Source organism: Cryptomeria japonica, chromosome 2 (genome assembly GCF_030272615.1).
Source record: "Cryptomeria japonica chromosome 2, Sugi_1.0, whole genome shotgun sequence".
Classification (NCBI taxonomy): Eukaryota; Viridiplantae; Streptophyta; class Pinopsida; order Cupressales; family Cupressaceae; genus Cryptomeria; species Cryptomeria japonica.
In genome coordinates, this window is record NC_081406.1 from 644,400,692 (window position 1) to 644,472,780 (window position 72,089).

A 72,089-nucleotide genomic window follows, 5' to 3' on the forward strand; every position below is an offset into this window, starting at 1 on the left:
CCTTTCAAAAATCAGGATGTCCGTGAACTCTGTGAGAAATTTCACATCCAACACCACTTTTCCACTCCCTATTACCCACAAGGCAATGGTCAGGACAAAGCATCAAACAAGAACATATTGAGGATCCTAAAGAAGACAGTCAATGATGTCGGTCGTGATTGGCACATTCAATTGAATCCGGCACTATGGGCATATTGAACTAGCATTCGAACCCCTATAGGCGCAACTCCCTACTCATTGGTCTATGGTGCAGAAGCTATATAACCTATTGAGGTCGAGATCCCATCACTACGGGTTTCCTTGCACAATCTCATCGATGATGAAGCATACAGAGTATCCCATCTCCAAGACTTAGAGCTACTTGATGAGAAACGACAAGCTACATACAATCACCTCAAATCCTATCAGCAGCGCATGAGCAGAAGCTATAATCATCGAGTTAGACCTCGTACATTTGAGGTGGGTGATCTTGTTCTTCAAGAAAATCCTCGTAACCAACCCAATCGAGAATGTCAAGGAAATTTTGAATCAAATTGGCTGGGTCCATATGTTGTCACTGCTATATTTGGGTCCGAGGCATATCAGTTGGCTACTTCAGAAGGAGAACCACTAGTAGATCCGATCAACAGCATGCACCTCAAACGGTTTTATACATAAGCTGCACATAGCATCAGGCTCCCATATATACTAACAAAATAACCAGAAACATCCAGAAAAATGTCCTGAAGAAAATACAAAAACATCAAAATAGTAAAGAAAAATCATGCATCCAAACGGTGAACAACCACTCTGGTGGCACCTTGGGTAAGTACGATGGTGAAAACCTGGCAAACAGGTGCCACTCATAAAGGCTATGGCTTCAGTGTCTTTCAGACTTGTTGCAATCACATTCATTACATACACACATCCATCCACCCAAACCATGGCTTATTATTGATCTGCAATCACGAGATAGTGCTCCATGCGTCTTGCATCCCGCTTTTTCATAGTCATGTCTAAACTGGGGACAATGCCCTTAACCTATTGATGGAAGTGGATTATACATTATTCTTATGATTCGTTGGGTTCAACGTTCAAAATGTCTCACAAAATCCAAAAACATTCAAAACTATCTCACAAAATCCAAAAACATTCAAAACAATCATCAAAATCCAAAAACATCAGAAAACATCGAAAATCAAACAAAAAAACGTGGCAACACCTTGTGCATACTCATCCATGCAGATACCAAACAAATATTGAAAAAATACTCGCACGATGATCACTTCTCAAAATCGACCAAACAACCAACATCAACACTCAAACTGTCTTCAACAAGGATGCATCCTTCCTTTACCAAAACAAAGACAAAATGACATTTTCTTTGACAAGAAAATTCTGTTTAAAACTATCAAATACTTGGTTGATTTGTGAGTTATTCATTCGTTTATATATATCAGGTTCCTACAGCATTGTTTGTGTATCTTCGGCGCATTATTCTGATGAAGTTCTGGGGCATGTACTAATGGTGTCTACGTGGGAAGTTCACTAAGCTACGTGATCATAGGAAAAATACAGTCATAGATCACTACGGCTTGCTGACTACAGTGTATACCTCGACCATATGAGCATGAACCATTACCAAAGGATCCATATTCTTTATTCTTTATGTATATATTGTTTGCTTACAAGAACAATGCTCCTTCTTTGGTTCCTCCTCGTCCAATTTCGATAAAGTTTGTTGTCTCTTATTAAGGTATGCACTTGTCTCAGGATATGATCAGCCCAAGATCAAGGAGGACGATCCAAGTCATGCATGAACGGAGATGATCCTTGTTTGTTTTGCAAGCAATACTCTGGTCAACTTGACCCATTATATCAAGTTGTTTGTATTAACTTGCTAAATCCATGTAAGAAATACTTTGGTCATCTTGAATCATTATGTCAAGATGCTTGTATTTTCTTACAACATTTAAAGCTCAATGATGAAAATAGAGCACTATGGATCGTCATTTCATCTCATTTGTTTATATGTTGCATTCTGTTGCATATCACCCATCCATTCACTCATTCATATGTATGATATGTATGCAAATGTGAACAAAGTTAAAATGAGCAGCTATGTGCAAATTAAGCTGGTCTTGGATACAATCACGACCGAGTACTTTGATACATCATCAATGCAAAGTCTAAAATACCTTGCATTCATCATGATCATATCATCATCATCGTCATTACATTTAGTTGCATTTGTATCAAAAAAATTTCATATCATTTTAGTTGGTTAAAATGCATATAGTTCATTATCATTCATTATATATGAGTCTTCTTATATCATTTTATCATTGCATAAAGTTTAAGATTCATTCATATAAACCAATTATCCCTGATTGTATTAGCCATTTACTATGCATTTATTTAGTATCAGTTATCATATTATCATCCTTTATTATCCCTTATCATGTATCATTTCATACATTCATTTAACTTGTCAGTTAAAAAGTGCATTCATTCATCCATTATTAAGTGTCTTATTATGCTCATTTTAGGATTCATTTACATTGCATTCATTATCCTTTTTTAAATTGCATCAAGGTGCATTATCATCACATTATCATTTTTACTTAATCTTATTTAGGAATTTAGAATCATAAAAAACCATTTGTCTCCAAACATTGGTTCATACCATTTTATATATCCAGTATACGTATGCATTCATTTAGACATCATCATATAAACATTTGTACTTTACATTTGTTTATCCATATTGCATTCATCCAAAACACCATCTAGATGCATTTACATACATAGAATCATTCCTTCAAAACATTGCATTAACATCATTGCATATCATTATCTCGTCATTATATCAAACATGAAAGCACAAAGATCTTGTCCATATCATCATAAGCATGCATCATCATCATGGCATTACATACATAAAGCAATACATCAAACAAAACATGCACACATGTATAAACCTGCATTCATATATCAGTATCCAACATCATAAATCATCATAAAACATGCATATAGGAATCATCTCATAAATGCATACATATACGCGTATCCATCTAAGCATAAACTCATAAAATCGCCATCCTACATAACATCCATACATATCAAATGCATATCATCAAAATATGGGATCTCCTCATATATATCATCTCATGTATCAGAGTACAATGAAGTCTAAAAAAATCAGCTACCAAGAGCCATCCAAGATACAGTCCAAAAATAACAAATGATAAAATACATGCATGCAAAATGCTCTCTCAGATGCCACTCTGACCGGATGCTACACCACCATCGCCACCTACTCCACCACTAGTCCCCGCACCATCTGATCTATCTCTCCGTGGAGGCCCCAAACCCCCACTAGCTCTGGCACCCCCTGACCTATCTCTCTGTAAAGGACCCATCACACCCCCACTGCTCTGCATCCTCTGAGATCGCTATGATCTGGCCTGTCGCATCTGTGAATAGCTCAGTGCTCGTTGACTAGCTGGCACCACCTGCTCATATAGACCCCACTAATAATCAACCTCTCCACCAGCTCTCCGTACCTCCCTAGCCAATGCCTCCATAGATGGCCCATGTCCCTGTACTCCCTCCAAAACCCTCACTCTCTCCTGCAACTAGACCACCTTGTCAATGGCCTGATCTCTCTCCCATAGCACTACAATCAGCTCTGACTCTCATGCAAATAGCTGCACATCTCTCGATGCAACCTCAACCTCCAGATCCTCCACCCGTGTCTCAGCTGTTGTCAATCGAGTATGCAAATGTGCTAGCATATGCTCCTGAGGATCACCACCCCATGTCGCTCCCTCCCTTGTCTCCATAGGTGTCTCTCCAATGGTTCCCTCCCCTCTGTCCATCGGTATCTCCCTCTCCATACCTCGGCCACCTAATCTGACTCCACCTGACACCAATGGTCCCTGTGATATCGGCAGTGGCAATCCGCCTCTCCCTCTCCGCTAGACCTGACCACCTAAGCCACCTCCTCCACCACCTCCACCATCTCCTCCCCCACCACCTCCACCCTCTCCTCCTCCTCCATCACCACCATCCCCTCTCCCTCGTTCGCCTATCATCGGCCCTCGACATCCTCCCCTCCTCTGTCTTCGTCCCCTCTCCTCCTCAAAATCAGGAATAGGCTCTGCTAGATCTGATATCCGCAAAATCGGATGAGCTGCCATATATTGTGTATACTCATCTGACACCCCAGCATCCACCACCCTCGGTCGTATATCCCATGGCCTCACCTGAAGCGTCTGAAACTCTGCCAATGCCTGATCATATGGAAGTACTGGCCCCCATGCATATCTCTCTCGGACCACTCTGGCGTACTCTCCTGATCCCCTCGGCAATCCCTGCTGCCGTCCAAACTGCCTCAGAACCCTACCTGGCACCTGTCTCTCTACATCGTAGGATGTCTACCCAATGAGGAATCGTGTCATGAATACATACGGCAAGGCCTCCGCATCATCCTCCCAAGGCTCACACTCTAGATAAGGTCTCCAGATCACCGCATCAAGATCATCTAGTGCCCGCCGCCACCACTCTAACTTCGCCAGGTGGGGCTAACTCATCATGTCGTTGTACATGAACATATAAGGCTGATCAACAACCCGAAATCTAAGACTCACTGGTCGAGTCACCGGTAAGTGCTCCCACGCCCAAATGTGCAGCAGCGTCACTCCCACTGCCAAAGAGCCTCTCCCACGGTACGCTACCTCATGCAGCTCCTGATACATGTGCACTAACACGCACGGTCCCCAGGCAAATCAGGTCCCCTCCATCATAATCTGCTCTATAACCTGTCCCCATCCAACGGCCAGACCATGCGAGCGCCTATAAGGACACAGTAGCCCTCCCACGATCCTAGACAAAATTGCGGGCAATGGCTCGTACAACGTCGCGATGTCCTCCCAAGCTATGGAGCCGTCATCAATGTACACATCCTCATCAAAGAATCATTGCACTGCTAGAGTCTCCCATGACCAGTCATATGTGACTAGCTCACCCCGAATGGGAATATGAAGGATACGTCACACATCCTCCAAAGTCACTGTCATCTCCCCCTGTGCTAGGTGAAACGTGCACGTCTCATTGTACCAGCGCTCTGCTAAGGCTGTAATCAAACTGTGATTCATCTAAATCATGGGCATATGCATCACATCATACAGTCCAGTCGCTGCAATGCAATCAATCTCGACCTCTGTCAGCTGATCCTGTAACCCTTGTGTCGCTGGATGTCTCTCGCGTAACTGTAACACGCGTAGATCCTCCTACACACAGGCATCAATCAATCATTATTAGTTGTTTTGTTTTCAAACTTTCTTAAGATTAAACCTAGACTATCAACAGATACTTTGATCAAGTATCTTCAGGTCTCAACAAGTAAGCAATCATGGCACACCTAGATTTCAACAGGCATTTATCCTAATGACCTAAGTCTCATCAGGACTGTTATGGTTCAAAACAACTCTCACTTCACATCCCTATTCATCCATCATTGGCATTGGGAGATTTTTGTTCACACAAACTGGGGCATCTATTTGCCTAAACAAAAGCGCTATCTTGCCAACAATAGTGCTAAACCCCTAACAAAAGCGCTTAATCAACCCTACAAAAGTGCTCAAATTTCAAAAGCGCTACAAGACCTATGCAATAGCACTGCTTAAAGACAAAAGCACTCAATTGACCCCTCAATAGCACTTAAACATACACACAATAGCGCTAATCTTTTCAATAGCGTCATTGCGGCACAAAAGCGCTAGTTAATTAGACAAAAGCGCCAAAACATAGTTTCAGTGCTATTGTCCTAACTCAACTTGGACCTAGCAAAAAACATGACAAAAATGCGTAAAATTCAAAATTTCAAATTTACGTACCGCTGGTCCATAGTTGTCTGGCCGATGGAATCGACAGACTTGCTCGAAACGGTGCTCTGCAATAGGTACCGGCATCCTGACTGCTGCTCGCTCCTCTAAAAATGTCACTATCAGAGCTCTGAATTCACACTAGTCATGGTTGCAAATGATCTTGTTTTCACCCCTTTCTCCCCATATAAACCCTTCGTCGTCACTGTAACTTTCCCCCGCTCACCGTCGTGGTCCCCGTTAACTTCCCGAGCCTCCCATTTCTCCATTTTATCTCCCATTTCTTCTATTTTTCACCCGCGTTGTTAACTTCTTCTCTTCTATCACCCTGCCAATTTTCATTATTTTTTGAGATATCGTCCGATTTTTCGAAATTTTTCGGCCCATCTCTCGAGGGGGCATACCACCCATTAAATTTACATTTTATGGGGCATTCCTTCACACCTATGTTTCTTTCTTTGAAACGACGTGATAAACCGCACCATCTCAAAGAGGGGCAAATGTAGTCACATAAATCTATCCAATTTAATTAAATGAATATTTCCTATTTATTTGATTAAAAATCCACTAGCCATCAGTTAATTAAATTAATATTTAATTAATGCATCTTCAAACATTCTCCTATTAATTAAATAAATTATTCAATTTATTTTAATTAATTCATTAAACCAAATTCAAATCAATTAAATGAATAAATCATATTTATTTCATTTAATCCCCTATTCTTCTTTTAAATAAATTAAATAAAACATTTATTTAAATCATTTATCCCCCCCCCCCAACTTGCATTTTCCTACAAATGCAACTTGCACACATTTATTAAAATAAATTAATTTATTTTAAATAAAAATCCTATTTTCCCTCACCCACCAAACCCACTTGCAAATCTAATCCCCTTCTAGATTCTTCTAACCCCTTCCTATTTAACCTAATCCATCCCCTAATTATTGTCACATTCCTAAGCAACTTGGAATCACTTCTCAAAGACTTCCAAGTCTTTGAAAAGAATTTAATGCTTTGTGTGTTCAACAATTTAACCTCTAAAGTCTTCCAAAACCACTAATGGCTCTTACATGACCATTAATGGCTCTTACATAACCATTTATGGTTATTTCAACTTGCACTCATGTGTCTCCTCAAGCATTTATTGCTTTGACCATGGTTATCCCTTTTGCCTTTGCACAAGAGTTTATCCATTGGATAAAAGCTTTATTCTTTGAATAAAGAATTTATTCACTCAACCCAACCTTGACCCTAACCCCCAAGTTAACTCTCAGGTCATGTCAAGCATTTAATGCTTATTCCCTCTCCTCTCAACCTATCTCACATTGACACTTGTCATCCTGGGATTGGGTTGAAAGCCCTCACATGGATTGAATATCTTTCAATCCTGGCCCTTGTTGAGATTACTCAATCTCAACCATCCATTGCTCCATTTTACCTATAAATAGAGCCCATTTCTTCATAATCCAGATCCTGAAAACTTGTATGCATTTAATCTATAGTGAATTTTAGAGAGCATTTTAGCATAATAAACTCATATAATTGTCATTTTGGTTTAAAACAAATCATCTTAGTATCTATAGCATCTAGTATTAGCTTTTCATTCATATTTAGAGCAAATACTTTAATCTTGAATCTCCATAAGCATCCATAGTGCAAAAAGCTGCTGAGAGCTACACTATTTTGGAACTTGGAGAGGAGAGGAACAAGGAAGGAGAAACTACCAGCATGGTAGAGAACATTTGGAGGAGCTTAGTTGCCTTTTGTATATTCCTTAAGCTTTCTTTTTGCTTAGTAGTGTCTTTCTTGATATGCTTGCTTAGGATAGTTTTTAATTTATGATTTTCAAACATCTAACAATCCACTTCTTGTTGTTTCTTGTTCGGTGTTTATTTATCCTAACTTGTCCTTTTTGCAGAGCATCAAATAGTATATTCAGATATACTCCCCTTATCAATATACTGTACAAAACTTTGATTTTGCATTCTCGGTGATCAATATTATGTACTTGGTTCTGTTTGGTGATCACTGCTCGGTATACTCCCCTTGTATACTATGTTCCCTTGTATACTTTGATACGTTACTCACTCCCCCTTTTTGACAAACATCAAAACTTAGTTACCATTCGGTGATGGCAACTAGTCAAAAATGGATTTGTACTTCATTCTGGTATCGGTGAGAGCGGCAGAGAGGGCATCCTTAATACTGTCCATGAGTGAATTATGAGCTGTAATTTTAGCTAACAATGAAATTAGTCCATCTAAGGTGCTTCCCTCTTGCTGAGTGGATAGGGAGGTAGCTTTGTTGATCTGTTCTTGGACAAATGAAAGATAAGGAATGAATAATGTTTGAAGTGTTATTGTGTCCATCCTTATCTTGTGATCTTCATTCCTGAATTCCAATTGTTGAGCCATGAGCTTTTGTAGCTTTGTATAAAAATTCTGAATGGAATTTGGCTCAGTGGTCAACTTATTTGAGAGATCGGTGATCTCTTTCTCAATCACTTCAGTTTTATTTTTGATATCTTTAATGAATAAAGAAAATGTACAGAGTTTTTGAAATAAATAAAGAATGTGCTTGAGTTGAGGGGTCAACTCAGCAATAAATTTGACAAGTTTAACTTTGCCAATAGCAATAGCTTTATGTACCTCTTCAATCATTTTAGCAGTGAGCTCCTTGTCTTTTAACTTGCTCAAATATTCAGATGCATCTACTCCAGATGTCTCTATCTTGGTTAGGAGTTCATCCAGTTGAATGTGGATGGCAGCATCTTTTGTCACTGTTGCTTCAGGTAGCATATCGGTTAAGAGTGCTTTCACCTTCTGAAGTACTTTCTTTTTCTTTTGAATAGCCATTTGCTTCTCCTGTTCGGCTTTGGCTTTGCATAGTTCACTGAATTCAATGAGTGCTTGCCCTTTTAATTTGGAAATGTCTACATTCGGCAACACTATTGGTTTTGACAAATCTAATTTGAAACTATGCTTTTTCATTTTCTTTTCTTTACCTTTCACTGGTTGAACTAAGACAATGGCTTGGGAGGCTTATTGACCCTCGGTAGGTTGCTCGGTAGAGGCAACACTTTGGTCGGTTTCTTTAGCCTCTGTAGTGTCTTTTGGTGTCTCTATGCCTTGTTTTGTATCCTGAGGGGCCTCGGTTGAAACAGGCTGATTGACCAGAGGATAGGGTTGAACTTGTTCCAAAACTGATTTAGTGGATACAAGTTGGGCATAAGCATTCCCTTCTATCATTTCCTATTCAGGTGCCTCGGTGTCCATGATATCCTCATCAACTTGTATAGTGTCAGCAGGGTCTTGCTCAGTGATATCAAGATCTTGCTCGGTGACATCAACTATTTCAACTTCAACTTGCTTACCAGCATTCTTGATTCGAAATATTTCCTGCCATTTTTCTTTGGTCTCATTCTCTACATCCAAGTAAAGGCCATTCATCAATTTCAAGGCTCTTTGCTTGACTAGGAATTTTGTGTGGCAGTTTTTCAGATGTTTGGTGATCTCATCTACCGACATGTCTGGGAAAAGATGTATTGGACTTCTTTCTCTCATCTGTTTCTCTAAGTCCATGGCATACTTCCACCTGTTGTCAATATGCAAATATAATTCATTTGGAAGAGATTTAGATACTTCCAATGGGACCAATCAGAATTTCAATAGTGTGCAGATGACAGCTTCTTCTATTTATCTCTTTTCATCATCAGATATGGATTCATATTTAACATATCTGAATGCTCCAAATTCACCATATTGCTTCAGATTAGCACAAAAATTTTCAACACTATGTACATTTACCTTTTTACTCTTGACAATCTGAAATTTACTTGCATCTTCAGATTCAATGTCACTAGACTCTTTAGCCAAAATGAGTCTTCAAGTAGATTTCTTATAAGTTTTTGTTACCTTTGGTGCGGCAACATTCTTTGGTTTCTTACTCGGTGATGTTGCATATGCTCTTGTGTTAGGTCGCTTTGTTGGAGGAGTCGGTGATACTTTTGATGTATCATGTTTCTTTCTTTTCAAAACTTTCCCTTTAGGCAATTCATTGCTCAGTGTTATAGCTGCCTCTTGGGCTTTAGATTCCTCTTCGGTGATGGCTAGAGTGCCCTTGACAGGTGTGGAGGAAGAACCTTCTCCAAATTTCTCCGTTAATACCTTGATCATTTTTGTTGCCTTCCTTGTAGCCTTGGGTACTACAATGCTCATTTTTACTTTTTCCTTTACTTCTTCATATGTTCCATACCTCAGCTCGGTAGCATGCCTTGGTAATGTAAGAAAAGCATCTATCTGTTGTTGTGTGATGTCAAAATCAATCTCATAACCCATAGGTGGCAAAGATTGAGTTCTCGGTTCCACAGCATTATCATAGCAGTAATCAGTGTCCACTTCAAAACATATGTCATCCTTATATCTCTCCACTAACTTGGGTGGAATTCTATATCTGTTATGCATCTTCTCCTGAAACTTGCTAAAATAATCATCCATAATATCATTAAAATTATTACCTAGCTTCTTGATGAAGTCATTGATTTGATGGGTGATTGGTCGGTGTAGCTCCCAAACAACTTTACCGACTGATGCAAAGAATTTCTCAAAATAGAAAAACATGCATACCAGAAGTGATCCAAATTTTAGTGTATTAGCCGAATTGTTCTTCTTTGGCTTCCTTATGGTATTGAGATTCTCAAATAGGTTTTTCAACAATACCTCACATAAATCAATTTTCATTCATTTCTTCACAATTTTATATGCTAAATCAACTGATGCACAGGGTACACTATTTTCCCTTGCTGATTGGAAGAAACAATAACCTATTACTCTAATGGCAAACTTTAGATCTGCATCTGTGACATTGTTCAATTTCAGTCCCCTGCAATCAAATTCTACTCTGGTTAAACTGATCAATTCCTTCTATGATATCATTTTTTGAGCTCGGGCATGATCATAAATAGGGTAGTCGGTGATCAAATGAATGATTTCCTTGGTGATCTTAAACGGTTGCTCTTCTAGCCACATGAAGTCATCATGAACTCTGCTCAAAACAAATTTGACCCATTGGGGTTTGAATACACAGGGATAGGTTAGGGCTTCGATCAATCCCTTGATTTTGATGTGTTCATATTTGCTATCCATTTTACCATCGGTACACAATTCATCATATGTGTCTTTGATCTCAACATGACCTAGTTCCTCAACTTGACACTTAGTGAAGAATCTCACATCCTCGACTAATAAAACTCTATCCGGAATGAGTGAAAATGCGGTTTTGTCATCCGGTTCAGATGCAATTTTGGGAGTTAAAGAGTATTTCAGTGAGGGCTTTTCAATGTTCTCAACAACAACGGGCTTCTGGATCTTAGGTGCCATTGCAAATTTCAAATAAATACTAACAAAAGACCCTTAGGGTTTGAAGACTTTCAAACGGCAGACGCTTTCTACTTAGCAAATAATTACAACTTGATATGATCGGTAAACTATCTTGATAATGTGTTGTGATTGATGTAAATACCTTTGAATTTTCTTCGGATGAGGTTTGATCGCCTTTGATTCGCTTTGCTCTGCTTTCTTGAAAACTTGGTGAGTGAAAAATGACCGCGCAATAGCTTTAAGTATTCATTGTACCTCATCAGGCTTCATGCAGTTAGGTCAGAAAACATTAAATGCACTCGGTACCACTACTTCTTTTTATGCTTTTACCGAGTAGCCAAACTTCCTGCATTTACCAACTTGACAGGCTTCCAAAAGACTGATAAAATTTCAAATTTTCTAATGCATCTTTAATTATGCAGATTTTGAATTAAGTACAAGATAAAATAGGAACTATTAAGATTTGACCTTTGAGAGAATGCAGTCCCTTCATACCACTACCGATTAATTTGGAATAGGTGCACCTAGCTCGGTAGATAAGGTGCTTTCTTCATTTGACACAATTTCCTTCTTTCTCCAAATCATCTGTAATTTGCCTTTTATTTCCTCGGTGTCTCCTCTAGGTTGATCTCTGCAATCTCTAGCCAAGTGTCCAACTTTGTGACAATGAAAACATGTCATACCAGGATTTCTCCATGATCTTCGGTTGTTCATTCTAAACCTTATAAAGCAGTTGGCACTTATATGTCCATACCTTCCACAACATTCATACCATATCCTTGTATTGTAATCCCATGGTACTGCAGAATACTGTCGGTAAGGATCTGTGTGAGTTCGGTAGCCTCTAGTATTTGCTCGGTGTGTAGACCACATATAGTTTTTCTGCTTAAACCAACACTCCTCGGTACTATGTCCATATCTATTGCAGTTTTTACAAAACCCTTTGAATTTTGCCTTCTTATAATTGCTAGTAGACTTTGTCCTACATTGGTTAGATGTGTGACCATATTTGTTGCAATTGTGACAATAACTATTAGACCTAGTGACATTCGGTTGCTTACCTTTTCTGATTTGGCACATGTTAGCAGTGTGACCTTGTTTTCCACAGTAGTTGCAAACAGGCTTCTTTCCTTTTATATTCTTCTTATTTCCAGCTTGCTTTGATGATTCTCCTCTCTCGGTTGTATGAATTCCCTTCTCGGTAGAGTCTTTTCCTTTGTAACCGAGTCCTGCAACTTTGTTGGGTCTTTTTGTATTCAGTTGCTCATCCAACATCTTTGATGCTTCATAACTCTTTTTCAGTGTTTCCTTGGATTTCTTTTTTGTTTCAAGTTCATTGGTCAACCTTGATACTTCAAGTTTCAATGCTTGATTCTCATCATCTTTCAGATTTGCTTCATGATGTGCATAGCCCAATTGATCTGACAGATTACTTTGTATTCCAATCATCCTAATGATTTCATCATTCTTTTCAGATACTAATGCTTCAAGCTGTTGTTTTCCTCTTTCTAGATCTCTTACTTTATCTTCAGTTGTCCTCAATGCATCAAGATTCTCAGTCATCTTTGTATTGAAATGTTCATGTCCTCTTTTCATTGCTTTTAGCTTATCAGTCAGTGCTTTGTTCTTCTCCTTCAGTTCTTCAATCATCTCTTCAGTCTCTTCAGATATATTATTCTCAGATGATGTTTCAATTTGTTCCACTAACTCTTGAGAGTAATGTAAATCATCAGATAATCTTCTTCTAACTTTCAATTATTTTTGCATTTGTCTTTGCATGTCTGCAATCACTTGAATAGCATGATCCAACTCTTCTTGCAAATACACAATTTTCCGAGATTGTTTATAGCCTTCCATTGATAAGATCTTTTTCTTTAGGTTGTTAAACCCTTTTCCAAGATTCAAGCTCTGATACCAATTTTTAGGCCCAATATGGAAAGCTAATGTACTAAGAGGGGAGGGGTGAATCAGTACTTCAAATCCTTTCTTCAAAAATATCTTTACTATTATGGTTTAGGTGACCCCTTGACTCATGTAAAGACATCTCAAACTTTGTGTAGTGATCTTGCTCATTACCAAAGACTTGTGGCTAAATTGTTTACTAGAACCTTTAGGGATAAATCTTTGCAATGGTATTGTTCTTTGTCTCCTTATTCTATTACTTTATTTCAACAACTGGCTAATGCTTTCATTCAATAATTCCAAAATAATATTGGACCTAAAATTACTTTGACTGATTTGATTCATTCTAAACAAGGAGTTAAAGAAAAAGTGATTGATTTCATTAGTATATATAAACATTTGCATTCTCAAATTTCTTAAATCAAGTGCATGATCATGATGTTCAAAGAATTTTTATTTCTAATTTACAAAAAGACATTAGAGATAAGCTTCTATTTTTTGTGCTTACTTCCTTTATGCAATTATGTGCAGTGCTTCATAATTATCAACTTCAAGTCAGTCAATTTGAATCATCTCCTTCGATGGCGTTGGTTGATAAGAATGTGGGTTCTTAACAACCATTTGTGAAGTTTAAATCGAACAAAGGTTACATCAAGATAAACGATGACATCAATACTCAAGTGGCAGCCACAACATCAGGTGTGGCCCCTTTATCCAAAAACTTTAGAAAAGAAATAACTCCTCTTTCTAAGTCTTTGCATAGTATAATGTCAAAGTTGATAAATGCTAATATGTTAAAATTCCTCCCATCAAGCCAATTGACACTTCCAAACCACTGCCACCCTATCATGATCCCAAAACCTTTTGTCAATATCACCATCAACCTGGACATGATATCAAGAAATTTTATACATTGAGGAGTAAATTTCAAGACTTCATTGATAATAGTACTATATCTATAGCTAGTGTGAATGACAAAGGAAACAAGTATGTAGCTCCTCATAATCAAAACCTCCAAATCTTTACCAATCTTTTTCCTTCTCACTCTACTAGTATTATTGAGTTTGAGTCTCTTGCCTTTTCTCCCAATGACCTTGGTATGGAATCTAACAATGTTGTGAATCTTGTGGATAAATCTATACCTCTTAAAAACCTATGCATTAATTTTGATCCTAGTGAGACTATTGTTGCACCTAATGGCCCATTATATATCATTGCAAAGATCAAAGACAAACTATTACAAGGGATTCTCATTGATCCAGTGTGTATGGTGAATGTGATTACTAAAGTATCTTTATATCTTACAATTGCATCAAGTTACATATGATAAATTTGATGTTGTGGTCAAGGTGTATGATGGTTTCTCTTGCCCTACTATTGGTTCTAATACTCTCTCTATTGAGGTTGGTACTAAGTTCTTAGATGTGTCTTTTTCTATTATACCTACATCATATTAGTTTCGTGTGAAATTGTGACATTATTGGCTCTCTTCTGGATGCAATCTATCCTTTCTACAATCCATAATTATTTTAAATTCCCTCATAATGGTATTATCATAACAATTAATCATAGCCTTTACCAACCCACAATGAAGCATGGTAATTTCACTCTTGATTACTTTTGGCCTCAACAGCTCAAAACTCTTAAGCCTCAAAGTGACATCCTTCTCTTATCTTATAAAAACTCAAAAAATGAGATGATCATGTCCTTGAGTAAACCTAGAGATCCTATACCTACGCATATTCCTCCTCGCCGTAATGGACCTAGTATTCTTCCTGCTCCTTCTATTCCTCCTATATATGCCTTAGTCTTGCATCCTACATCTTACAAAGGAAAGTGTTTGTCATCTCTATGTCTCAACCTAATGGGGTTTCTCCCATTCCTCCTCCTTTAAGGGAAGAAAAGAAACATATGTCCATTAATCCTCAACCTTTGCAAGTCTCAACTAAAACTAAAAGAAATCATTGTGCAAGAGAATGATGACGAAGATGTCACACCAAGGCTTGTGAACTTGCTTCCCAAACCATTTCCTCCTCGAAGACCCAAAATGTTGACTTGATCGCTTTAACGTGGGGGCATACACTTCACTCAATGTTACACTTTATGCACACAACATGACATGTTTTCATACTCAAGTTACTTTGCAAATTGATTCTTTTGCTTTGTAATTTGGTATTTTTCTTTTTTTTCATGACTCATAGTGAGTGATTCTTACTAGGCTAGTACAATCATGTTCTCTCTCCTTCTCCTTTCTTATGTAGTCTCTTTTATCTTGATGTTAGAGTAATAAGATCATAAAGTCCTTGGGAGCTTAGTGTGTCTTGTCTCTTTGATATCTTTGTGAAATTTATTCAATGCAACTTTGTATTTTACCGTGAGTATGCTTAGTCTCATACTCTCGCTAAAGTGAGGTTTAAATGTAGCATCCTAAATTGTACTCACCTACAATTTTGTCCTCACCTAGGCCTCACTTCGGTGTTCTGGTTTTTGTGGCCTAATTGCAATTTTGATTCTTCTCACACCACCTATCTACTCTACATCCTCACTATCTTCCCTATCTTCCCCCATTCTGGGGTCTTGATTTTTATGACAAGGGAATGGTACACCCTAGTCCTAAATCAGGACCAATTTGTACCATGCCCCAAGCCTCTTAATGAGGCCCTAAATTGGGCCTCATAATGGTCATCACAAATGAGCGAGAATTCGGATCCCGTGTCAACTTGTTTTAGAAATTCAATTTGATTTTCGAGTAGACAAGTATAAAAGGAGGTCTACTCCTCTCATTTAAAAACCAATTGAAAACAAGATCTCAATTACACTTTGACGAAATTTGATTCAAGTGAGCAAGCAATCAGTCATTCATCAAGCATTGGAGTAGAAGTGAAGTCAAGTTCAAATATGGAAGATGGCATCCATGATCAATGTTGTATGAATACATCCTACATGAAACCCTAAAATATTTGTGTGAAGACAAACAAAACTTCATCAAGGTAAACATTGTGGTTTCAAGCATTACATTTCATATTCAATCATTCTCTCAAAAGGAAAGTACTTTATTACAGTCTTTCATTACATTTGTCAATTCAATTTTATGGTTAATTCCAAAACTAGGGTTTGACCTAAGACAAACTCATATTCCCAACATATTTCCCTTTCTTTCTATGTGCAAGAAACAGGTGTGGAGTTGTACATAGGAATTCTGGCAGAGTCAACAGTGAGGAATAGGTTTAGCTTTCGATGGTGGAAAATTTGGAGGACCGAGGCGAATCTGTACTCCTGGTCCCGAAAAGTCAGGCCAAACTTCTGAGAATGGGTTCTAAACATTTCCTTTTTCTCAAATCCAAGTTTGTGGCTCAATGGGTTGTAGCTTACTATTTTTGTCAATTTAGTTCAATAATTCATTGTTCTGCCCTAATTTAACAATTGCATTACAAATTCAACTAAGAAAGAGGATAAACAATACAAACCAGTTGAATCCAATCAAAATCTCAAACCTTTCCCCATTGGGATTGAACCTATATCTATTGGGTTCAACCCTCTTTCAATGTAATTTGGTTAATTGGGTTATTTAGTGGATTTACTTAGTGAAACCCTAATTCCCAATTTTCCATCCATTACAGGTATAATCTTTCTACTCATCCAAGTGAAAATCGCCTAATCTATTGCATATTACTCTACAAATACTCTCCATTGCCCATTTGAAATAATAAAATATGATTTTGTATATAAAATTTATGACCTATTCATCATTCTAGAGAAATTTTTAGCTTCACAACACCAAAATCTGATAATAATAAAAAAGAAAAATTTGACAATTAAGAGAGAGCTTTCAGATGACTATCAAAATTCAAAAATCCAATATTGCAAGTAAAAGTTATGCCCCTTAGAAAAAATGCCTCTTTAGCACTAAAGATGGGTCAAGTGTCCATACAGTTCATATAGTGTTGATGTTATTGCTAACATCAACACTGTTAGGTGGATTGCATGTGGATGGTTGTGGTGTATGGGTGGCAACAACATGCAAGTGGCAAGGGTTGTGATTGGGAAAAACATCAAAAAAAATTAGATTTTTTATTTCTGTTTTTCAATTACTCACAAGGGGTCGGTACTATAACATTGCCCTCTCAAGGACTCGAATTGGGGACTAAAAGGCTCACTAGCTAACATTAATCTGGCCCACCAATTGTATCCTATTAGTACCCACTAACAATGGTATTATGGGGTATAGGGTATGGAGTCTATAGACCCTGCATATAATAAGTTTAATTTTTTTTAATTTTTGATAAAAAAAAATAATAATTTAATTTTTCACCATGTCATTTTTTCTTTGCAAACAAATGTATGGTTATATTTTCATATGATAATAGGGGAAGGGAGAATTTTTATTTCATTATTAGGTGTCCAGTAATGGTCAAATTTTATGTCAAACTTCCTTTCTCTATCCTCCTAAATCTAGTGGTGGGATCAATTTTATCTCAAGATATCATCTATGAAACTTCCCCCATGTAACCCTCATGGTGAACACCTAGAAAAATCTTGTTTTCCAACTCTCTTTTTTAATCCCAAATCTATAAAAAAAAATAACCACAAATATACAAACCCCAAAAACCTAAATATGCATGTTTCAACCTACACAACATATCAAATACCTTAAAATGTCTAAAATCTCTCCAACATTGGCATGGCTTCAACTTTGCATCAAATCTATTCAAATAATGGCTAAACAAAAACAGGGTCCCTCACATCCCTCAACTATAACCATGGCTTTGACACCATTTTTTGAGAAACTAATACAAGTTGATCAAGTGATTTCCTACATGATCCCATGAGATAAAAGCATGCATACAAGATTATAGAATAATTATATGCAAATTGTAGTCTCAAAAATTACATATCCCTTTGTAATTTGACCTACATCTTTGGTAACCACTTTGGTGTCCATTCCCCTAGTGCCTAAGTAGGCTCATTTCGGCTCTTGCATCAGCCTTTTCCCTCTCAGGATGCTCAAGAACCCCTTTTTAACAGCTCCCTCATGGTGTCAGTCTTGTTAGCCACGTGTCTTCCTTGTCTCCTGTTGTTTTTCGAGCGTGATTCATTTGGACACTAGCGCGTCGCGCATTCGTCCCACGACATCTTAACATTCGAATGTCGGTTCTGAGCATGCCTTTCCACTTGTCACCTGCATATGTCGGTGGAAACAACCCCAAATATTTCAAACGGCTCGCCAGCCCTCTTTTCCCTCCTCTTCTCTCTTTTAAATCTATCTTTTCTCTCCATTCAATCTCTCTAGTTCCTCCATACAATCTCTCTAGCTCTCTTGGTTATTCAACCTCTCTAGTCTCTCTCTAGATTCTGGACGCACAGTTTTCTCCAGCTCTCTCTCGCTTGCTATAATAGTCTCTAGTTTGCTACAACACTCTCAAGCTCTTACAATAATCTTTGCAACTCTCTTGGCTTTCTCAAGCCTCTTTGGTAATAACTATCTATTTATCCTATCTTTGGGCATCTTGGGATTTATCACATCCCTCTTCTATCATTTATCATTCATCATTTATATTATCTTGCATTTATCTTTTATTCTATCAATCTATCTGGCTGTCTATGGAGGTGGAAACACCAAAACAAGGATTTGACCGAGGCAAGTCCCAAAGCAGCCCCAAACATTTTTCCTTTCTGTCTTGTGTGCAAGTCACATTAGAGAAGATTTATCTAGCTAGAGGATTCATATCATGGACCAGTTGTGAGATAATCTTCTTCCTTTCCTTTGTGGCTTTCATTCTATTTATATAATCATTTTATCCTCTTTTATTTACATTTATCGCATTTAAATTAATCTAAAACACATATATGTTATATTGTGCCCTTCTATGCGAACTCTGCATTCTATATGTACAAGATGCTAGCGCAACATGCTGTTGTCTATAATCCACGTGCGCGTCCTTGTGCAAAAAGCTATCAGAGGACGTACAAAGACATACTACATCTTGAGTGGAGAGGTCGGTTAGTGAATCTTAGAGAGGTTGTTATCCACCTGTCGAAGAGGTTCATTTTTCCCCCTCTACACAAATATCAAAGACGTACCACAAGACAACACAAGATATACCCTAGGAAAACACTTAAGAGGGAAAACCCCAACCTCCAAAGCATCTAGACCTAATGCAAAATTACATTGCATTTACAAAGTCCCCTTGAATACTTACATCAAGCTCGTCCAATACATCCTCCATTTATCCAAAAATATATTCACACATCCCATACCATACTTTGCATATGCACTTTTTAGAAGAGAGTTCAATACAATGGTAACCCACTTAAACTAGCTAATCTCAACCACTAAACATGTGCTTTCTTTTATAAAACCAAGGTCACACAAAACAACCTAGTGACAAAGTAAAACCATGTGCCTCAAAGCCATCAACACACAAAACCATTAACCCCAACATTTGATTTTTGAATTCTATTTTTTCCTAATATTAAACAATTTTCTCATTTGTAACCCACACAAAATATATAATCAACGTTACATAAAACTTTATCAGTAGACCCAAATAAATATTTAACAAGTTAAATGCACAACCTAATAATGAACCACAAATAAATTTATTTTATATAATTCAAAAATTATTTCTTGTATAAGATGTACAACATCCTATTCCTAACACTTACCCTTCACTTAAAATGGTGAAATTAAATTTATTTGCATGAAAAGAGGTGAGAGAATGATAAATACAATGTTGTCCACTTTTCTTTTGCTATGTTACATTTTAAATTATGATAAAATATTCATTTAATATTACAAAGGCAAGGGTTTACTCATAAATTCCATGAAATTGTTTTTGAGGTTTCCTCAATACCTCTCATGGGCCCTCTCAGTCTTGAAAATCTCTTATTATAGAATCTCTTATGTAGGTAAAATCAATTGGATCTATATAATCTATCGAGTTATTTACTTCCTTGGAAATGTAGACATGTAGAGGTATTGTTTTATTTTTTAATCAAAATTATTACAATTTTTATTTGTATTGATCATTTCTATGTTTGATTTCTTTTTATTCCATCATATAGATATCATTCACATCTTTATTTTTATTAGAATTGTGTCTATATAGAGATATAAAGTAAGTACTTTAAATGAGATACAATAATTTGATATAATTTGTAGTATACATGATGTGTTAGATATGAATATGAGGTTTAAATATTCTTTAGGTTAATGTAGACCCAAGTAGAATGGGTGCCTAATTTTATGTTTTATAGATTTATATAGAAACTATTATATTTGAATTATTGTGGTATGATTTTATTAAAAAAAATTGTAAGTTTAAATACACACCATGTTTTCAACCTAATTTATAATATTTCAAATTTATTCATAATTTGTTAAGAAGAATTAAAAACATGATAAGAAGAATTAAAAATATGATAATGAATTGAGATTGATGGCATTTATGAAAAAAATGGTTTCTATTCAAATTTATCTCAAAGATGTGCTAGATTTCAAACTCCTCTTAATGTTGTGTGCCCAACCTAGTAACTAATGAAGATATGACCTATCATTTGGATTTTACCAAAAGATGAAAATATGGAGACATGACAAACCAACAGATTTATGGATCATGGAGCACAAACCATGTGACAAACAATAATAATATTTTATGGAATCAATGGGTGTGAGGCCACACTAATAATGACTAAAGAGTGAACCCTAGTTGAAGCACTCAATGCCCAAAGAGGAACCAAATCTTTACAATAATGATTAAAAAAAGTTTTTAAAAAAAAACTCAAAAAAATTAGAATGTCTAACTCTAAAACTAGTTACTGAAGTGTTGATTTTGTTGCATTAAGAGATAAAAATGATCTATTCAAAATATCTATGATGCATAAATTAGATTCAGTTTACAAACTCTAAATATATGAGTTTATTTGATACATTCAATTACATAATTAGCAATCGAGGAACCAAATCTTTACAATAATGATTAAAAAAAGTTTTAAAAAAAAAACTCAAAAAAATTAGAATGTCTAACTCTAAAACTAGTTACTGAAGTGTTGATTTTGTTGCATTAAGAGATAAAAATGATCTATTCAAAATATCTATGATGCATAAATTAGATTCAGTTTACAAACTCTAAATATATGAGTTTATTTGATACATTCAATTACATAAAGCTAATTGCTAATTGTGATGGTAAGTGGCCATGTGATTGATTAAAATGAGAGGATTTAGAGGTTTCATATCTTGAAATGTGAACTTTACCTACCCTAAAACTATGACAAAAAAATAACTAAAATCTGATATTAAATTATGAATCAAAAGATTGAGACAGTTGTGACAACCATCCTATCTTTCTAGTAACATGATTGTATCTTATTTCCAAGATCTTGTCCTCTTCAAAAATAGCCCTTCAATGCCTACAAAATATGTTTGTCTAACTGTAATTTAAGTAAGAAAATGAGAGTGGTGTAAATGAGCATTGCGGAGCTTGCTATATAAGGATTGAAGTTCAGGACTCCCAGTTTAGGCATGTCAAAAGACGAAATTTATAGTAGAACTAAAAAGAGAAATAATTGGGTTGCAATGAATCCAAATGTGTGGATGGTAGTGAATTTAACTAAGTTGGTTGTTGAATTTGTTAAGGCAAGTTGAGAGTATTCTTGAAATGTACCTTGACAACAGATGTCAGTTGATGGCTTGTAGAGAGATCTTGAGTGTCATCGATGGTTGAAAAAGGCTTTGACTGACGTGTGAGCAGAAGAGGAGATTGTATGCTTCTTGAGCCTTATCCAATACCGTGTTATCCTCTCTAAGTGACCTAGATGCCTTTAAAACATAAACCCAAACACATTGAATTTACTTTTTTTGGTGATCGCCATGTAATATTCAAATCCTCAAAATGTCCACCTTTGAATGTAATTTTTTCAATTTTGCAAGAGAGGTAGAGATCGCAATCGTGAGCACATTTTAGAACGAATAAAGCACTCGGAACTAGATCAACAAGGTCATAAATAGGGTAATGTGACATGTCTAAGTGGTGGCCTAGGTCTTGGATAAGTGAATGCACCAAGATAGAGAAATCGTGCACTAGAATCATGCAGCCAAGGCATTAACCCAAAGTAGCATAAAAGTTTAAAACTAAAGTGAAGTGTTGAGGCACACACTTTCCTATGCTACAATCATATACACTTGATTTGCTCATTAAAAAGATTAAAATTCGACATCATCATAACACTAGAGAAAAAAATACAAAAAAAATAGCTATCGAGCACTATTATATATAAATAAATCACATGGTAAGTAACTATCTAAAGATCTTGCTTGTAAAAAAAATGCTCCATGCTTATCTTTATAATACGAGAAAGTTAAAATAAATAGTTTTTAATTCAGAATAGCTTCTGCCATGAAACACATTTTCATACCCTTGGCGCATCTCAGGCTTCTTGATGGTCAAGCTTATTCACGATAATAGTTTTAAAACCTCTGATTGGTCATTCTCTAAGGAACTTTATTTCTTTTAGCTAAGACAAAAAACAAAATTCTATCATATTTTTCTAAAAAAAAAATTCTATCATATTGTTCTAAAAAACAAATCCAACAAACTTGAGCACCTCAGTTACATCCCTCCTAGTACAATCCTTCTAGTACATGTGCAGATATGTAATCTAACATATTATGGAATGGGCTTAATTCTACTCACTAACTGAACCCTTGAGAGTGCTTGTCAACCTCCCCGGTCAAGAATGCACAGTAAGTGTTTAGTGTCTTTTAAGGAAAACATTAACATTCACGAGAAATTTAATAGCATCCTAGCTTTGAAAATGTTAGTAATGTCCCAGTGTAGACAGTAGATTTGTAACTCAACATTGTGTCAAATTATAAAATCCACTTTTTATCCCTCTTATTAGCAAAGATTGGAAATAAGAAATGACATAATGTCTGTGTAATAATATTCTATAAAGAAGGTTGTTTAATAGCACTCTGGCATATGATGTAATTATCTAGTATGTAAGTCCTATAGCATCCTAGCTTAAGAAATGTTGACCATGTTCAAAGTCAAGAATAAACTGATTTGGCACTTTGAATATTATGAAGCCTACTTTTTGCCACACCCTTATCGGCATACAGTCGAATAAGAAATGGCAAAATGCAAATGTCTAATCAAATTCAATAAATAAGGTTGTTAAATAGCACTGCGAATATGCAGGGGACCTGTAACCCTTTGTTCCCCCATTTCTTACAAATGCCGATTATTATTGATCAATGACCACTTCAATGTTTTATTCTTCACTGAAATAGTTAACCATGTGATTTTGTAAGCAGCCTATGTGAGATGATACATTCAGGAGATCAAAAGTTATTCAAATGAAACAAAATAGCATAGAATGCAAACAGAGGTACACTGCACCAGGCACTTGGGACAAAATGATTTGAAGATAAATTAATCAAATCAGCCATGTTCATAACTTGCTTTGCTCCAAAAAATCACCAAAAGCAGATAAGGTATCATTGCTTCGACTCTATATAGCCTTTATAACATTGTGTTGTCATATTAAAAATCCAAAAAAGAAAATTTGGAAATTGGTAGTTCAATCCTGCTTCAATATGTGTCCCTACACTTGTTTGAAGAACAGACATCTGTTCTCTACATTATATAGCAGATATCCAAAATATTCAAGAGAAAATAATATTAAGCAGCAATCTGCTAATTTTCTCCAACTAAATAGATGAATTTCGAATGAGACTCCATGACAACAATTGTATGCCAATATTATCAAGGAAAGGATGCTACACTTTCCCTGATAACAATTAGGCAAAAACATTGAGCATAATTTTTATTTTTTACCTGTTGCACCTTAACAAACTTTAGAAAACCTCATCCGGAAGAGACTATCTTCACTGGTCCAGTAATCCAGAAAAATTAAGACTACAACTAAAATGCAAATGCATTTTAGCATGAATTGACCGCCAGCTCTGATTCAAGCAACCTATCTTGCCTCCAACAATGTCAAAATTTAAATTAAGAACAATTCAAGTATTTTGCCAAGAGCCCAGTTTCCCACATGGCTGCTGTGTAAATAATAGCCAGAAAATGAATCTTAAATCTCATGTCCTTAATTTAAATCATTAAGGGGCACACAAATTTTTCAAATCTTCCTCCTTTGCAAACCAATCTGGTATCAGCCTTGATGCATGGGGATATAAGTCCTTATATGAGTTCCTGATTGTACCCTCTGCTACTCCTGTAGCTCGTGATATATCTGAGATGGTTGTGTAGAAATGCATGCATTACTTACAAAGATGGGGAAAAAAGAACCTGTAATATTAAAAAATCAACAATGTTCAATAATGTAAAAGCACCTTTAAGAGGTTTTTTGTCATCTGACAGTTGAGATATCATGTAGATTGCTGCTGCTGCAATGGAAATGGGGCTCCTCCTGCAAATACATCATTAAAAAGGATCCATTAAAATCGTTTAGAAATATGCCCCAACTGAAGAAATGCAGCAGATCCAAAGAGAAAAAGTATCCCATTTTCATGTTCGTAAGTTTATTGTACTGAGAGGACTAAACTCATTCTCTTAGCAATACTGAAAGATTTGACCAATAAACCAGCAAGATCATGTAGGATTCTGTTCTAGCATCACCATGACACTGTAAAATGAGCAAACCCAATCAATTCTGAAGCTTGAGCCATGAGCGAGACATTTTAAAATTTGCATTTTAATGTTTTGAACATTTGGAGACTCTTTCAATAAAATAGTTTTAGTTCAAGTCTTTTAAAACTAGCATAGATATCTTTAAGAACATCTATCTAAAAGATGCCAAGATATATCAATATTGAGGCATCTCTATGGGATTTGAGGCATAGGTTGGATAGATGCCTCCAGATTGATATCTCTCAAAGTCACTTAGATTAATGTATTTAAGAGATTTATGCTAATTCATTTAGTTTCAATATAGATGTATATACTATATAGTATATACAATTGGGCATAATGAATGTTCATCGAAATGATTGTCAAATTTATCTTAGAGAATTTGTGCTATCCACTCACTCCATTACAGCTCTTTGCTGCCTTTGTAGTTATGCAGATGCCTATCAGGCGTGACTACAACTAGCACTATTTAAAATTTCCAACGTTGGAGTACTGTATCTCAATATTTGTGTCAAAACAAAATTCAAATCAAACTTAATGATGAATAGAAGACTCTCAAACCCAGCCTACCAGAAGTTGAATTTTCATGCCTGATATACAGAAGAAAAAAATTTATAATTCTACTCTCACATCTTAAGCAGGTTTAGCCGGTGACACATCAATACCTAGACCTATAAGCTTCTTATCTATGCTCTTGCATGAATATTATCATTTCAACATAGTTTTCTACACAACTGTACAGAATTTTTATCTTTTATTTTGGGTTGTTGTTGTCTTTAACCTCAAACATCAACCCACATAATACTTGTTGGAAAAAATAGTTGGAAAAAATGGAGCTTGTTGAAATAATTGTTTACAATGCTTCAAAAAACTTCTTTCTTTGAATGAAGTCTTCAAATAATACTTCAACAAAAACATTCTAAAACCATGTCGTTTATTCGGGTTGGCTATTAAAATAGCATACTAGCCTTCTCTGCCTCCAGTTGGGTAAATCTCAATGTCCTCATAGGATATACAGTATGTTCCCTGGTTCCTTAATATAGCGTACCACTTGAAATCGGTATATGTGTATATGGCATTTCTGTTGAGCTTACATGGCATGAGAACTGTAGTAGTTATGCCTTTATGGAACAAATAATTTCATTGCAAATTCTTCAAAGCCTCAGATTTATTCAAATTTCAAATTATAAAGAAAGCTTTATTCTCTTACTAACTTTGAACCATTCAATTTAATGACAGACCAATTCGTTTGTGACTAATTCATATGTAATTGATCAATCATAGATTAAAAGCTTGCAAAAACCTTACTGACTCACAAGTCCTTGCAAATTAAAATTGTAACCAGATAATTTACAAGTTAACTTGGGGACAAGCATTTTTGGAAATTTGGCAAGCTAACTGCCAAAAAGTCCCAAGTTTGATAATAAAATTCACCTGCCAGCACAAAACAAGACCCCATGCCCAGAAAAGAATGAAATCACTTCATTTTTTATATTTTTACCTTCCAGCTCTCCTTTGACACCTTTTCAATTGATTTCCCACAATTTTTCCTTTCTGTTATCACTCCAACACATTGAAAAAATCATCAAAACTTCACAAGTCTGGAAGTCCAGGTGGTCTTGAATACTTCATTTGAGATTGGTCAAAGGGTTACTGCCCCTCAACCCCACTGGGAGCTCCTGACCCCCATGGCCCTGCTCCGATTTTAAAAAGCACAAAATATAAATTGTTTTGGGCCCATGTTTTCCATGTATGACAACTTGTAAAAACAATAATAGGGATTTTTAAATTTTTATCATATGACTAATGACACCATGATGTGCATTGATCTCATTTTTTGATCTATAAATGAACGGAAAATTACTTATAACTTCTGTAAATTCAATTTTATGTGTTTAAAACATTACTTCACAAATCTATGTACATTTTAATGTTCAGAAATTTCGCCAAGTTTTGGTGAGCCACCAATTCCAAGAAAAATTAGGGTCTGCTAAGTTTTGCCAAGTCATGAGTTTACAAACTGTGATTAATAATCGGCAAAGAAAGCCGAGGCTAGCATTTGTACATCAAGCATAAAACACGTATCTGACATTAAAAGAATACTTAGGTTTGATCATTAACAATCAAAGAATGTGTTTCTTCAAACATTTGGCTTGGTCAATACTAAAGTTGGCCCATGGAGTCAAACCAAAACTATTCCAGCTCAAAGATCAACAAAGAAATCTTACACATGCATAACCATCATCATGCCAACATATCAAAAATGTGGAACAGAGGAAGGAAATGTAATTCTTATTATTCATGAAAGACATGCATGCCCATGTCTAAAACTTCTTGCATGAGAGAAATATTATATGTTGATAAATGATAGATGAATATTTCAGTTCAAATGAGTTTTGATTTTGCAAACAAAGGAGCTAAAAGAACATTATCTACAAAAATCACCCACAAATTCTGGTGAAGATAATCTTAAGAAGAAAATTGTCCAAAATTACCTGAATTGCAAACACTTTCAGATGCTGTATATTGTTTCACATATAATCAATCTAAAGAAAAAGTTCAAGCTTGCTGCCATGCTACACGAAGTAACAGATAGTGTATATGGCATGGCTAGCGCTTTGAGTGCAAAAAGTCGGCAGCCGCCAATATTTAGAAGCTATGTTGATCAAATCTCAGAAACACTAATTTGCACTGGTTGAAATTCAGTTCAAATTCTGTGCCTTCATTGCTGATAATCAAAAGTTTACTGTCTGCTATTTTTTCTATTATTTCCTGCTGCATTATGGAAGAAAATATAGAAGCATCCTGCAAGCTCACGTTTTTTCTCAATGAAAATTTCATGAATAAATACAAAGATTTGACATCTGGCATTCCTTTTCCACCATAACCTCTAATGCAAATATGGATCGTCAGTAAATCGATTAATGCAATAAAATGGTTTGATCAAATCTAATTTGATCAGTTAATTGCCAATTTATGACCCAAAAGTACACTAACTTTCTAAGACATTTGGAAAAATGCTCTCTAAAATCTCAAAGTTCAGACAATGCAAAGGCTTTATCCAAGTTCAGTTACTTGTTTTCTAGAACAGTCCAAAATATATCGGATACTCCATATATAAGCTTTGTAAGTTCTTAAGCAGCATATTCCAACAGCATAAGATACCCACAAACAAACAAACATATACAAACTTAATATAAACACAAAACAATAACTAACCTAGAGATAACAAGCTTGTTAAGAGTTGAGCATAGTCTACAACATCTTGGTAGGTTTCACAAATTAAAGACATCAGATTTTACAAAATGAAGGTCTGAGCCACCTAGGTCCTTCACTTTATTAAAAAACAGCATACCTTATATCAAGCTCCTCTGACTTCTTTACGGCTTCTGTAGCAGCTTTAACAGTCTGATGATTCATGCCAAGATGTGAACAAAAACGTCTCTGCGGTACAAGAATACAAGAAAACAAAAAATTAGAATTCATGCAACCCATCTCTAGAGAAATGGTCTTGAGTCTTGACACAAATAATAAATATAATGAGAAAAATATCCTACCGAGGATTATGACAAAAGAGCAAAGTCTATTTTCAGCGTTTGTTGAGTCCCTTGTACTTAACATAATAAATTAATTGGAACCAACTTGAGCATTGTTTTTACACTAGAAAAGAACAATAGAAAAGAGTATTCGCTTTTGCACTTAACACCATTTATCATCTTACTGCTAAACTTTACTGGCCTATGACAACATACCAAAAAGTCCCCAGCATGAATTGTTCCCATCTCCATGGATTTACCCATTTCTTCTTCTAGCTGTTTCACAATGAACTCCTTTGCTCGGCCCACTTCCTTTTTTGAAGCTCCATTTGCAACTGAGCAAATCTCTGCAATTTAAATAAAAAGCAAGCAAGCAATTAAAACTGTGACCTGAGCGAGACAAGAAATCTAGAATATTTGTAGAAAATGTCTTTGGTACCTTTCACTGTACGAGGTTTATCCTCTTGCCTGCATGCAATATAGAGGCAAGCAGCTAAGATGGCATCCTGATTTCTTCCCCGAATTGACTTTGAATCTTCAACCTTCTTGTAAATTTCATTTGCTCGATCCTTTAAGCACAAAAACACTCATAAGAAGAGAATTTCCTTTTTGATTGTATGAAAATGTGACTTTTCTAATGATCCCAATGTGCACATAAGGTTGACTCGGAGTACAAATGAAAAAGAAAACAGGTGAAGTTTATTGATAGAGAGAAAAATACTGCTTGAAAAAACTTCCACAAATGGCAAATACTCAAGATAGGACCCTAATTTCATCCCCTAATTGACCTCAAATCTTAACTTTTTGTGCAATATTCTTATAGCAAACCAACATTCATAACTTCATAAGCAACTACAATCACAGCAACCTAACTTTTGATTTTTGGTAAATAAATTCTGGTTTTTGTCCAGGCCTGATGTAAGTTATTTTAATTAAGCATGTTTCAATTAAAAATGTGACCAAAAAATTCTAGCCAGTTGCAGGTTTTCAATGCAATTTGAAATCCCATTCCAGTGTTTCACCAAGCTTTGGGGCCTGTAGTGACAGAAAAAGAAGCTACAGGATTTTAGGGAGCCAGGGATGGCTACTAATTAGTAAAACTAAATGTATATAAAAAAATATTTAAATTTTTAAAATGCAAATAAATTAATATTAGTAATTACCCTTGCCCCCTGGAGGCATCTTGAGAGTTAAGCCCTGATTTGTGAGTTTCAACTTTCAACATCTTTGGCTCAGCTTGTGGATCTCCATGCCCAGGTTTCTAGGGTTTGGAAACCATCAATGTCCGAAGACATAGCAATATATCCCTTTGCTCAGGGATTCTTCACTACGGTACGTGGATCAGAGGTGGATTGAAATTTTATCCTCAATTCTGGACCTTGGACATGGGGTAAGGCTATATTATGTATGAAACCTTGGTTCCTTGATTTATTTCTATTTTCTGACCCCTTCTTCTTAGTCCCTGTTTTAGTTTGCCCTCCAAATCTCCCTCTACAATATTGGCTACCAGCTAGCTTAAAAAGTTAACGACTACCAGTAACTCCTTGGGTAAATTTCTGGGTGTTGCTCCTAGATGTGCTTCCGTTCCCACAAATTTTGCAAGACTCCATGTCGAGATGGATCTTTTGGTTGGTCTCCTGGAGAAGGTTCAGTTACAAGTTGACAAGAATTTGTGGAAGCAGCCACTGGACTACAAAAATATTGCATTTCAATATAAATCTTGTTTTTCTTACAAACCTCTACCAGTGGATTATTCATGTAAACATCCTGAGAATAATGTGGATGCTTCTGGTGAAAGGGAGTATTGTCCTCATCAGCTGGTTCTAGTTGATTCCCATGTTCTGTTGCCTCTTGGCTCACCTCGGGAGGCTTCAGTACCTTCAGTTGCCCTACCCCAAGGTAGATCAACTAATTGTACACTCTCCACTAAGATTGCCCAACTTTCAAGGGCTAGAGAGTTAGCAAGCCCTCAAGGAGTTGTTCAGCAGGCTCTCTGCCTTTCTTGTGTTCCTCATATCATATCATAGGTCTTCATCTACAATTATCTGGTATGTTAGGTTATAATATATTCATACTGCATTTGGTAGTGTTATAGATCAACTGTAAACATCACTCTTGCAAATCATGCTGAAGATGCAAACATTTCCTTCTCTTTGCCTTCCTGTGTTTTAAATGGAATACCAATAATGTTGCATGAGAGAGTGAATGAGAGGGAGAAAGAGGGATTAGAAGTGGTGTAAAGGGACAACAAACTCTATAGTTCTATTATTTAAGTTGAAAAAAAAATCTCAATGACTACAATTTTATCAACTTTTGGTATGTTATGAATTCTTGAATATTTGTGCTTGCAATAAGTTTGGACTTGTGAATATTGTTTGCTCTATAGCCTTCTTGTTGGTTCTATTTTGTTTGTGTACCTGTTTTCTTTTGCAAAGGAAGGTAAAAGGAAATGCACAATGAAGTGGAAAGATATTAAAGGGACTGTAAACTCTACAATTACAAGATTTAAAAGGAGGTTAGCTCCATACCCAACAATTCTACGCTATTCATAGCAGAGGCATGCAATATTACCTTGAGAGGTATGGTAGTCCGGTAGACAATATACAGGCGGTTGGTTATCCTATTCATAGTGAGATGTGGTAAACAACATAGGAAAGTGGTTCGCAATTCTATTCATAGGGAGATGTGATAGACACCATAGAAAAGTTGGTAACTCTATGTATACTGAGGTGTGGAAAACAGTCCTACATTGTATATTTCATAAAATTAAATTTTTTTTTGCATATATAAGAAGCTAAGAAATAAACCTTCTACAATTGATCCCCAACTTCCTGAAGTTGTCAAAAAGAAGATAGTTTTCAAAAATCTAATCCGGTAAAGTAATTTGCAAAATTTTAGTATTTTTGTATTTCAGCCTATTGTTCCTCACTGTCTGGCTAAAGCACCTGATATCTGTTTTAAGCAAATGAATGAGTGTTCCCGCATGTTTTGGGGTTTTCTGGATTGATTACTAAAGTTTTTTTATGTCCTAGGTGAACTAAAGTTGAACTTGGTAACTAGGATTTCTGTAAGAGTGCGTAAAAACTGCAAATGCAATCATAAGAGTTTTTGCTTATCTTCTTCTTCCAAATGTTAAGGATGAAGGAAGCAAAAGAAAGAATATATAACATATGGGAGGATAACAAGAACATTACTGAACCACATGCTATCCTTAGTTGTTTTGTTCAATTCTACAAAAACCTCTTTACAGCGGAGAAAATGGGAGAGGATCAGATTAGGGCAAGGAGCCTCATTGGAAAACTCATACCAAGGAGATTAACTGAGAAAGACTTGGATATGGTGGGCAGACCTTTACCAAAGGAGGAGATTGAAAATGCCATTGTCTCCCTGAATAATGATAAATCTCCAGGACCGGATGGATTTCCAATGGAATTTTATAAGAAGAATATAGAATGGGTCACAGATGACTTTATAACTTGTATAAAGTAGCCATTGAATTGGGCACCCTTGGTAGGGAGATTAACCAAGGTCTTATCAAGCTGATACCGAAAGATGGGGACAAAACCCTGCTCAGAAATTGGAGGCCCGTCACATTGTTAAATGTTTCATACAAGATTCTGGCCAAGGCAATTGCTGCTAGGTTGGAAATGATTCTCCCTAAGATCATCAGCCCACTCAGACAGGCTTTGTTAAAGGGAGGTACAAATTGGAAAACCTTATTACATGCTGGGAATCCTTGAATTGGGCTAAAGAAACAGATCAACAGGGAGCTATGTTGTTAATTGACTTTGAAAAGGCCTATGATAGGATTGAATGGGGTTTCATTCTCCATATGCTTAGTTGTCTGGGGTTCCTTAACTCATTTTGCAGAATGATTAAAACTCTGTTATGTGATGCTAATGCTATGGTGGAAGTGAATGGTTTGCGGTCTGAGAGTTTCCCCCTTTCTAGATCCATAAGGCAAGGTTGTCCCCTTGGCCCTGCATTATTTGTTATTGCTGCTGATGCTCTCTACTACCTTATGAAAGATTATGAGTTCACTCCCAAGGTTAAAATAATATGCCTCCATAATATGGAAGAAGTGGTGAATGTACAGTTTGCAGATGACACAGCGATTTTGATGACTTTAGAGGAAAACAATTTAGTTGCTCTACTTGACAATATTGACATTTTTTGCCAAGCCTCGGGGAGCAAAATAGTCCTTCATAAATCAAGTTTGCTTGGCTGGGATAAAGACCCCCCCGTTGTGGTTCTCCAGATTCTCACTGAAGTGGGAAGGTCCTAATCAAATTGTAAGGTATCTGGGCATACCCTTTTCTGTCTCCCCCAACCTAAAAGAGATGTGGGAATGCATTAGGAACAAGATTGATATAAAACTGTCTAAGTGGAATAGGAACTTCCTGTCATTAGCCGGAAGATTCCAAGTCTGTCAGAAGATACTATCTTCCTACAATATTTATTTTTCCTCAGCATGGCTATTTTGCAATTATCAGTTTAACCACATCCAAAAGCAAATCAGGAATTTCCTATGGTCTGATGGTAAAGGTAACAGAAAACAGCATGCAGTTAAGTGGGATTGGTGTGTGATGAATAAGCTGAAAGGGGGTATGGGGCTCAAAGACCTTAAGCTCCAAGGAATTGCCCTTGCATCAAAGTGTATTCTCAGGGCTATTGAAGGGAATGAACCTTGGAAAGTATTAATAAGGCAAAATATTCTAAGGTCTATCCCCAAGAAGGCTGAAAAGTGGAAAAATCTCCCTCTGTGATCTGCTGGCAGGAAGGTTTGAGGTCACTCCCTCTGGATCGGAGGTATTTAAGTCCTTGTGGAGAGCATGGGAGGCTGTGAGTCAGTACTTCAGAAATAAAGAATTCTTTGCTGTTAAGGGGCATATCACTGGTGATAGGTCAATATGGTGGAATATCCTTCATAATAATAAACCTCTTGCCACACTACAAGGCTACTCTGCATTGAAATGGTATAACAGGGGCATTAGGAACTTTGATGACATTATTCATGATGGCTTATTGATCACTTGGGGAGAGTTATCTCACAGATATGGTATTCCTCTCTCTCAATCCAGGACCCATAAGGTGCTGAAGGATGCTCTCTCACCCTTTTTGGTGCAAGCTCCCCCCAGCCTCCCTCGGTCCTCCCCCTTGTCCTTCTGCTGGGCTGATAATATCCCCCTTTCTCTCCTTAAGGCCAAGACTATTTATAACACAATGGTGGACTCAGATAGTATAATCAACCATCTGAATTGCATCTGGAATCTTGATTGGAACTTGAAACTATGGAACAGGTCCTTGGATATATTGTGGGCGGGTCCATCGGAGCCCAAGAAGAAATTCTTGGGCTGGCAGCTCTTGTTACATAAACTCCCATTGAAAGACCATGAGGGCAACTTTTATCTCTGCAAAATCTGCCGGCTTCCTGAGACTGTGCAGCATATTTTTTGTGATTGCCACTTTGCTAAGGAAGTTTGGAAGCTGTTTAGTTTTAATTTTGATGCAATGTCCATCTCTTTTGTTTATGCTTGCATTGGATTCATTGAGGGTTGCAAGAAAATGGCTAATCTGTTCTGGTCTCGTCTTTCTTTAGAGATTTTATGGCTGATATGGAAATTTCGCAATGATGATATCTTTGATGGCAGATCTAGGAACCTTACTGAGTCTCTGAGGAGGCTCATTTTCCATTTGATTTCCCTGCAGGTTATGGTGGTCCTCAGGTTGGATGAGCACAAATTTGATCAATGGATCAATGACGGATCCACCACGGTGTTTATAAAGGAGATCTCACATGGTTTTACATGGGATCGGGTTGACAGCAACAATTCCACCTTTGAGCAGGCCCTTATGAGGTTCAAGCACCACCTGGAGCAGAGGCAGATCAGGATGGATGTGGTTCGCAGGGAAGAAGAACAGATCCGAGCTCAGACTGTACACCCTTTCAAAGAGCAGATTGTAAATGGGCTTGTGGAGGTCTGGAAAGAAGGTGCTTATGGATGGACTGCCTGGGTTCCTCCTTTGGGGAACAACAGGCTACCTGAAGGAGAAATTGTCTATGATTAATTTGTAATAGATTTTAGTACCTAGAATCATATTTTGATATATCCTGATATGTAAACTGCTACTGAACTATGCTCGGTCTTTTCTACTTTCCTCCTATGGCAGCTGAAACTGTGGCTGGGATACTTGTTTGTCCCAGATTTTGAGCTCTCAATTTTGTTATACTGATCACGTACTGTTGATGCTTTATATTTAATTCAAAAAGAGTTTTTGCTTATCAGTCTGGAATTTATCTATGTACAAATATGTGTATGTATGAAAAATTTAAGAAATAAAATTTTCAAATCCAGATTTAATATAAATTTTGTTTTGAGTGTATTTTAGCCAATGGCACCATGAGAATAAAGGGATTATTAATCATGGATTGTTTTGTTTTTTCGGTTGTTGTGTTTCTCTTCCATTCCATGTTGATGTATATATTTCAAGAATCATAGGTTTGGCTGCAGCAGAATTAGCAGAATGCAGACATGCAACACTCAGAGTTGCCATATAAACATGTACATCCTGTATGCTAAAGAAATATATGACAAATATAGGAGGAACTATGTAAGCACACACACACACAACAAGCATGCACCTATATTTATTCTATCATGCAAAGTTTGAAAAATAAAGATTCTTTATAACTACGTCGTTTCCCAAGAAGGCCAGATGTAGCCATGAATAGATTGTATGCACAAAATAGAATATCCATAGATGCAAATTGAATCAATTCTAGCCGCTTGAAAAAAAAAAAATTTAAAACACTTGTAAGCCCCATAAAACTCGTAAGCCCTATATATATAAAAGCACATCAGTTGATCCCTCCAAGGAGTCAAGGCAATAGCTACATATAAGATATTTATATATGATATAGCATACATCTATTTTCTTCATTATAATCAATGTTCAATAAATGTTTGAGATGAACAGGGCAATTAAAAGAAATAGGTGGAGCATAGGCACACATTTAGACTCCATAAAGATAAGTTTGAACTGGGAATCTTGAATGGCACATCAAGAATATTAAGAATGATACCTACAAACAGGAACAAAACCCTATAATATTACAATACTTAATAAACTCAAAGTCAACCTATTTCACTCCATAGTGCTGTTGAGACATGGACCAGCTAGGACTTGAACCTAGGACCTTCCATAACGTCGTTGGAGTGCTCTACCACTGAGCTACTGGCCCCTCTTGGACCAGTCCACGGTCGGTCCGGGTGTGGCTTATTTCCAACACCAACACCCCCCCTTAAGCCACACCTCAGAAATTGAATAAAACTCAGAAATTTAGAATTAGGTTAATTAATTTATTGTGTGCTTGGGGCTCCTAGCCTGGACCTGGCTCTGATACCATGTTGAGACATGGACCAGCTAGGAATCGAACCTAGGACCTTCCATAACGCTGTTGGAGTGCTCTACCACTGAGCTACTGGCCCCTCTTGGACCAGTCCATCGTCGGTCCGGGTGTGGCTTGTTTCCAACACCAACAAGTGCGATATTTTTGACATGTTTTTACTGAAAAACAATAGCATATAATAAAGGTTTGTTACAATAGATATGGCAACATGGTGTAAATTCTTTAAAACAACACAAATACAAATGTTTGAAATACGTTTCTACGAAGCAAGCCCCACACAAAAATACTAAAAATAGATACCTTTATAGTTGCAACAAGACCCAACCTGCACAGCACATCCATTAAGCAACATCAGGAAACTTTGAATGTTATAAGTACCATAAAAAACATGTAGCCAACTACTCATATCTCTTAGAATTCTATTTGATGGTAGAAATACTAGAAACAGATCAAAATGTTCAAATACAATGCCTGTCAAATAAGTACAATTGTTACCATTACATATAGGACATGTTTGAGATGGTATTATTTGCGTTTTGTTAGCTTGCGGTAGTTAGAATAAAGATAAAAAACTTATAGTTGTAGACAGTTGTAGTTACTTTGCAACCATTGAGTTTATATAGAACCTTTGTACATGTTGGCATCATTCCCTTATTCTAGTATGTATAAGAGTATCTATGAATAAAAGAAACAATTGTGATATCATTCTACAACTCTATTGAATTACTCCAAAACTCTCATTTAAATCATTTTGTGTATGTAGGCATCATTCCCTTATTCTAGTATGTAGTATCTATGACTAAATGAAACAATTGTGATATCATTCTGTAACTCTATTGAATTTCTCCAAAACTCTCATTTGAATCATTTTGTGTATGTAATCAGTTTACTTTGCAATAGTTGTTTATACTTTATCCATCTAGGAGTAAACATTTGGCACAATCGCTTAGAACAAAACAAGGCTATATAAGTAGGACAGCCAGTTAAAGAAACAATGGAATCTAATCATCAACCATAAGACGATCTTATGGAAAATCTAGTCTATTTGTGAGACATATCTGTGAAAAAATACATACAAAAGGAAATTGAAAGAAAAAAAAATATATCAAGAAGTAATGTATGATAATCTAAGAGTGAGTAAAGAGGTAGATATATTCCTTGACCATCTTCCCACACTTCTTGCACAATATTTTCTAATACTCCAAAATCTATGTGCTAAACGAGACTGTGAAGCACATTGACAACAAGACAACATTAGGAGGATAGAAGCTAATGAGAAGAAGAGGAACAAAACATAGGCCAGTGCCACATTTTCCATAATCAATGCCCTTATACCCATGTAAAAGAAGGAAGAGATCACAAAGCAGTCAAGGAGCAAAACAAAAGATGAAACAATCCTAACAATTGGAAAACAAAAAGAGAAGAGATGACTAAGAAAAAAAACTGAAAAACCCCAACCATGCAAATCCAAAGGACAAGCAAAGTTGAGAGATGGAGTCTAAGAATTCTTTCACAAAATGGGAAAAGAGAAACATACGAAAATTGGAGCATTGAAGAGTTGTTAATCAAAGAAAAAGAAACCAAAGCCAAAAACTCAAGGGCTGCTAAGGGTATATAAAAGTGAACTTGAAGGAAATACAAGTGCGTGGAACATTGAAGCTGCAAGATGAGTTGAGAATTCTCACATGGGTGAGAGCGTGAGAGAAGCATCAAAACATCCAGATCAGAACTCTCTGGTTAACAGGTTCCAAGCACTAGAGTTGCATCAAAAGAAAAACATAGTGACTCCAACATCAAGCACCAGCACAGAAATGCAAAAATTGCCTATATTCACAAGTAATGAATCTGAGGATCCCATCAGACATTGCAAGAATTGTGCAACTATCTGGACAGCAATGGCCAAGATCATAGTACATACTAGCTACAACTTTTTCTGACCACTTTAATATATATAGCCATTGATTAATATATATTGAAATTGAACCTGCTTCCACAAGTGCATGAGATAGATTAACGAAAGCATTTGAAGGAGAGTTCAAGTTGTTGCGAGATGATAGCAAAATCATAGGAAAAAATTATAATATAAAACAAGATAAACATGATAATATAAGAGCTTATAATCATAGACTCAAAGAATCATTGATAAAATTAGAAAAGGAACCTACTAAAACTATGAAGAAAAGATGATTTATTGAAAAACTTAACCCCTCATCAAGAAAAAAAATGAAAATAGTACCACGGTACTACCTTCATCCTATGCAGGAGCCTATAATAGGGCAATGGATATCGTGAGGAAAGATAAAATGTCCTCCCAAGCTAAAAAGGAAACAAAATGAAGATGATAGTTTGGATGGGAGGGGTGATAATAAAACTAGGATAGCATAAGCCTTGAGAAGGGGCATTCTCGAGATGATGAAAGAATTAAAGTTTGAGAGAAAAATTGAAAAAACAAAACAGAACAAATTTAGTGCTCGGAATACAAGAGTTAAAAACATATCAAAACTGATTGTCCAAAAAAGTTGTTTTGTGACATTTGTCTGATTTTGGATCATTCATTAAAGACTACCCATACAATCTAAAAAGTAGAAGCACACAAGTGTTCTTTACACAAGGAGAGTGACCCACTCCACCTAATACACCCTTGAAGCCCCAAAACAACAACAATGCATCTCTAGAAGGCTATCAAAATAGAACAGGTAACAATAATAGATTTAATAACAAAAATAGCAATAGAGGTAGTAAGAGTCGAATACAATATGACCCCAAGGGAATCATATAATGTTGATTGTGTAATGAACAGGGGCATTTTGCAAGAGAATTGTGTAACTCAAGGACACACCAGCCAAATTAGGGGCGTCCCAGACAAGAAATGTCTTGGGGACATGAGGACCGGTTGAAAATGTCCCCACTCCATCCCCAAAAATTGCGAAAAATTCGGAAACATCATTGATACGGCCAACAGAATCTCAGAAACAGTTTAAGGAAAAAGTGTCAAACAAAAAATCCTCAACGGTGATTGGTGGTCCACAATGAGGTAAGAGGTGGTTGTTTTTTTACTTCTTTATTTTTAATGAGTTGCTGATTTGATTATTAATTTCCTGATTTTAGAAATTAATTTTTTAATTTATCATTAACTAATACATTGCTGACTTTAGTTTTATATATATGGTTTTCATTTTATTATTGATATTAAATTAATAAACTGCTGATTTTATTATTAAACTTCTGATCTTATAATTTTTATTGTTTCTAAGTTTCTAACTTGTAAATTTACTACATTATTTTCATTCTTTTCAGATGTATTTGCTCCTTTATCTCACCTATTGTGCAAGTCATAAGATATGCTGATACAAACTCTCCTAGCCTTGAGAAAGATGAGACATTTAATGGCATGCTTGGATAAACAAAGCAAGCAATTCATAGCCCAAATTTGGGATTTTATGAAGAGCACATTAGACCAATTGTGACACAACAGTGGGACACCATGAACACCCCACTTCATATGACATCGTATGCTCTAAATCCCAAATGGTATGCAACAAGACCTGGGAGAGTGCCCCCATCTAATGATGAAGAGGTGAAAGAAGTCTTCATAAAGGCCGTTGGGAAAATGTATACTAAGGAGGAGTCTAACAAACTTAGAGCACGGTGGCTAGCCTTTGTGAGTTTTAATGGCCCAACATTCAGTAGACTGGAGGCGAAGATGGATAGAGCTAAATTAGCTCAAACCAACCCCAATGGATGGTGGACATGGCATGGCAAGAATGCACCAAAGTTGAGGACGTTTGCCACTTGTCTCCTTTCACAAGTTGCTAGTTCCTTTGTTGCAAAGAGATACTGGTCTACATATAGCTTCTTCCAGTCAATCAAGAGGAATAGGATTACCTCTACATGATCGGATAAGCTGGTGGCTATGGTGCCTTGCGGCTTCAAGATCAATAGACACCTGAGTATTGTCAGACTCCAGCTAAACATTGGGATGTTGATCTCCAAGATACTACATAGGTTGATCATGAGAAAGCAAATGATGTATTGCTTGGGGTTCCATTGCATCAAGATGAGACAACCTTTTCTAGTGACAATAACTCAAACTCCAATTTTGACGCAATGTTAGGGGATGCTGATTAGGGACAGCTACACATCTCTACATTTTTGTCATTTTGTACTTGAAACTTGCAACCTTTGGGCATTTTGATGTAATTGTTATATAGTATATATGCACATTGTCAATGAATGTATAAAATTTTGTTATAACTTAATTTGTGCGTCGGTTTCTATGAAATCAAAATATCAAATGAACTCTAATATTATGTGTTAAGGTTCTATGATGTTTATGATGATTGCCTTATCAATGCTATCATATGAATATTTGAAATTTTTCTATATTTTTTTAAATTTTTCCCATTTTTTAATAGTCGTTCCATGTCCTCCCCTAAAAAATGGCCTCCCTCCAGTACCTGAAATGCATCCCCCTATCCATTGCCATCCCTGTCTCAGAAACTTGGGGAAACATAGCAAGAGAATGCCAAAATAACAACCAAAACAAAAAGGGACCATTGTGTAACAGTACATGGTGTGCACCAAGACCACAAGGCCATCAATTGCTTGAAGTAAAAAGCTAGCATCAACATGGTTGACATAGGGCAAAAGAATGAAGTATTGATTGTTGCCCAAGCCCAAACAAAGAAGGCAATATACCCAAACCTTCATACAAAAAAAGGGATTCATGAAACTACAATAGAAATAAAACAAATCACGACAAGGGAATACCAATGCTCCAATGAACAAACAAGTACTTCTACAAGGCTAGGATTGGATAAAAATATTGCAAGACGGGTTACTAGAAAAGACCATACAAATTGAGGTGGCCGATCTATTACAGAGCATTCCAAAATTGAGGGCTGCAATCGAAGAGAGAAAAGGATGGTCCAAGAGAAGAATGCTGACATAATAATAGAGCCTCCACTACATGGTGGCCAAGTGACAGATCCTATGCTATTGACAAAGAGCTTCATGAAGAAATCTGTAGTGGTGCAGATGGAGATTCTTGGGAAGAATCTTAAAAATACGATCATTGAAAGAGGATTCAGATTAAATGTACCATCTAGAGATACCTGCAAGAGTGTAGACAAACCAACCATCTAGCCACCAACTTTTCAACCAGTAGGAGTAGTTCAAGAGGGAATAAAGTATTGTGGGTTATAATGGCCCAAAAGGTATTGATCAAAACCCAACCATTTTTCTTGAATTTTGTAGTCATTTCTTTGCACAAAAAAGCCTATGATACATTGTTAAGTTGAGGATGGTTAGTAACAGCCAAAACTAACCATAACTGGACAAGGAATACCTTGTCCACTAAAAATAGGGGAAGGACAGATGTAATTGATTTAAGGAACTACGCAGTGAGCGAAGAAGCAGCTTCATTAGATTCAAATTCGGATCATGAAGAACACCAATTGAGAAAGCAAAACGCTTATGAAGTTGAATGCCAAGGGAATTTCTAGGACTCCAACCTTACTCCAAAGATGAAAAAAAGTCCCTTTAGTGGATTGCTTCACTTACAAATGAAGATTGTGAACTATTCCAACCCAAATGCAATATGATCCAAATCATGGTGAATGTTTGACACCATCAACTAATACATTCTCACCTAAATATATAAAATACTAATAAGTGAATTGGATGCTATGCCTGCTTACAAATTTGAAAGAGATCAAGATATGAACTATCACAAACCCACAACCATAAAAGCAAATTTAGATGAAGAAGGCAATGCAGAAGTAATAATTGTTTGAGATGACTGGAATCCTATGTAGATAGTATAATTTATATTAGTCATGTTTTGGTTATTACCGGCAGATACGATAATACCTTGTTGGCTTGTGATAGTTACAATATGTAATTTTTAGTAGTTGCTAACGAATGTAGTTACTTGGCAGCCATCAAGGATTTTATATAGAACCTTTGTAATCAGGTAAAGCGACAATATGTTGGAATCATTCCCTTATTCTATAACTTTGTTGAATTCCTCTGCGATTCTTGTATAAATCACTCGCCTATGTGTATGTAAATTAGCTTACTTTGCAATAAATAGTTATTTATCCATCTAGAAGTAAACAATGTTCCCAGAATGAAATACAAGTCATACTAATACCATTTAAAAATGTAATGCTATAAACACAACATTAACTTGATTATCTAATATCATTCTAAACAACAAAATAAACAAAAATATGATTGTGCACAATTTTCCAGCAATAATTAAAAAAAAGCTAGAAATTAGCAGAAAAAAATTTCTGCCTACACTTCTTATAGATATCTTTACACTCACATTTCAACTTCAATATTCCCACAAATAAAGGTATTGAGATTTGAAATAACTTTACATGTGAAAAGGAAGAGATGTTGAATTAAACAAAGTTCAACCACAACAAATAACTTCTCATAAAACATTAAACTCCCCAGTGAGGTTTGAAGCTTAAACCCTTTCATAATTGTCATGTGTAACAATGCATAGTACATATATGTGGCATATGTGTAATCTGAATACAAAACTCTATTGTATTATGCTTCATATATTATAATACACACACTTCAAGACTCATCTTCCCATTAAGAAGGCAATTCATTAGTGCCTTGCAGAATCCACATATTATTTCAGTGTCTCTAGTATTTGAAAATTGTCAAGGAGTTGCTACAAGATCAGGACTATTATAGCATATGTGAAAATTACCAAATACAACTGGATGCAGATTCTATACAGTAATAAGAAATTTTGGCTCACATTTGTGGTCTACATTTCAAAAATATTGAAAAAATTAAGCATATTTTTTCTGTCAACCAACAGGCAGTGCGCTCACAAGACTCCAAAGTTTAAGTTTTCAAGAACTTTATGGGGAAGTTTTTGCATATTCTAAACATTCCATACAATATTCTCTGGACAGCACTTCTAAACATTAGGTCAAAATTATTGTTCAAATGATGCTACAGCGATAATGGATACTCTAACTTTAGGACTAATTCAAATGGCACGCAATTATTCTGTTTAAATTATTCAATACAAGGGAGTTCAATCTTGGTCTAGGCTCATGTCTTATTGAAAAGATATAAAATGTTTTGGCTAATAATTCCATCATTCTATATTTTTTCATACTTTACATCAGACCACTGGGGAGAAGGCCCAATTGCTGCCATCCTATTGTGCAGCAAGGGGCCTCTGTTTTTAACTTTTACCCATTACTCATGAAGCTAATGACTGATTGTAGTTATGTTTTTACCTAATAAATGGATTGTATACGCCTTTTCACAAGTATCACCAAAAGCCAACCAATCATGTAGTGAAATGTAAGGTGCACAGAAATACATGATTTGATGCACATGTTTCAGACTAACCTTTATTGGGTGTTGAACAATTCAGCAAAGACATATCTGATCATGATGTGGCTACATCATTGATGACCTAGACACCAAATAAATTGATTATAGGTTTAAGCACTAAGCAGGCCAACAGAGGCATGTTAAAATTTTCAAGGATATTCAAATTATCCTACAGGTGCTTGAGGGGTACGAAGTTAGCCTGCATGATCTTGGGTCCATTCCCGTACCTTATGATATACTCTCTTGAAAATTCTATAAAAATTGTAGCAAATCCACTATATCCACTATATAAAGGATTCACAAGGACTTAAGCATGGGAATAGAGAACATCTTTTTCATTAACAAACATCAGAGCACATCATACGATGGCTTAACTTGAAATACAGCCAGTGAAGCTCTTCTGCTGTAGGGCGTCAATGTAATTGTCATGACCCCAACCAGATTCGATAATATCTGATTAGAAATTGTCTCACGATGGTGAGACTTCACAATTTCTTAATTGTAAGACTGTCTACAGCAGCCCGTAATCACCAACCTGAACAGAAACATAACCACTGTGTATTGATCATGTCCATAACCAGGAGCGTTGCCTTATGAATCGCCTCTCTCCTCTGTGAACAGCGATCTTCCCTTGACCAATGGGACAGTTAAGCATTAATCAATGGGTAACTCGGCATTAAACGATAGAGTGATTAACAAGCACAAATTAAAAGAGGTGATTAGGTGAGAGGAGGTGTGATGGGCAAATAAACAAACATGAACCCCCCCATCGGTCATGATCGCGCAGGAAAGACACTACTCTATACACCCGATGGAATGATATATATATATATATAATCAAGATCCAGCAGTTCAAAGACACACAAGGAAGAAGGGAATCGAATTACAAGGAAGATATAATACTCAGCAGTGAAATTTATATATTGGTTGTGGTATGGATTTCCATACATAATGTAATAATTCTGTGTATATCTGCATACTTCTGAATTAATATGCATTGCTCTTTATAATTACCTGGCATAGCATAATAAATATATTGTTGATTCATGGTGTGTTACTATCTATGACTGGTTTAATGTAAGGATATAGGAAATATGCGATTATGAGATAAGATGTTATGAATATTTATTCTGTCTGACTGCTGTAACCAGCCATGATAGAGAAACTGGGGAATTACAAGTAGGGGAATGGTGATGGGGTCATCTTCTAGGCATGCCACCTCATGGTATAAGACCGGGGAGTCCCATGGAGCCAAAGGGGTACAAAGGGTACTGCCTTTGGGCTTAGAAAGGATGGACTTCCAGAGCACCCAATTGTGAATGCTCCTCAGGCTCTCTATCATGGTAAATGAATGCATTAAGAATGTTCAATCACGGGAAGTAGGATAGAAGTGGCAAGATTGAGGGGAATGGTTATAGGACACCTCACTAGGTATTCCACCTCATGTGGATGGCACAGGTCACATGAGACCAAGGGGGGATAGTGTTCCGCCTTTGGACCTAGGGTAGAGGATCTCTAGGGCACCCTATAAAGTCACCCTAGCTTAGCTCTTCTATGGTTGAGCCTTCTCAAACTGATTTAAGAAATCTTGTGATTAGATTTATAATTCTAATATATGTTTGATGATTTCTAATTAAAAGATCTATTTTATGACTTATGATTGTAAATGATTCCTAACTTGTTTGCAGGATCTCAATCAAAGTGAAAGGTATCACTAACCCTACTTTGTTTTTAATTAAAATTGTGATCTAGGGCAAAAATTTGGGTATTTATAAATTGGGACATTACATAAGATATAAAAGGGAGAACTGAGAAGAATTCATTTGAAAAAGGGGAGAGGAAGGAAGAGAGAATGGAGGATAGGAATAAAAGAAGGATAAATAGAAGAAGAAATGAGGAGGAAATGAGGAGGAAATGACGGGTTGCACACTTTCAAAGGGTGCTAATAGTGTGTAAGGTTGTCTCTTTCAAAAGACATAAACTATGAAGGGTTGTACCATTTCAATGGGGGGGATTGTGAAAGGTTGTGTCTTTTGCCAAAGGGCATACATGATGAAGAGGTGTGACCTCTCCCTCATATTGGGAGATATAAAAGGGAAGAGGGATCAAATGGAATGAGGGAAAGGAAGTGGAATTGGAGGAGATCTAGAGCAGATTCAGAGCATAAATATACGGAGAGATCTTAAATGAGATTTGAGAAGGAAAGAAGAAAATAAAATATGCAGATCTAGAAGAGGAAGATATGCAGACCTTGAATGGAATATATGCAGATTTGAAAAGCAGTAAAGACAGATTTGAGAAGTGAGAGATAGGTGAAGATTAAATAAGAAGTAAAAGGGCAACAGTGTTGCCAAACAATTGTATCTTTTCATAACCAAAAGATGTGACCCTTGGTCTCCATGAAGGGTATAAAGTGAAGGAGACAACATTTGAAGAAGGCATCAAACCAAGAAGAAGATCAATCGATCCATTCAAGGGAGCATCAAACTTCATAACCAATTTCAGAATTCATAAAGAGAGGAAGCGACCAGTTTTGATAATAATAAGGGCAAGATTTAGGGCAATCCCAATAGGGGACATTACAGTTACCTTACAGGCTTGTGAGTTAAGCTATCCGAAATTGCCCAGAGAAGGTAAAAAGAAGGGGTAAAACAATCTAAGTTCTTGCGGGAAAAATAATCATATTGTGGTCTCATGAATGCTAGACAATCAAATTGAAAAGCATGTTGTCTTGCCGATGTTAGAACATTAAAAAAGATACCATGTGGCAGTCTTTGAAATGAAGTACTATTTCATAGTCTTGAACAGGAAAGACAACGAATATTGTAGTAAAATGAGAGACTATTTCATGGTCTCCTGGGCACATGACCGTGTTCTATGGCCTTGTGGACACAAAAACAAGTAAACAGTGCTGGAATAAAGACTCTTTTATAGTCTTGCAGGCATAAGAACATATAAACACTTGTCAAATGAGATAAACTTTCTGGTCGTGTAGGCACAGAAGTTAAACCACATAGACATCATTAGAAAAAGTGAAATATCAGTAATCTTCTTAGCACAAGATCATGCAAACCTTGTGCGATTGGACAAATGTGATTTTCTTTAATAGTCTTGACCATCCAAACACTAGTGGAATGAGTGCCTATTTAGTATTCTATGATCTCATGAGCACAAAACAGTGAAAGCACAAGTGAATTGATTATTGTAAGATCTCCCAGGCAAAAGCCACATAAACACAAACAAAATTGAAAGAACATTTGTAAATAAATGAAACGAGAAGAAAATGGAATTTAATCAAAAGACCGGAGAGGATTTAGTTTCAAGATAGAGAGGAGCATTAAAAATAACAGACTGATAAGAAATCATGGTGTTGCAAGTTCCAATGAGAACAATTCACTGGATTCTGTTGCAAATTGTTCACCAGTAAATAACTGAAACTAGAAGCATATTTTTGTTTCAATGACTTGTATTCCACAAAGATTCTCCATGAAAAATTCTGTGACAGGTTTATTATTTGGTGAAGAGGTTGACAAATAAATTCATGTTAGTCTTTGTCTAGTTAATTTGTTAGCTAAGGATATAATTTTAAATAGAAAGTCTCCTTCAAAGCAATTGGTGGAAGCAGACTCTTTGGTTGCAATGATAATCAGTCTAGGCTACAATTTTATTGAAACTTGAGTTATCATAACTGAAAATGTAGCATTTTCTGTTGATAGAATATATAAGAACTTTGCTATCATTGTTAAGAGTAAAAGATATTTAGGTGGATTATGATAGTGCAAATAGCGGATAGTGTGACTAAGATCCCCAAACACCTTTCCGTAGAACTTCAACTTTCTTTACCTAGAGCTACAGCATTGAATCCACAATAATAACATTAGGAATTGATGGCAATCAAAAAGCTTCATTGTTATTAGGCAATAAATAAAGCAACAATCTACAACAATCAGCAAAAGCCATGCTCCTAGCATGTGGGAGTGAATTTAACTGCCCCCTATGGGACAAATTATTGGCTGGACAGGTTTCCTCCATAAATTAAAATTTAATATTAAAAACCATAAAAAAACCCAAAAAATAAAATTTTAATTTTAAACTAAGAGAGCAACAATTCCAGTGGAGGGCAATCTCGATATCATTTGATGGATTTCCATTTGTTGTTTGTACGAGCATTAATATAATGTCTAAAGGAAAAGCAACAAACTAGTTTGCAGAAAAAGCAACCATAAAGAGATGCCAAAAGCCAATTTTTGAAAGCTATCTGGTGAATTTCCATCTGCTGTTTTAATTTTTAACATGATTGTGGCTAGAGGCAAGGCAACGAGCTAATTGGCAGACCAGTTGACAGACAAGAGATTCGAGAAGCCATAATCTCAGCATGGTGAAGTAAACTTAACTCTCTCATGAAAGGCTGAGGGACATTCGTTGGCTGCACCAATCCTCCATATATTTTAAAATAACCATAAAAAAAGGCCCGAGAAAAACAAATTAAGCCAACGGTGCATAAATTCCGGACGAGGACAATTTTCCGAGTGATTTAATGAATATTTACAAGTTATTTTAATAAATATTGATATCATATCTTAAGGAAAAAATCCCTGGCAGTAAATGAAGCAAAAAACTGATTGCCAGACCAAAGATGCTACACAAGAGGCCCAAGAGACCATGCTCCTGCCAGAGCATGTACGAGAAATTTAACTCTATGAAGCAATTGGTCGGTTGCGTAGCTTCCTCCGTATATTAAAACCAAACGCCATTAAGAAAAAAAAATAAGAAGAAGAAAAATTTCCTGTGGAGGTTATTTCGGAATGCGATTTGCATATTACAACTCGTATGGATGTAAATGATCAAAAGAAAAATGTCCCTCTCAATAACTAAAGCAACAAACCAATTGGCCGACCAATCGCCTCACAATGAAACGAATTCAAATGAAGTTTTTTTCCATTAATTGAGAACAAGAAGGGAAATTAAAAAGCAGTTAACTTTAAGTCCGCGATTTAATGAGATCGGCAATCCAGCAAGAACAATAAAAGTCGAAATCTAGGGTTTGCAAAAAAAAGATAGAAAAATAACTGACCGATCTGACATTGTGGCGATGGTCTTGAAGGCCATGATGAGCGACCGGTCGGGATTGGAGCCGCGGTTCTGCCAGCGGCCAAGCGAGGACGTGAGGAAATCTCCAGACTGGCCGTTGGGCTTGGAAATTACAGTGGAGAGGCCGCCATCGGTGAGCAGAGGATTAGAGGGCCCTCCAACACGCACTGGATCGTTGTCCCCCGCCTCATTAGCGAACGTCCTCCACTCCGACGTCTCGTCGATCGAGTGTGCCTCCAGCACAAGCCCACACTCCAGGCACACCGTGTCTCCTGCCGAATGATCAAACACAACTTCCGTCTGCTTCTTGCAGTCTGGGCAATTTACCTCTATCATTTTCTCCGATCTGATCTTCTTCTCCTCCCCCTTTCTTCTTCTCTCCTTTCTCTCTCTCTTGGTTTCAGTATGCCCGACGCTATTTATATCAGGGTTTCCCTTGAGCGTGAATTAAGGGTCCCGAGTCTCGAACCGTGGTGGCCTGGTCACGTCAGAGGTCAATGTGGATAGGCGATGCAGGCAGGGCTTTGGAATTTGGTTTAACAGCCTTTGACCATCTCTGGACAAGAATTTTTTCTAGTATCAATTCTGCTGCTTCCATTCATGTGGCCTTGATTTTGCTAAAATTATTGGATGAAACAAAACAAAAATGGTTGAACAAGTGGAATATCAAGCTGCAATAAAAAAAAGTTTGTAATAAAAAAGTTTTAACTGGTATGTGGACTAAGTGCATTGGACGTAAAAAGGCGTATTACATTAAAGAGATTAATTTAATTTGGGAACACGGAAAGAAAGCATATTTAAGAGAAGGTAATTTAATTTGGGAACACTGAAAGAAAGAAAGCATATTTAGGGGCAGTTATTAAACAGAAGGTAACCTAATTTGGGAACACCGAAAGAAAGCATATTTAGGGGCAGTTAATTTAATTTGGGAACACCGAAAGAAAGCACAATTGAGATGGAATGGCACTTTCCATTGAGTGCACAGTGTATGATTATATTATGTGCTCAGTATGAGATCATCCAAATTGCTAGCTTTCTAGTCAAAGGAATATAAAGATAGTTTAGGTTGTAATTTCTTAGTCCATGAAACTGATCAGTCTTGCACAGCGTATGATTATATCTGTGCTCAGTATGAGATCATCCAAATTGCTAGCTTTCTAGTCAAAGGAATATAAAGATAGTTTAGGTTGTAATTTCTTAGTCCAATAAACTAATCAGTTTCCCATAGACTGATCAGTTTCGTGGACATCAGTAAAATCATTCATTCATTCATTCATTTCATTATAAAGGGCTATACCATTGTTATCAGCAATTCATTGGAAAATAAAAAATAAAAAAAGAAAAGATAACAATTTTGTTAAGGATAGTTTATGAGGCTGAATTTTGGGAATTGAGATACAAATCTTTAAAAAAAAATATATATATATATATATATATATATATATATATATATATATTTTTAATTTTTTTTTTTATGGAAGATCATTTCTTGAAATTTAAAATTGTGGGAAATAGATAATTAAAAATCTTCTCCTATTTTAATGGAGCAGTTATTGTTAAGAATTGAAAATGTAATATGGAAAAAAGGAGGGTACATGTTGTTAGCCAAAACAAGTTGTTTAGAGGTAGGTTGGATAATAATTTGAGATAATATATTCTTGCAATAATATAATAAAGAGTTCTCGTAATTATAACATAGTTATAAAATTACAATAATATATATAAAAATCTAACTTTAAGCTTAAATTTAATCTTAATTTAAAAATAATTTGAAGCTTATTTTTAACCCTAATCTTAACCCTTATTCTACTAACTCTTATTATAAACCTAATTTTTAGAATTATAATAATAAATAAGAATTAAGATTAAAGTTATAATACAATTAAGAATTACAAATTAAGTTATAATCATTTATTTAAATTATAACTACAAAATTAATAATAATAATCTTAATTCCAATTAATAATTATTTAATGAAAAATTAATATAATTATTAATAATAGATTTATTATTATATATTTACGGTAATGTTATTATTAATAGATTATTTATAATTAATATATTAATCTTTATACAATATTTTAGATTATATTATTGGATTACATAGATTTAATATTATATAATAAGGATATATAATATTGTATTTCATTTATGTTATAAATATAATTTAGATTATAATTAAATATGTTAGTAATATTTGTCAACAATATGCATAATATTAAATTATTTATTCAAACCTTAATCTCAAATTTTCTTTTATTTTAATAATTTAATACATTTAACCTTACTAATATATTATTATATATAATTTTATTATTCATTGATTATATATAATTAACATATATAATTTTTGACCCGTTCATGGGTTCCCCAGGGTTAATCCTGCTATTGACCGTCTAGACAGAGAGACAATTAAATGGTCAAAACCAGAGAAGGGGTGGGTGAAAATAAATTTTGATGGAGCTTCAAAAGGCAATCTAGAGATCTCAGGAGCGGGATGTGTGGCTTGTGATGACGAAGGAAAGGTCTTGTGTAAATGGGCTAGAAGACTTCAAGACGACACTAATAATGAGGCAGAAGTCCAGGTGGCTTTACTTGCAGTTGATTTAGCAGCTAATCTGAAGGTGTCAAAATTACATTTAGAGGGTAATTCCCAAATTGTTGTCCAGGCTCTGGTTAAAGGACATACCCCATGCTGGAAATTAGATAAATATATAAAGATAATAAGTGAAAAACTATTTTTTTAAAATAATTATTGCATCTCACACGTGAAAAGAGAGGGAAACACTCTTGCAGATGAGTTGTCAAATGAAGCATGTGGCCTCAAGCTAGGGGAGGTGAGGTGGCAGAATGACAGAAACGAAACTGTTGAATGGAGTTAAGACGCACTGTCAAGTTGGTATGACATTAAATTCAAATCCCTTGTCAAAAGCTGGTTTTTTCCTATGCAAGTGTGAGTTAATGAGCAGTTATTGTGACATGCTCTGAAATGGCGGTGATGGTGGAGAGCCATGCATTCAATGTCAATTTCGTAATGCCCACACGGATTATGAATAGACCTGGCGAGTTGGTGAAACCATCTTTAAAACTGGTTTTATCGAAAAATTTTGCATTTTCTCAAAAAGCTCAGATATGGAAGCTAATTTCACCATGGAATCTTCCAAACTGATGTCGGCATTTTGTGGTCCTATTCCGTCAAAGATACTTGAGAGAATGTTTCTCGCTAAAGACCCACTACTTCTAAAAGCGGTTCAATTGGTTTTAGGAGAAGAGGTGGTTGTCATTGATCACCGTTACAGGTGTAGAGTGGACATTTACTCGCTGCTCATGGCTTGGGGTCTAGAGTTGGGACACACGGTTGAAGAGGTGCGAAAGGTGTTGCAGAGACTAATCCCAGGGGAATATCTGTTAAACCTGGAGTCCTTGCTGGAGTGGGTGGTGTCGGGATGGGGATTTAATCTTATAGAAGGTATCCCAGAGGCAAATGAGGAAATGAAGGCGCGTCACTCGCGCATTCAGTTTCTTCGACGACATGAGGAAGTTAAATTGCAGTTCAAGGATGATGCGTAGAAAGGCTGGGAAGGGCTTTTAATCTTTGTCCAAATCATGGACATAGAAGATGTGATTAGGCAGGAGGGTGGTAGGATAGTGGTGGAGATCATGAGCCCTAAGAGGTGGATAACAAGGAGACTACACAAAACTAGCTAAACAAGCGGGAGATGATGCATAAGGTGGATGGGATGGCGGGGTGGTTTCTCTAAGCCGACGAGGTGCAGTGAGCAAGAAGGCGGAAGGAAGGAGGTGACAACATGTTGGAAGTAGAAACTCTCGCCGTAATTGGGTGACTGGTGAATCGAGTGCCTCGACTGCAAGAGGCGTGAAGGAGGAATCATGAATAGGTCATTACAGGCACGATACCCATAGGTGTCAATTTTCTCTGCTCTTTTTTATCAGTTAATTTCATAGTTGAACTTTAAATTTCAGTTTGAAACGCCTAAATTTTTGACAGGCAAGATGTAATAAGTTTTTTTTTCGTACTCTTAAGTTGGGGGGGGGGGATGTGTGGGTGCTAGTTACTGGTTTTGAATTCCATCTTTTGGGAGGGTGGTGATGGCAGTCATGGATGTCTTGTTTTGGGAGTTTTTTTATAGTTCATCATCTTTGAGGTTGTTATGCTTTAAGTTTAATTAAATAAATATATATATTTTACCGATAAAAAAAACATATTTAATTTTTTATTTTTTTTAATATCAAAAATGCATTTAATCCTAATATTATTTTATTTTTTTATATTAGAAATCGAGAGTAAACAGAGAGTGGAGGAGGCCAGACCTCAGAAAAAAAAAGTTGTCACCGACTTAGGACAACATCAAAAAGAAAGCGAGTGTAATTGATCATGTATAGCTGCACAATACAGTATGTCCATAGCAACGTTTGACAATGACCGTAAAAGCAAAAAGAAGCCAAAAGAGAACACATCAGTGCAGGATATCATCATGGGCTCCAACCCATGTCGTCCACCCACACGAGCCTTCCATCCACACAATGTTCTTACAGTTCTGAAACTGAGCAAGCATATCCACTTGGTCAAAAGAAGGCTCCTTGTTATCCTTGAACTCAATGGTCAACATCTTGAGGGCCTCTTCGAAGGAAGATAGGTTCTCCGCGTTCCGTCTCCTCATAGCCATCTTTCATTTCATAGATGAACAATATAATAATTTTAATTATAATATTGTATGTATATAGATTTAAATATATTAATAATATCTATAATATTAAAATTAATTATTCATATTTAATCTAATATTTAACTTAATTATATATTATATAGAAAATATATATATTAATATATTTATCAAAGATACATTTTTTATATTATCAAATTGCATGAGGATAACTAAAACAAGTGCCACGTAGTAGTTAGTACTTGCCATCATAGTATTGTAATAAAAATATTTGTTCTAATTTCTAATTATTATATTTTTGAATCATTGTTATTTTAAAATTATATTAGAATAATAATATTTATGTAATATAAACTACAACTCTTGTTTTAATAAATTAATATAAACTAGCAATTGCACTTGGTGTGCAATGGGTATGCCAAAGAGGTGTGGAAGGTCAATTATGGAAAATTTGGTCTATTTTTTGGATAAATTTGTGTAGTGCATGAGGTCAATCTGTGACCATGATGTTGTTTGTACAACAAAGGACTTAATTGAGAGGTGATAGCTTAAAATCAACTATGCATCCACTTACAAGGATTCTATCATAACTGAAATGAAACCTTTGAATTGAGAAGATAATCAAGTTTTATTAGCAACAAGCTCATATTATCTTTGCAATAGGGTGAGTGCAAGAGTGAGGTTGAGATAGGGCTAGAAAGAGGGATATATAAAGGGGTAAGAGTGAGACAGATATTGGTAAAGAGATAGATATAGAGATAGAGAAGAAGATGAAGATATAGATGGAGTCGAAGATGGAGATGGAGAATGGGGAGAGGAAGATGGAGAGAAGGAGAGAGGTGTGAGAGAGACGGAGAGAGGGGAGAGGAATATATAGATATAAAAGAGAAAAATAAATAGTTGGAGAGAGATGAAGATATAGAAAGATAAAGATAGAGAAAGGAAGTGACATATAGAGAGAGGGAGAGATATAGTGGTAGAGACAGATAGAGATAGAGGGATGGATGAAAGAAGTGATAGGGAGAGATAGATATAGAGAGGAAAAGAGATATGGATACAGAGGTCCAAAAGGAGGGAGAATGAGAGAGAGATGGATGGATATAAGGAGGCATGTCTAGAGATTAGGGGGAGAGATAAAGATAGAGGTAGAGATGAAGATAGAGCAAAAGAGGAGGGAAAAAAAGATAGAGCAAGGGAGAGGGGGAGATAAATAGAGGAGATAGAGAGACAAAGAGGAAGAGACAGAGAGAGATATAAAGGAAGAGGGGGAGATTATATGTGTGTGTGTGTGTGTGTGTGGTGAGTTGGAACTAGAGAGTTAGAGATATAAAGAGAGGGGAAAAGAGAGATAAATAAATGGACAAATAGAACTGGAGAGAGGGTGAGAGAAATACTGTGACATAGATATACATTGGAAGAGAAAGAGAAAGATATAGATATATACAGGAAGAAAAAGGGAGAGAGGTAGAGAATCTAAAGATATAAATAGGGGGATATGGAGAGAATGAGGGAGGGAGAGATGGGGAGAAATGGAGAGGAGGATAAGATAAAGAGAGGGATGGTCCAGAGAGAGAGAGAGTGGGGGAAATTGATAAAGGTAGAGGAAAATATAGATAGATAGAGATGGAGATATGTATAGAAAGAGATAGATAGACGAGCCAAAAAGAGATGGAGAGAAATATGAAAAAAGATATATTGTGCAAGAGATATGGAGCAAATGAGAGAGAGGGGGGGGTAAGAGTGAGAGAAAGGAGTTGACAAAGACAAGTAATAGAGAGAGAAAGGTTTAGACTTTAGAGAGGGGGAAAGATAGAGAGAGTGGGGGGGGGGGAGAAACATGGAGTGTGTGTATATACATTAGAGAGAAGAAGTAGAGAAATATAAAAATAGCGAGTGATGGGGAGATAGGGAGAGATAATATAGAAAGAGGGAGAGAAGCGATATATAAGGATATAAAGAGATAGATATGGGGATAGAAAGGATCTAGAGAGTAAATATAACTTGTAAAATATAGAGGGGATGAGCAAGAGGGAGAGATGGAAGGAGAGAAAAAGGGGGAGAGGAAGAAATAGAGATAGAAAGATAGTGAGAATTAGAGAGGGGGAGATAGAGAGATAGAAAGATAAAGATATAGGAAGTGATATATGGAGAGGTAGAGAGGGATATGGAGAGAGTGAGAGAGATGAAGGAAGAGGAGTGTATAATATATAGAGAGAGTGAGATAGAATAGAGATAGGGAGGGAGAAATAGGTTGGAGTGTGTGTTTGTGTGAGTGAGAGATATAGATATAAAGATAAGGAGGGAGTAAGACAAAATGTGTGTGAGTAAAAGATATATAGAGATGGATATAAAGCGGAAGAAAGATATACAAAAAAAATAGAGAGAGGGGGAGAGGGAGAGAGATGATATAGAAGTCTAGAGAGAGAGAGAGAGAGAGAGAGAGAGAGAGGTAAGGAGATATATATAAAGGAGAGAGATGAAGATGGAGATAATAATCAAATTACATGCTACCATTAGCATAAATCCCCAAGGACATGTGATATCCTTAAATTATTTGTATGAAATGAGTAATCAAAAGTTAGTTACTTTGTCTTTCTATCTTGCTCTAAACATTTAATTTAGGTGTTAAGTTGAAATTTATTTTATTATATAAATTAGAATAAAATTCAAATATAATTATTCTATAATAAATAAAATTTAAATAAAACAAAATGTATAAATTATAATATCTTTTAATTATTATTTGTAATTCCATTAAAAAACACAAAATAATTAGAATACAATTTTAACTTAATAAAAAATCAACCCTTAAAAGAAGAAGTGGAAAAAATAGAATAAATAAATATATAATAGAATATATAATAAAAGAAGATAATATTAAAATAAATAGTAAGAAAAGAAAGATTTTAATTCAAAATATAATTATTATGTCATTATTAAACTTTTAATAAGACAAATAATTATAGATTAAATTATAATTATTTTATTTTATTTTTATCGGTAAAAGGCCGAAGCCTAAAAATTTTATTAATTAAAGAAAATGATTACATACTCCATTTAGTGTGGGCACCGGTAGGAAAGAATGGAGGAAGAAAACCTCTGGTCTTGCCCAGATCCCTAAGAGGATCAAAATCTAATGATACACTTAACAAGAATGAGAACAAGATACAATAGTCCTTGGGAAAATCCCACCAGGCTGAGCTATATGACAGAGAGATATCATTCTAAAATTTTGAAATTTTGAGAAAACTGCTCATTCCTAAAAAATGATGTCTGCATCACCCTTTATTGTCTGGATCTAGTCTCTCAAAAGTAGGTTACAAAATGATCTCCTGATCTGCAAAAGATCTTACGACCAAGATCAATGTCAGGAGATACACTACAAAGCTTAAATGAGAGAGCAATGTCAAGAGACTCCCTGAATGAAAAATAAATCTCCAGAACCCTCAAGGGGAAGGCCCTGCAAGGCTAATCGTGACCAGACCTGCATAAAACCTTCAGACCTATCCTACATCAATCACTCCAAGAGATGTTAGCCCGAAAAAACCGCACAACTGGTGGTGCCAAACCTTCATAATTAATCTACAACATCCTCAGAGACTATAAGTAATGTTAAGAGTTTTTGAAGCCCCAAATCATAGAATAGCAATATCATAGCATTATATTGGGAGATAGAGCCATTCAAAAAGGACAATAAGACCAAATCAAAGTTAGATTGTTTCTCTCCTGCTTATTACAAAGAGAAATCAAGATGGCTTCCACCTTTCAAACATAGACAAACATCATGCGCAAGAGAGGAGGAAGAAGGAGAAAACCCTGAACCAAATTACAAAAAGAAGCTTGCATAATCAACATAGAAGCTTACAGATGAAGTAGAAGACAACCACCTTACTGAAACATCCATCATCATTCAAAAGAAAGCAAAGGCCAAACACTGCCTAAATGAAACCAGACAGATATCTCTATACATCTAGATAAGAAATTTTACTTTTATATACCCATATATATAAAGAGAGAGAGAGAGAGAGAGAGAGAAAATAAGATAGCAACTGATTAAAATCTTGGAACGAACTGAAACGTATTTCCAATCATAAAGGGCCATCAGTTCACAAAAGATAAATAAATACTACCAGAGTAAAAACGATAAGCTTAATATACTTAATCCATAAACACTTTCAAAAATCTAAGTCCAAGCTGCGAAGGGATGACCCAGCTTAAGGGATTGAAGCAAAACTAAAGTTAGAGCAAAAAATCCTACTTAACAGTCATATGTCTAAAGGTAGATTTGACTAATATAGGTCAAAAAACAAACTTTAAACACTTGAGAGTCATAAAGAGGCGGGAGGCCTGAAACCATAACGAACCCCTCTAACCAGCCCGACATATCCTTACCCACTCCTGTGGAGCCTTTTTTCCAGAGCTGGCTGGCAAATTAGCAGGGGAGGAAGCAGGGGATGGAGGGATTTCCACATCATCCAGAACCACTTCAATATTCTCTGCTTCTAGATAGTTAGCCAACCACATGTTGCACGTCGATTTCCTAACCTGCAGAAGCCACATGATGAAGAAGAGATTCCTTCGCCTGATTGGGTTATAGGCTTCAAAGGCTATCGGATCCTCAATTGACAGAATTGGGCATCTAGGCACCCAGTTATTCATCCTGATGAGGATATCATAGTCATGAGGCTTCGGAGTAGAGAGCTCCTCGTCAATATTAACCACCACCCAGTCTAATTCTCCAAGCAGTTCCTTCTTGAAGACCTTTTTACAAAGTTTCGTTACCACATTCCTGTCATTCTCAAAATGCATAGCCACTGCCAAGAACATTGCGGCAATGTCTGAATTGGCTCTGGTGCGACCTTCATTCATAATATAATCATTCTCGAGGATTTTCATGACCGCCCTGATGACCAAGGGGTTTGAAAAGACCAAGATGCCTTTCAATCTCTCCTCCTTAATTTCTCCTACAAAAGCCATTTGCCGCTTGATCCCTATTAATCTTAGCGGGGTATCCATAGGAGCTGCTAGAATATAGATAAGCCAAAGCCCAAGCAAGTAAAACTTAAATAGAACTAGTATCAAAAGGCTTCGTGAAATACAACTCATCTTGCCTAAGAGGGACGATAGACACTAATGAATGACAAAGATCGAAGGGCCAAGATGCAATTGAAACAATCTCCAAAATCAAGGTAATTAATACTACCGCCTCTACACGAATGGGTTGTTAAGCAATTGTTGGCTATCGTGGTAAGGGAAGTCACATCAACACCACAAGAATGTCATCAAGTTGGTACTAATCGAGGGGAGTTGCTGACAGAAAATGTCCCAAAAAGGTATCGGTTGACTCTAAAATATGGCTAAAAGCCATAGATAAATATGGTCTACATCGTAGCTATAAATACATATAGAATACAAAATAAATTAATAGATAATTCTAACTCTTAAAGCATCATAATCTCTTATTCCTATTGGTGTATGATATATCTATATGAATATTAATACATATACATCCATGCATGTATATATCTATAATTATTTATATATGTGCATGTTTATATAAATATGCATATCCATACATGCATATGTATACCAATAGACGTAAAATCTTATAAGGCTCTAAGAGGAGATCTAAAGAAGATATATGGAGATAAGCTTTCCATGAAAAAGACCAAAGAACCATAAATATATTATGAGAGCTTAGAGACGGGCTCACTAAACTTCCCCAGCTTAGAGCGATGATAGGAACACTTCCTTCCATCTTCGATCTAGGATTAGCCCCCTAAGGTAACAAAGACTCCCCTCCTTCAGAAGAAGGGGATGGCCACAATTCTGGAAAAAAAAAAAAAAAAAAACCCTAGGGGGACCCCAAGCCAAGTTGAACAAAACTAGAAGCCTGGGATAACCAACCAATTAGCTAAAATAGAGGAGGATGACTCCCTCCTAACTAATGAACTGCCCATCAACTCTTGCATAAGCTAATTCATCTGCCCTAGAGTTTCCTTCTCTATAGATATGGTTGAAGGTCGTTTTCTTAAAATCTTTAAGGAGACCAAGAGCTCTAGACAAGAGCACATTCAACTTCCAATCAGGCAGAGAACCTTTTCTAAGGCCATTGATAATAATGGTCAAGTCTTCTTCAATGGATAGTCTATGAATACCCCTATTTTGACAAAGAAGGAGACCTTCAATTAGGGCTAAGATTTCAACCTTGTTATTGGATTCAAACCCTATAGGTTTTGCTAGCCTAGCCAGTTCCCTCCCACCCTCATCATGCAGACAACATCCAATACCTGCAGGACCTGGGTTCCCTCGGGAAGCTCCATCAAAGTTTAGCTTGACCAAACCCCTTTTAGGGGCTCTCCACTTGCAGTCCTTTCTCAACTCCTATTTGTTAGAGTTGCCATCTCCAACAAAGGGAGCGATCCTCAAACCAAACCACACCACTGCCCCCTCATCTTCTCATCCCAGTAGGTCATCTCTAAGAGATTACTAGGAAATTTAGAAGTTCTACTATTTAGAGTCTCCACAATTGAGGCTTCTATTTTATTCACCAGAAGGGTCCACTCAATATTCTCCTCCTTAAAGAGTCTCCTATTGGGTTCCTTCAAGAGTTCCAAATAACCAAAGAAGGGGCCAGGTTCCAAAGCCCACCATATAGGGAGTTCTTGTAAAGGATTGGCCATGCCTAAAACATCCCAAGGATTGTATTGGGAAAGGCTGAGTACCACCCTAATTTGTTGCACAACCAAAGCCAACACTTAGAGGCATAATTACAATTGAGAAGGATGTGGTAATTATCTTCTTCAACCTCTTCACATAAAGGACATCTGCTAGGGCCTTCATAGCCCATCTTTCTAAATCTATTTGCTGTTAAAATCTTATTTTGGAGAGCAAACCATGAGAACGATCCTTCCTTTGGTAAACACATCTTGTCCCAACATAAGGCTGAAGGGGCAGAAGTGGAAGAGGATAGTTGCTGACTTAGGAGGAGATTATAACCATCTTTTGAGGTATATTCTCCCAATTTCGACCCGTCCCAGACAAGAGTATCTGACCCTAAGTTGAAAGTGACCATCCTCTTATTAAGGATGTCTTGAAGCAACAATTTCTCCATTGCAGGGATGTCCACCCAATCAAGGGATCTCCAAGACCATCCCTTGGCTAAGTCTCCCTCAGAAGGTGTGCTGTAATCCTTAACATACCTACCCCAAACAGATTCTAGCACTACTCTCGATGATTCCAGGTTAACTTTTTGCTGAAGGACTAGGAAACCTCCCCAAGAGTCAGACCAAAAAAGGGCTTTATCACCCTTGCCCAAATTCCATGATAATTTGTCTAAGATGATTTTCCTACAATCCAGCATAAAGTTCCAAATACGCGAGCCTCTCAGGGGGGAAGAGTTCCTGAAGAAGCTCGTATGGTCCCTGCCTCAGAGATATTTATGGTAAAGGATTTGGGCCCACTTAAGATGAGGAGATCTAAACATTCTCCATACTAATTTGGCCCCTAATGCCCTACTCTGAACCTTAATATTCTTAATCCCAATACCCCCCTGCCGACTTGGGCCTATAGATCTTATCCCAGGCCATAAGGGAGATCTGTTTATTCTCTTCTGCCCCTTGCCAAAAGAAAGATCTTAGATGTATGTTTAGCATTTCCTTTTTGGACTGGGGCAGGTTAAAATATGATAGCTGATAGATGGGCATAGTAGCCAAAACTGATTTGACCAAAGTAGCTCTACCCGTAGAGGATAGCCACGTACCCTTCCAGGTTGCTACCCTGCTTCTAATCTTATCTACTACTCCATCCCACATATTTGACGACCCAGAGCAATTATCCAAGGGCAAACCTAGATACTTACAGGGGAGACTTCCTTGATTGAAATTTAAAATGTCGCAGATGTCTTTTTGTAAGCTTAAATTAGTGTTGAAAAAGAAGACTTTAGATTTAGGTGGATTGATTTCCTGACCAGAGGCCTTAGAGTAAGAGTCCAAGATTTTCATAAAATCTCAAGCCTCACCTAAATCACCAAGCCCATATAGCATAGTGTCATCCACAAATTGTTGATGCATTATAGGATCAAGGTTGTTGGTAATTCTAATTCCCTCAATCTGACTGTTCTCCCTAGCTCTAGAAATTGATCTCCCTAAGGATTCTGCCATAATGATGAAGAGAAAAGGGGATAAAGGATCTCCCTGCCTCAAACCCCTAGAGGAGCTAAAAAAACCTTTAGGGGTACCATTGACCAGCACTGAGAATTTAGGTGTGGAGATACATTCAAAAATTAAGTTAATCTAGGCATAGGGGAATCCGAAAGCTTCTAAGCATCTACATAGAAATCTCCAATTCGCCTTGTCGTATGCTTTCCTAATGTCTAACTTTAAGAGTATACTGGGAGTTCCATTCTTGTAGATAGAGTGGATAGCCTCCTAAGCTATAATAACCCCATTGTAAATAGATCTTCCTGGAACAAAACCTATATGTTCCTCATTGACCAACGACAAGAGGGGGGGGGGGGGGAGAAACCCAAAATCTCTTTTCTAAGCATTTTGTTTCTGAAGATCGAGCTCATCCTTGTCTATTATTTCATCCAAAATTTTCTCCATAATTTCCTCAGTAACTGAGTCACATAAATAGTCTATAATGCAATTAACCTCTTCCTCTTTGCGGGCTTGATCCTCCTCTCGATCAGCTCTTTCCGATCTAGTGGGGCCTTCCCTCAGATGGGGAGAGCCATTAGAGTTGCTCCGACCATCCAAACTAGTACCCTGATCAGAGGAAAGAGGAAGGGCTTCCTTCTCCCCACCCTTCCCATCCTTAGAAGTCGGAGAAAGTTCTCCCTTCTTGACAAGGGAAAAGACATAAATAATTAAAATAATTTTTAAACTTAATGAAAAATTAACTCCTAATAAATGATATTAAAATTTATATATTTTATTTTATATTATAAAAGATCTCTTTTTTAAAATTAATAAAATTTAAACGATTAATTATATAGTCTTAATTCTTCTCCCCAATTTTAAACCATTGATTTCAATAAGTAGGTGGTTCACTTCATATAGGGAATGCTTCGACATAATATAATACCAATTTTATAGTGAAAATATATATTTTTCTTAAGAGCATAATCCTAATTTAATTATTAAAAATTATATAGTTATAATTATAATAATTAAATTAATCTCAAATATAATTACTAATTTGTAGTATAATATTATATTTTTGTTGTATTTATGTAATATTAATTATAATTAGTTTTAATAAAATAATATTAATAACTATAAAAGTGAAAATAAACATTTTTAAAATTGCTTAATGAAAAATATTTAAATTTATGACTAAAAGTTATTAAATTAGTTTGTATATATTAAAATGATTAGAAAAATTATAATTTATTATATCTTAAATTTAAAAATATAAATCTTAACTTTACAAAAACCAAGTGTTTTTAAAAAGAAATAATAATAATAATCACTTTTGATTGGTGCATACTAATTGAATAAAGCAGCTTCATTGAATGCAATAGTATTGCCTACGACAAGTACTAATAAAGCTTTAAAAGATTAAAAGATTTAGATATAGATCTTAAATAATTTGAAAAGACAATTAAAGCATACTAAATATTATTTTAGTGACCTAAAAATTTTCCTAAAAAAATTCATGTAGAAAGTCGATATTTGAAATGCGGTAATAAGATGCAAATTATTTGAGCCAATTAGATTGAAGAGAAACAATTTTTATAATTTGAAAACTAAAAAATCATGCATCTTTACTGTTTAAAAATTAGAAAAAAACATCAACAAAAAAAATTCATAGATATAATTGGTGGAAAAGCAATTGAATAACAACGAGTTAATGAAAATTGGGTGCAATCGATTGCAATAGTACTAGCCTAACAACAAATACTAATAAGCTAACTAGTTGCATGGGGACATGCTTTTGATGATGGAAAATCTCACAAGCCACAAGTAGATTCTAAATTTGAATGTCAATCTATTTAGTATTCTCATTAATGTACTTGTAATTCCTTGTAAAAACAATTACAATCCTTATTTTAAAGTAGTTTAAAAATAACTAAAATTAAAATCTTTGTAAAAATATCTTAAATGACTCAAATAATTCTTATATACATACACTTCGAGATCTTAGGAATGAATCCACACCATTATATTTTTGGTCTTACCAATGCACCATCTACGTTTCAAAGTTTGAGGAACTCCATCTCTCAGAAATTTTTGGGGAAGTTTGTATCAATGTTATTTGGTAATATATTGATTTATGGTAAGACATAGAAGAACATTTATATTGAATTTAGATCACACACCACAAGCTCTCAAAGATCACTTACTCGATGCTAACCCTTCCAAGTGTGGTTTTGGACTCAAAGATGTGGAGTCTTTGGAACCATTTCGAAAGCATAGTATTGCATGAATAAGTAAATGTTGATCCTAATAAAATTAAGTCTATTAAAGAGCATGCATGTTCCTAAAACCATTGATAAATTGAGGGGTTTCCTTGGATTGGCTAGATACTATAGAAGATGTGTGAAGAATTATGGCCATATAGCAACACCCCTCATAGCCTTATTGAAGAAGATTTTTTTTTTTTCTTTTGTGTAATGAGTAAGATAATATACCATTTGAGAGATTGAAGGAGTCTACGTGTATTACTCCAGTTTTTGCTACTCCATAATTCACCAATTATTTTTTGTGGACTATGATGCTTTAGGTAATGGTATATGAGCAATTCTCATGCAAGAGGATAAACCCATTACTTTTGGGTGATCAATTGAAGGGTAAGAATCAACTTAAGTATATTTATGAGAAGGAAATGCTCGTTATTCTTCATGGAAAAAGATAATGGAGGTCATATCTAATGGGTAGACACTTCAAAGTTAAGACAAATCATGATACCCTAGATTTTGTACTAACGATTATCTTTTAAAGAGAAATAAAAATGGGTCACTAATATGTTGGGGTAGGACTTTGAGATTGTATACAAGAAAGGGAAGGAGAATATTGTGGTAGATGCATCTAGGAAGGATGAGGTGGATGAAGCATTATTATTTGTCATTTCAATATTACAAGCAAATTGGGTAGAAGAAGCCAAAATAGAGTGGCAAAATGATGTTTCTACAATTAATCTCATTCAATAAACTTCAAAAAGTGATCCTAATTAGTTTAGGTAAGTTTTATTGGAAGGGAGATTGTTAGAAATTAGGATCTTAGGATACTAATCATTATAAACAAGAACATAAAGTAAATGAAATGAGAAACATGCATGCATAAATGTACACATTACACAAGATATACATGGGGAAAACCCTTTCGGGTTAAAAAAACCCCATAAAGCATCATTTAGTTAAATCACTTACAAATATAGTCTATCATAAAATAGACATGGACCTGAGGATACTCCTCCAATACTTCCACATGGCCAATAATACCTCTTGTGCATAGTGATACAACTCATCATAAAGCTCCAAATTCACACCCTCTCAAATAAGAGAGAACCACCTTAAATATAGGAGGAAGGGTGGCTTCACTAGTCACACCTTTTCAATAACCCCCACTCATAAATAATCAATAATCTAATAGTTATTAGATTATAATTATGTCAAATGGGATATGCTTATAAAGCATATAATATTGTTGGCATTTTTGTTGTTTATGTTGTGATTGTCATTGATGGACACACACTTGTATTGAGATCCTCTTTATGTGTATGAGCTTGTGCTCAACCAGTATTTGTTCCAACCGGTATGTTGTATACTAGTCTTTAGACTAGTGGTGATTTTGCAGAATGTGTTTCCTGGTCTGAAGCGGCATGTCGACCCCAAGCAGTTCGTAGATCCCAAGCGGCACGAGGGAGAAAAGCGGCACAACACATTCTTACCACTCTTCATTTTTGTTAAACTGGCAACCGGTATTTTGTATGAACCGATAATATTCTGTGATGAGTTACCAACCGACATTTTGTGATGAGTTACCAATCCACCGATTGTTTGATGGTGCCGACACATTGACGGTGCTTTTTGTGTCGTGTTACTGAGTGCGTCTAGATGCATTGAACCTAGGAAATTGTAATGTAATCCTATTGGACTGACATGAAATCAGATTCCTTTAAAAGGACATCATGTCTAGGGTTTTAAGTTGTTGTTGAAAAGGTTAATGTCGTGCTAGGGTTTAAGATGGAAGTTGAGAACGATCTTATCTGAGAAGATCAAGTTGTAACTGTGAGAGAGAGAGAGAAGACTGAAGTAATGCTGGAATGCATTATCTGTGAGAAATACTGGATCTAACCAAGCAGTTTGTGCTATTAGATAGATCAAACACTTGTTGATTACTCACATCTTTGACAAGTCTGTAACCCTTAATTGGGTAGGCCTCAAAGCCTTTGTAAAATCCTCTAACAAGGTGGTTCACACATGTGAATCTAAAATCCTCTAACAAGGTAGTCTTTAATCGGACTTATCTCCAAACAGAGATTGAGATTCCTAACAGGATCTGTTCTGGTGAAGCACATTGTAAGACCTTAACCGGTCTGGTTTCTATTCTGCAGATAGTGGCTTGTGAGTTCCATCTCACCGTGGTTTTTCCCAGTTGGGTTTCCATGTCAAATATCTTGTGTTATGGTAGTATTGCTTTTGTGGGTGAATGCTTTATTCGCATTTTGGTTTGCATGTGTGGTAACCGGTTTGACTATTAGACTGCTTTGCCGGTTTATCTTTAGATTGTGTAAGTGTTTTAGTGCATTGATTTTTGGCATACTAATTCACCCCCCTCTTAGTATTCATCAATTGGTATCAAAGCCTACCTTTCTATAAGTTTAACCACTTGGAAAGAGATATGGGGGAATACACCATGAGGGAACTTACTCAACGGCTCACTAAGTCTGAGCAAGCCTATGATGATCTTATGGTCAAATACAAGGCATCTCAAGCAAAAAGGAGAGAACATGCAGAAAAGCTGATGGAACTATCTGAAAGTAGTTCTGAAGATGAAGCTAACATGGAAGCCATGATTGCTGAAGTAAATAAGCTGAATGATTCAAACTCCAATCTGAGAAAGGAGTTGTAAGGACTGACTATTCAGTTTAGTCAAGAGCTTGAGAACCGGAGAAAAGTTGAAGATCGGATAAAGGACAGAGATCATGAGATCTCCAAGTTGAAACAAGAGATTAGTGCATTGACTGCTCGCCTTCATGAGAGAAGAATGGAAAAGGAAGACATGCAAGGAGAACTGAACATTGCCATCTCTGAAAATGCAAGTCTAATGGAGACAAACACTGCTATTTCCAAAGAACTCTTTGAGTCAAAGGAAATACTGGCTAAGTTTGGCAAAAGTACTGTCAAGCTAGAGCAAAAGCTTGAGTCATCTAGACCGGCAAAGAATACCAATGGTCTCAGTTTCTCTGGACATGAGGAAGGAGAATCCTCAGGAACAAATGCTAAAGCATCAAAGAAGCAACCGACACTCAAAGGAAAAGGTAAGCAAAAATTCAAACCTGTTTGCTTTAACTGTCTTAAAGAAGGACACACTGCCAATGTATGTAGGAGCAAAGCCTACAATAATTTTCCATATTTTATCAACAATGTACCTAGATCCAATAAGTTCAATGGTCATTGTTATGCATGCAACAAGTTTGGGCATAGAGCATTTGAATGCAGGTTTGTGATAGATAACACTGGAAGATATCCTTAGAGGACCCAAGGAACTAGCCTTGCACCTTTTGTGAACCGGAACCACAACCGGTTTAATATCTTCAATCATCAGTCAAGAAGCAGTGGCCATCAAGCGGCAACCGGATGGAGAGAAAGTTGTATGATCTGTCATGGTCATGGTCACACTGCTGCAACATGCAGAAGGAAGAATGGAAACATGTACAATGGACCTTGGAGAGCACCTGGACTTGTTTGCTATCACTGCAACAAACCGGGTCACATTGCAAGATTCTGCAGAAGCAGAAAAAGTATATCTGATGATATACCGGTCACTCGGGAAGGAGAAATCAATGTTGAAAAAGTTCAAGGTGACATGAAGAAAACATGGAGGAAGAAACCAACAATGTTGGATATCGGAACCGGTTTCTGCACCTAGTGTGGAAATATCAGAACCGGCAAACTAAGCCTCAAAGGCTTAGGGGGAGAAAATGGCAAAATGCTTTCAAACCCCCGGTTTACACCAGTAAAAGACCTTAACCGATATGTGATACCTGTCGTTGGGTAGAAGACCGAAAATGGTAAAAAGGCAAATTAGGGTTTACGCCCTAATAGAGGAGCATTAATGGCAGTAGGTGAGAGACATGTATAAAAGCATTTTTCAAATCATTTCTCACTATTTGATTTCGAGCGAAGAGAAGTTTTCAAGTGCAGAGCGAAGAAAAGGCGATTTGAGCTTAGATTTCAAGAAATTGACAAACCTTGAAAGAGATTCAAATCCAGTTTGCAAGCGGTAGTGGAGAACACAAAGCGGTGATTTGGCAACCGACGGAGAGTGGAGTAAAGCAGAATCAGGAAGCCCTAAATTCTCGTTTGAAAGGTATTTTACATGTTCTTGAAATACTCAACAATGGCTTCTGCATCTCATACCAGTTCGAGTACATCCATAGAGTCAGAAAGTTTTATTCAGAGGAAGTGCAAATATAATACTTTATCACAAGTTCCAGCTGGAGTCATAGTTGAAGAGGGAATTTCTGATTATATTGATTGCAAAATAGAAGACCTAGGGTCTTTAGCCATTCACACTCAGTTAGGTCTATTTTGCGGCAAGGACAAAAAGATAAAACCGGAGTTTAGTGTCTTAGAGAAGAAGAATTTCCACAACGCAGTATATTTTCTAGAAGATTTCACGGAGGATCACATCAGAATTATTTTGAGCAGAGTCCATGGTGACAAGATGTACCTGGAGAGGACGCATGATATTACGCCTCAGGCAATTCATGCAGTCACCGGTTTTTATAACATAGGGGAAGTGCTAGCCCTGAGAAAAGTGAGTAAAACCGAAATAGCCAAGCTCACTGGTTCAACCAGTGATTCACAGGGTATGACAGTCAATCCTATCAAGGATGATCTGGTGAAATACGCTTGCATGGTGATAGGCTACAAAACATTTTCAGCCAGCAGGATTAATTATGTATCTGCTGCAGCGGTAAATGCCGCTTACCGGATGATAAAAGAGGATGCATCTTTTGACTTATGCACCGGTATGCAGAGGCAACTCCTATTGAATCTTAAGGCAATCAAACAGGATAATTCATTGAGGTTTAAGTTTGGACAACTACTGGTAGGGTTGTTCTTCTATTTCCAAGGCTACTTTCCTGGTGTAGGAGATGTCCAGTGGTCCCCTAACCAACCGGTAACCAAACAGATAAAGGAAAGCATTCAAGCCATTGGAACCGGCTACCCTAAAGTAATGAACAAATATTTTGATGAGTTCAGAAGAAAGATGAGTCAGAGGGTAAGAATCTTAGGTGATATAGTGAAGAAATACGAAGATGACATCTCTTTCACTATTCAGGTGGACAAATGTTTAATGGAGGCTGTTGAGCCTAGAATGGAGGAAGTGGAGCCAATGGGCTATGAGGTTATGTATGACATGCTGGAAGGGTATGCCTCAACCCTTATTGCCTCGCCTCTTGATCCAAAGGCTAAGAGGACTGGAACCTACTTGGAGAGGATTGCACCAGTTGAAGAACCATCGGTGAAGAAAGGAAAAGAACCGGCAGCTAAGAAAGCCAAGGCAGTGCCTGCAACATCGGCACCGGCTACCACTGCAACTCCAAGAGTGACCAAGTGGTCACCAGCAAAGAAGAAACTAGAGGTAACATCGGCAAAAGTCTTCGAAAGAAAGAGGAAGACTGAGACAAATGAACTGGACTCTGAAGAAACTGAGTCTGATGAAAAGCCGAAGAAGGCAAGACAGACAAAGAAGGTGAAGAAGAATGAACCGGCAGCATCCGCACCGGTAAATATTGATATCTCCTCATACAAACCTTTGACACATTGTCAAAGAACAGTAAAAAATATTAGGAGAAAATTACTTCATGATTTAGTAGACTATTATGATGAATTTAATAGTGAGGAGAAAGATGAAGTACTACAAGAAATCATTCTTTATTTGTGTAAAAATGACCGGTCACCATCAGAGATTAAATCTCATACACCGGATTCATTATTTAAAGCATTAGATAATAAATGGTGCATTGTCATTGAAAAAGAACAGGAGATTAGGGAGAAAGTCTTTGCACAGTACTTTCCCGAACTCTCAAATTCAGAATTATTTGATGCCCTGGATCAAAATAAAGGTCTCTTATTCACAAGGAGAAGAAGACTCTGGTTGTTGGAGGGGAGAATTGATGATGTCGAAAAAGATACTCATTAGCATATGGCTCATGCTATCAACTCTCACAAAGCACAAATGGCCAACCTCCAAGCGGAAAAAGAACCGGTTATTTCCAAACCGGATGAGGTTTTTGATGAGGAAGGAAACCTGGTGGAAGAACCAATCGACACTATTGATGTCGATGCCCTGGATGTAGAAGATGTCACTCAGGACATACCTTCTAAGGGAACTGAATGGGGGCAACAAGCTGAACAGGGTGGTGAACAGGCTGAGGACACACATCAAGCGGCAAAGGAACAGGAAGAGAAGAAGAAGAGGGATGAAGATGAGAAAAAGAAGAAAGAGGAAGAGAAGAGAAAAGAGGAAGAGGAGAAATGAAAAGATGAAGAAAAGAAGAAGCAAGAAGATGATAGGAAAAAGAAAGAAGAAGAGGATAAGGAAGAAAAGAGAAAGAAGGAAGATGAAGAGAAGAAGAAGAAGGAAGAAGAAGAAAAGAAGAAGGAAGCGGAAGAGAAGAAGAAGAAGGAAGAGGAAGAACAAAAGAAGAAGGAAGAGGAAGAACAAAAGAAGAAGGAAGAGGAAGCACATAAGAAGAAGGAAGAGGAAGCAAAGAAGAAGGCAGAAGCAGAAAGAAGAGGAAGACAAGAAGAAGATGGAAGAGGAAGAGAAGAAAAAGAGAGAAGAGAAAGAGAAAGAAGAGAAGGAGAAGAAAAAGAAGAAAGAAGCAGACAAGACAGCTGAAGCAATGAAGAGCACACAGATGGAGACTCCTAAGCCAACCGGGAGCCAAGCCAAACCGGCTGCTATCTCGAGTCTTATTGATCGCCAATCTGCAAGTGAGTCTGAGCTTATGCAGAGCATCAAGGTTGCCCAAGAGCGCCTTGAAGTCATTCGCAAGAAAAGGGAACAGGATATTATTCAGGCGGCTGTAGACACCCTTACCGGTTTAATCCTCGGTACTAATCTTCCTGACACTGAATCATCACTAGCACAGCTCAAACTTCTATGTACTGTATTGGATGATCAGGTGCAAAGTCTGGAAGAAGCAGCAGAGGCCAATGTAAAGAAAGAGCACCAAAAAGCTCTTAATGTTGCTCTAGTGAAAAAGATGAATGAGCTTAGGACTGAACTGTTGAAAGATCAAAAGGACATAAGGAATGCCTTAGACGAGGGAAACTTGCTACTCAGCAAAATCTGTCAACCTCATCTGTTCTGTGACGATGTGCTAGCCAAGAAGCAAAAGCTTCAAACGGACTTACAGTCCTACTTGGGCACATTTAAGACACCTTATGATTCCTTTGCAGCATATGGGCAAACCGTTCACCGGTTCCAGATCCAGTCAGCCAAGATGGAGCAAGAGATCAGTACACGGTCTAGGGATTTGTAGGAGCTTCAACTGGTATTACTTCCACGACTGCAAATTCTTTAGAAGTGTTATCTGAACCTGGATGCCCTGACAGTCACACACGAACTAAGCACAGTAGATGCCATGGAAGAACAGGTATCCCAGATGCAGACAGAGAAGGAAGTGGCAACCTCCCTACTTGAGTCTTGGTCTCTATCCATGAAACAATTTTTGCAGGACTATAAATCGGTTTTTGACAAGTATTATTCATTATTGTCATAAACTTTTATATATATATATGGAAACAGGGTTATTCAGTGGTACTTTGTCATTGTTGGCAAAGGGGGAGAAGTATATCTGGTTTTTGGTTATATAATTTTGATCTTCTGACACAGGGGGAGAAATATCTGGTTTTGACATTTTGATATATGCTATATGCTCTGTATGCAAAATTTCTATACACTGTGTTAATTAAGGGATAGTGTATATGCTTAGGGGGAGCAATTTTGTTAATGGCAAGTTTTTGTTGTAAAACACTTAGATGTCAAATTTTTATTTTTCTAAGTGTTGCCATCAATGCCAAAGGGGGAGATTGTTGGCATTTTTGTTGTTTATGTTGTGATTGTCATTGATGGACACACACTTGTATTAAGATCCCCTTTATGTGTATGAGCTTGTGCTCAACCGGTATTTGTTCCAACTGGTATGTTGTATACTAGTCTTTAGACTAGTGGTGATTTTGCAGAATGTCTTTCCCAGTTTGAAGCGGCATGTCGACCCCAACCGGTTCATAGATCCCAAGCGGCACGAGGGAGCAAAGCGGCACAACACATTCTTACCACTCTTCATTTTTGTCAAACCGGCAACCGGTATTTTGTATGAACTGGTAATACTCTGTGATGAGTTACCAACTGACATTTTGTGATGAGTTACCAATCCACCGATTGTTTGACGGTGCCGATACATTGACGGTGCTTTTTGTGTCGTGTTACTGAGTACGTCTAGATGCATTGAACCTAGGAAATTGTAATGTAATCCTATTAGACCGACATGAAATCAGATTCCTTTAAAAGGACATCATGTCTAGGGTTTTAAGTTGTTGTTGAAAGGGTTAATGTCATGCTAGGGTTTAAGGTGGAAGTTGAGAACGATCTTATCTAAGAAGATCAAGTTGTAACTGTGAGAGAGAGAGAGAAGACTGAAGTAATGCTGGAATGCATTATCTGTGAGAAATACTGGATCTAACCAAGCAGTTTGTACTATTAGATAGATCAAACACTTGTTGATTACTCACATCTTTGACAAGTCTGTAACCCTTAACCGGGTAGGCCTCAAAGCCTTCGTAAAATCCTCTAACAAGGTGGTTCACACATGTGAATCTAAAATCCTCTAACAAGGTAGTCTTTAATTGGACTTATCTCCTAACAGAGATTGATATTCCTAACAGGATCTGTTCTGGTGAAGAACATTGTAAGACCTTAACTGGTCTGACCTTAA

General features: G+C 36.5%; 1 protein-coding gene across 1 annotated transcript; it reads right to left on the bottom strand.

Annotated features, from left to right (window-relative positions):
- Positions 1–23,630: 23,630 nt before the first annotated feature.
- On the bottom strand, positions 23,631–48,906 carry LOC131054931 (transcription initiation factor IIB). Its single transcript, XM_057989537.2, has 7 exons — positions 48,203–48,906; positions 36,052–36,076; positions 28,780–28,909; positions 28,557–28,687; positions 28,160–28,248; positions 24,507–24,583; positions 23,631–24,406 (listed from the first exon to the last, which is right to left on the bottom strand). The coding sequence occupies exons 1-7, from the start codon at positions 48,553–48,555 to the stop codon at positions 24,273–24,275; spliced, it is 939 nt and encodes a 312-aa protein (XP_057845520.1). The 5' UTR covers positions 48,556–48,906; the 3' UTR covers positions 23,631–24,272.
- Between the last annotated feature and the right edge of the window lie 23,183 nt (positions 48,907–72,089).

Coding starts and splice junctions, on each gene's coding strand:
- LOC131054931 (XM_057989537.2), bottom strand. CDS start 48,555: ATGATAGAGGTAAATTGCCCAGACTGCAAGAAGCAGACGGAAGTTGTG. Junction 24,584..28,159: donor TCAGAGGAGCTTGATATAAG/GTATGCTGTTTT, acceptor ATGTATTTGCAG/GAGGAGCCCCATTTCCATTG. Junction 24,407..24,506: donor TGACAAAAAACCTCTTAAAG/GTGCTTTTACAT, acceptor CAACCATCTCAG/ATATATCACGAGCTACAGGA.